The sequence below is a fragment of the Dermacentor andersoni genome, chromosome 5 (assembly GCF_023375885.2).
Source record: "Dermacentor andersoni chromosome 5, qqDerAnde1_hic_scaffold, whole genome shotgun sequence".
NCBI lineage: Eukaryota > Metazoa > Arthropoda > Arachnida > Ixodida > Ixodidae > Dermacentor > Dermacentor andersoni.
Genome location: NC_092818.1, coordinates 168,327,865 through 168,399,953, shown reverse-complemented (window position 1 = coordinate 168,399,953; position 72,089 = coordinate 168,327,865).

Here is a 72,089-nt window from a genome sequence, read left to right as displayed (position 1 = left end):
AGCGTAGTTCTCCGGACGGGACAGTGACTGGCTGTAGCCAGCCTCCGCGCGTCCACGGTCAGCGGCACAAACGCTGACGTGTCCTGGCGGGTAGGTCCGGGCCAGCGGTAATTCCGGGGACGTCGGACATCTGCTCGCCGAGCGTGGTACTCGGGCGGGACGTCGATGTGTCGCCGAGGAACTGGGGCAGGACCCAGAGAGGCGATCTCCGGCCGTCTTCCCCTGGAACGCTGCGCCCGGCCACCACGTCCTTCCCTGCGCGCGCCCCCTTCTCCAAGATGGCGGCTCCACCCGCTCGCTCCACTCCTTCTTCCTCGTCCTCTTTCTTTCTTTATGATTGTCACTCCTGACAATGGCCCCCCTGTTTTCCAAGTTTTCGCTCCGCGAAAACTTCCGTCACTGCTCGTCACCTCTTGGATGTACACGGACACTGCACTTCCACTTCACCACACCACATATAACTTCACTTCGCCACTACTTCGTTCACACGTCACTGCACTTCACTTCACTGCACTACATCACATATAACTTCTCTTCGCCGTTTCTTCCTTCACACCTCACTGCACTCCACCGCACTTCACTGCACACACACGCACATCACGCAAGTTTCTGCTGAGTCTTAACACTACGTCAATGTCAACGACAGCAGCATTCACAAGGCGTTGTATTCCGCGAGTGTTTGAGGAAGACTCATCAGAAGCTCTAAACACTATATGCATGCGCAGCAAACTATTCCCCAGTACACGAACATATTCACAAAGTAAACACGTAAACGAACATATTCCGCAAAGTCAGTGATGTCCTTCGTGGCACGTTCAATCATGTGGTCCGTGAACTCCTGCCTACCGGTTCTTGTCTGACCTCGGTACAGCAAGACATGAAGTTGTGCACTGGCCCTGGCTCTCGACGGCGGCGCCTCATCGAGACATGACCTCGGGGAGGGTGATTTGGATGACACCATGAGTTGGCGCGGAACCCAGACCTGCATGCCTTGGGCTTGTCAAAGTTGTCGGACCCAGCGATGATGCGTCCATTGCTTTTCAGTTCTTGAGCCCGTATTTTCTCACATACGCTCAGTTTAGACATCATGCTTGTCATCTTCGACTTCTGAGGGATCATTTCTGTCGTTGGGATGTCTGCTTGGTATGGACTTTCAGCAGCCGACTCTGTGATGACCATTCCTGTGTCCTTTTGAAACGGTTGCTGAATAATAGGCGTATTCCCTAGAGGTAGCTTTGATATTAACCATTTTGGTGTGGTTCTCTGACATATCTCGCAAGATCGCACAAACCGTTTAATGTCACTTTGCATGCACGGCCAAAAGAATTCTTCTGATACTCGGCTGGTCGTCTTTCTTACTCCTTGATGGCCAGCCATTATAGTGTCGTGCGCCAACTCGAGGACTGCTCTTCGTAAACTCACTGGCACTACTAGCTGTCGTGTTTCTCTTCCATCAGGGGTTCTGGCTATTCGGTACAGTAATTCTCCACCCTTCTCAAACTTATGTACGACCCGGCTCTTCTTATTCTGAATCCATTTCCCTAACATTTCAAAATAATGTCGCAGCGTACTGTCCGCTTCTTGCCTTTTCTTCATTTCTCTCGCGGTAATATCGATGCCGGTGCCTGAAGTATTCTTTATACCGACATCTTTTCTATCCTGGTTCCTTGTGCTTTTCTCTACTGACAATATGCTAGCTTCTCCGGTATACGGATCCGAACTTCTTTCGTTGTCTCTGCCACCGGCTTCGCTGGATTCATGCTCCGTCCTACTTGTAATTTGGATATTGGGACAACTCCAGAGGGGATCTGGATCATCCACTCTTCTGACTCCTGGCACATTCCCAAGAATGACGTCGTAAAGCGGTTCTTTGACGCACCGGGCTTCAATCCAACCGCAATAATAAGGCGTCAAAAGCAACACACGAGCCATAGGCATTCGCCTTACTGTACCATCCACCAATCGAACTGGCGTTTCTGTACCGGTGATATTTCTTTCCGGCACCATGGATTGCCTGACTAGAACAATGTTGGACCCAGTATCTCTTAGTACCGACACTTTTCGTCCCTGCAGCATTCCCACTACTACTGGCATCGAGGTTTCCGGGTCTTCTGACCTCGGAGCCGTCGTGACAGCACTTGCCTTGTCGCTGGCCTCCTCCTGTTCTATTCGCGTACTGTCAACAGCAATGGGATTTTCGCTCGCAACAATGCAGGCAGTCTTATTTTCTGACTTAGCTCGGCAGGTTCGTATTGTATGCCCATGCCGTCCGCACCCCTCGCACTTCAACGTCGAACTGCGAGTACGACCCAAGGGGCAATTCACAGCGCGATGCCCTATCCTGTCACACATAAAACATTTGATTGTGCTTCGAGTCTGTTCTCTCTCATCTGGTGTCTTTTTATCTTCCTTCCCCTTTCCCAAATTCTTTTGGCCTTGGGCTTCTAAATAGCGGTCGGCGTGTTCAGATAGTTCCGCCACCGTCCTCAAGTTGCGCTCTTTCAGGAATATTGCCACGCCCTGATGACATGATGCTAGGAACTGTTCTGCAATCATGTTGTCCCTCAAGTCTTCGAATGTCTTCTCTATGTTAGCCATCTCCAACCAACGATCAAAGTAGTTGGAGATTCGAGCGGCGAATTGCTGGCCTGTCTCGTTATCGTGTGGCTTGGAGCTTCGGAATTTATCCCGGAAACCTTCGGCCGTTAGTCTGAAGCGTTGCAGGAGAGCCTTCTTCACCTTGTCATAATCTAGTGCGTCAGTCGCTGCCATCCGACTGTACACGGCCAATGCTTCCCCCACGAGACACATACTCAATCCCGTCGCCCAGTCACTCTTCTGCCAGCCTTGTCCAGTTGCTATTCGCTCGAAACGCTGTATATAGGCATCTAAGTCATCTCGCCTTTCGTCAAAGGGGGCGATTAGCTTTTGGGGACACACTGTCGCTATTCTCTGAGGTACCACGTCTGAGCTCCTATTTCCTGCCTCTTCTCCACTGTTACTCATGCGCAGCTGTAATTTCTTTTCCGTAAGCTCTTTTTCCAACATCAAGTTCCTATACGCACGCTCGTCCGCATCCTTCGCTCTCTCCTCAGCTTCCTTCGCAGCCTCTCGTGCCTCTGCGCGTTCTTCTCTTAATCGCTTCTGTTCCTCGTGATACAGTGCTATTATGGCCTCAGCCGACATGCCCGCGGCACTCCCTGCCGTCATCAAACGTTCAAGGTCCATTCCGCTGCTCAAGACACCCCGAGGCACGTGACAAAGTTAAAGGGATCCTGGCAGGCTCGCCAATGTTGTCACGCGTACGTTAACGCCTGGTACGCTTGCTTCAGCGGGCGGAAGGAACACACGAACGCAAGATGCAGCACACGTAACATTCATTCAATATGGACTTTTAACTACAGGAACACACCGTAACTTTTGACACTTATTGCACACAGAATGCGTCCTCCCTTCCTAAGCTTTTCGCTCACACTACCGCGTTTACAAACGTCTGTGAGGCGATCGTCCATTCGCTGTAGTAGGGGCGCTTACAGTACCGGTTCTGTTCGACGCGGGTATCGGCGTCCCCCGGTCTGTGGTCCGTCGATGCGATCTGGTCGTCGTCAGTCGTTGTTAGTGTCCGGCGTCACCGATGCCCCGGCCGACGTGACGAAGGCACGGTCGCTGATGGGCTGTCGCGCTCCGGCAGAGCGCGGCTCGTGCCGGCTGGCGCTCCCGGTGCGCGCCGGCCCAGCGTAGTTCTCCGGACGGGACAGTGACTGGCTGTAGCCAGCCTCCGCGCGTCCACGGTCAGCGGCACAAACGCTGACGTGTCCTGGCGGGTAGGTCCGGGCCAGCGGTAATTCCGGGGACGTCGGACATCTGCTCGCCGAGCGTGGTACTCGGGCGGGACGTCGATGTGTCGCCGAGGAACTGGGGCAGGACCCAGAGAGGCGATCTCCGGCCGTCTTCCCCTGGAACGCTGCGCCCGGCCACCACGTCCTTCCCTGCGCGCGCCCCCTTCTCCAAGATGGCGGCTCCACCCGCTCGCTCCACTCCTTCTTCCTCGTCCTCTTTCTTTCTTTATGATTGTCACTCCTGACAGTCTCTCAGACGGGCTCTTATATGGTTGTTTATGGTTGAACAAGTTGAAGAGTTGCCTGAAAAAGTTCAGGTTGAATAATTTAACAAATTAAAATATATTGAACAAGCGGGTAATTAAGCATAGATGTTTAGCTGGAGCAGGTCAACAGTGCAAGATAGGGATAAGTGAACGAAAGGCACACCACTGACTAAAAGAGCCCATTTCATTTGAATACGCGAGTACCAAATGCAGACACAGGTTGCGAAATATGAAAGCAGGAGTAAGGAAAATGATGTTAAACAATGAGACACATTCAAAATAAGAAGAAGGGGGCCTTGAACATAACCATCGTAACAAAAAATAAATATAAATAGCAAAGACCACTCATGTACAAAACGAAATATTTCCTTCAGAGACGCGAACTTCGATCCTTACGCAAGCCTGCCAAATCTATAGTAAAGAGAGTTGCCAATTATACACAACTATTTTCATGTAGCAAAGATTCTTCTCAATGTTTTCATAGGCGGTCTGTCAGTATGGCTTGCTGCGAAAATTGGACCATTATTCAAAATCGCAGGTATATTAAACACTTTATTGTCTCTTGAAACACGTTCTTTAGTGGAACCTGCAAGGTTGAATGGCTTTCAAATAGCAAGTAGCAGTAGCAGCTTAGCCCAACGCTTGCACGGACATGGTTCTTCAAGAGCACTTGATGTCACTGCCGCTTTTTTTGGAGAGATTAACTTTTGAACACGTACTTGTGCCGGTGCAGGACATCCTAAATAAACAACCAGAACTGATTGTTACGAATGAGAACGAGACAATGCAAATATCTGTTGCAGTTCTGAGCTATTCCAGGCAAAGCTTTTCTGTCTTACATAGAACGACTCACTTGGTATAGTATTTCATCCAGAAAAAAGTACAGAGAGCCTAATTAGGTTCATAATGAGAGCCGTTAGTACGGCGCCGAGATCACTGAACAATCAAGGCACCAAGACTTCTGTTTGCGCTAAGCTGGTGTGGCGCCTGATAGGGCAGCGTACGCTTAGACTGCCGCAAACGGTGGGCTTATGGCGAAGATGTCAGCTTCCCGTGAAATAGCAGCAATGCAAAAAATGAGGACACGCACGGCTATCAATTATAACTATCTGATGGCGAGTTTACGAAGCTATAGTTGCTACTAAAATCGCGACTTTCGCATATGTTGAGTTTTGGTAGGCTTGAAACCGTCTTAGCCTTCGGATGCTTCCATAATGCAAGCTGCCTTCTGTTATCTTAGGGATGGTGAAGTCAAATGTTATTTTTAGTTTTGTGCACTGAATAACAGTACGTTCGCAAGCCACTAGAAAGGCCACACTATAAGAAAGCTGCAATTCAAAAACACGCCAACCATAGACTGTAGGTCCCCCTTTTTTGAATGCTTCAATAGCTAAGTTCCAAAGTTGCTGGGTCGTCACCGTAAACATTTTGGGATTGTACATGAAGCGTAGTGATCAGCCCGAGTAGGGTCTAGCACTCTGGCAATAGCGAGAGCAAATGACAATATCAAGAGGCATTGAAGCTGGAGTTGAAAAAGAAAGAAAGAAAAAGATGAGCTGCTTTAATGTTTCTGTGTACTTCCTGTCTTGATATTGAACTTTCGTTTTTGGAAGGATTACAGTTGTTTCTTTCTTACGCAGCTTCATTGTAATAGTTGTGGCCAGTGTTGACCAACAAGCATCTCGGCATGTCATTTTTAAACGTTTTGCGTATATGTGTTTGTATCTACAAGCTAAACAAAAGAAACACGGGCTTCTGGTAGAAGGAATCGGGAGCCGCTAAGTTAGCGCATACATCAAGCCTACTAGGTACTATAGTGATAGTAGAGGTGCGCGTCCTCTGTAGCCAGAATGCTCGCTCTTTAGGCACGATATAAAGTTAGGCTTAGAGTAGAGTATGGATTATGTTAGCGTAGGTCGTATGTAGTTATTCCAGCTTACTTTCTCATCTAACGACACTTCCAATTGTAGACTACCTCTTTAATTGTGATATCCCAAATGGTGCATAGCATACTGTCGGCGCCTGCCGTTTTGACTATTTAGGTAAACTTTTTTCCTGTAAAAAGTGAACTTAATCTGAAAAGTAAGACACAAAATATGTGGTGCCATCGTAGAGCGTTTTGCAATAAGCTGATCCATAAAGCACAGTGAGGTAAACAGGAAAAAATACTTCCAAAGAACGCCATTAATCGAATCTTTCTTTCAACTGTCACTGAATAACAATTGTTGTCTCTACTTATTTTGATGCCTTTGGTCGTGAAAACAACTTTTGATCAATATTCCCAAGGACACAAACGAAATGTTTTGTCCCGATGGATTTCACGCTGCATTAGACTAGCAAACTTTGCAGTGTTCTTTCCAGTGACCATTGTCACGCATACGACAGTCAGTAAAACTCTTGTTCTTATTGTACTTCACAGGACAAATATCTGTTCTTTCTTGCCTTTCACCTGCTCCTTTTTCCTCTGTACGGCAGCGCATATCTTACCTAGCTTATTGTGAGCAGTGAAAGCAACATTAAAATCATATCTACTTGCAACTTTTTAAAGCCTCTGCGACACTGTGTGAATGTACAGAATAGCCACTATTCTTTTTTTTTTTTTTTTGCTGTTACTGCTTTCTGTAACCACGTCCGTCCCCCTCGAAACCTACTTCTTTAGGCGCTCAGCCACAGTGGCCACTGCTACACTAGGATAACTTGCTTTTAATAGGCGCCGGACCTGCGCATTAAAACTAGCGCTCATGTTGTACATGCAGGAGCTGGTGAGAGAAGACTAAAGGCACTGCATGGCAATTCTGTTGTTTACTACTTTGTAATGCTTGGATTTAGTGTGGTTTATAAAATTATCCTTAGCTGTGGCCAGTTCTACATAGTGCAAACGGGGTGGTGTATCAGTCAGAGGCTAATGGAACATAGAAGGTCGTTAACCGGTGGATTGCCTTCTAATCTTTCCCTACATTGCCAAAATTGTAACTGCACGCCAGAGTCAGATGAATGCGCGACATTGTACAGGCATAAGAATGAAGATACGCGTCTTATGGTAGCGGCATGGCATATCTATAATGGTGGAAGTGCGTGCGTGAGTCAGCCATCGATTACTTTATATAAGGAAGAGATTAAGTGGCTTAACAGTTATGTATCACGTAGACCGGCACATGTACCCGACTGACACGGGGTGATACCATTCCTGAGCTTGCGCAGATGAGTTTTGTGTCTTCTTTCTTTTTTCGTCTCAGTGCTCCCTTCAGTTCATAGTCGGTGTTTGTGTTGTCCACTTCTCTACTCTTGTGTCCTGTCGTCACGCCGCACCTCTTTTTTGCATAATGAATCCATACCAACTAGCTCAGCTTTCTGTCGTTCTGAGTTTGTCGTGTGATGACGTCTTCGAAATCAGCTGACGGAACTTGTCCCAATTTGTCACCGCGTAGGTGGCAGTCTGGCGGCTAGGATCGTTTTCTGGAACCAACCAAATTGGTAGGTGATCTGATCCCCGTGGGTGAGCTTCACATGACCAGTGCAGGCACACATCTCTCGTTGATATCGCAAGGTCGATGGTGGATTGTTCCTTTCCTCTGCCGACAAATGTAAGTTAGCCGTCATTGAGGGTTTGTAAATCATGTCTAACATAAGGTCATTGATCTCGATGCCACGACTTTCTTGTGGACAAGAATGCCAGCGAAGACGGTGAGCACTGAAGTCTTCGCACAGCACATATGACAGGCCGCAACGACAGATTAAACATTCCAGTAATGTGGTGTCTCAAGACCGCGTCGGTCGGTAGTATATGCTTGGCACAATCGTCGTCGTATTTGTGAGACTTACAGCAACAGCCGCACATTCGAAATCGGCGTCGAAGATGTCATCAGCGTCAATAACTGCGAAATGTAGGTCAACTCGTACGTATGACGATGCTTTTGAAGCATTTCGTGGATGCGTGACGTCCGTGCATTGGAAATGTACCGCATGCTGTCAATGTGCATCGAGTGTTACTGTGGACGCCTACGAAGCCTCGAAGTCCGAATTCTTCTTTTCTTACATTGGTTTCTTGAAGCGCTATAACATGTGGTTGCGAGGAGCCGAAGGACTAGATCAGCATGCCGCGGTCGTAGGGACCTGACCTTACATTGCAGCACAAATGGACAATGCTTTCGACAAGTGTTCATATTGTTTCTAGTGAAGGCCGTCAAGAACTGGAATGAGAGCCTCGAGAAGCTGCTCTGCGACTAATGGTGCCGGTGCCTGACGACCGGCAATCAGAAACCTAATGATGTTGACAACCATCTTAAGGTTGATAAGCTGGGCATTGTCGTTGACTGAGACCGTTTTGGGTACCATATTTGCAGTGTATTCTGCTGTAGACGGGGCCTTCACGGAAGCTGGTTCGGACGATTTCGGAGGCGTGATCTCGGTAGAGACAGGTTCTGATGCTTTCGATAGAAACGCCGGCCATGATGTCACTAAGAGGCTGAAGTTCTGCCTCCCTCCTTCCCTCCGATGCACGGTGTCTGCGCTCTTCTTCGAACGTGCCGGTACATACCCAGTTGTGGCATTAGCAGACGCTGGACGGGCGCTATGGCTACGTGTCTTCTCTCCAGATGCCTTCTTTATAGCTTTCTTTTCCAGAGGTTTTACTTTTTCCTTCAGTGCTGGACAGTCTTTGTCTGTTGCCAAATGTTCACCTTCGTAATTAGGGCAGCGAGATGTAATTCTGTCGCAAGAGTTTACCGCGTGATTTTTCCCACATTGGCACAGACCACAGCACTTTTGTAGCAATCCTGAAATGGCCAATCTTTAGACATTTGCGCAACTGTAAATACCTCGGTACAAAAGATCGAAGTGGGTATCGCACCAGTTAAGCCTTTATATGGCTAGGTAGCTTTTCAACAGTCAAAGTGTATCTTCACACGCTGTGACGAGCCGAGCCTTCGAGCGCTGATGATTTTGCATGGTGGCGTGCAACCATCAACCATCACCATCAACCATCAAACCATCATGCTTTTCATAACGGCGCGCTTAAGTTCTAGGTCAACATTAGGTAGGGCACTAGCTGTTACATTCCCACCCTGTGGTATGTAAGCCCGCGTGTTGAACCACAGAGTTGAGATAGGACAAGTGAAGTTTGCACCGTGGCCGCATTTCGCCATGGTGGCCGCATTTCGATGGGGGCAAAATGCAAGAACACCACATTACCGTGCATTCAGAGCACATTAATGAGATCCAGGTGGTTAAAATTAACCCGAATATCCCCACTACGGCGTGCCTCATAGGCATATCGTGGTTGTGGTACGTAAAACCTCAGAACTTTTTCGCACGACTATGCAGTACCAAATGGAGTGCTGCGCAGATGACGACAGGCAGTCGTGCTAATAGTAATGATCCTGCGGCAGGATATTTCGAAACTTAAGTTTTGCGCCAATCGGCGTTAACAGCTATGTACTGCTGGGCATATATGTACGTTAGTCATGTCCAAATGAACAAGTCGCAGTTTCGCCCGAAAGGCGAAGCATCGATAGCGATAACAAATTAGTATCGAAGTAAGGATAGTAGTTTTATTGGCCATATAATCTTGGCAACATTCGCTTACTAACTAAATTAACAAGCATTGTGTCGGCGAACACAGGAAAACATGAACACACCCTACTCAATGACTGCGGACATTCGCTGTCAAAATGCTGGCCTGAGGAAGTGCAGCAGCAGCAGCGAGCGCAGTTACCTGTGTGCTGTCTATCGCTTCAACGCAAACTGAGCGGTGAGAACAGATCACGCACAAAGGTATGAGCCATCTGCAAATCGCTTTCAGTATTGGGCCCACGCGAACGCGCGAGGCCGCCCAAAGTACGCCGGAACATATCGGCGCCTCTCCTCTCTCCAGCGCTGCCTCCCCACTTTCCTCCCTTGCGCGCGTGAGATTAAGCAGCGATCGTCGGTTCGCCCTTGCGCGCGGTCGCAAAATACGCGGTTGCTGCTGGAGAGCAATGCCACCCCTCATCCCTCCCTACCAACTCCCCACCAACTTTCGCGCGACGGAAGACGGCGCGTTTCCTCTCGGATTTCCTCTCTTGTGCGCGCCATATTGAACCACGTTCGTCGGCTCCCCTCGCGCGCTTTCACTCGCACATACAGTACACGGCGCACGGCGACGGTGTTATTGCTCTTGGACTTTATTCGGAACATCACTGCAATGGCAAAAAAATGAGCCTGTAATGTACATATAATTGCTATCGCAATAAAAGAAAATATATAGATGCTAAGCTTTACTTTTGTTAAGCTTTTAGACCCTGAGGATATCTCTTAGACAAGCATATCTTTTTTGTTTGCTTTATCTACGTAAGCGCTGTTATGTTCTTAATAAATGCACACACTTCTATTATTTTTAAAAACATGAACTTTGCCTATTTTCATAGTTATTTTGTCATAATATCTTGCTCAAAGTAATGGCGAAAACTTAATTTAATCTCAAAGGTTGTAAAGGAAAGATAATTTTTACATTAAAGGCAAGACTGCATGAGAAAGAAGCAAATGCCGGGATTGGTTATCTGTAGCTTTTATTCGCGTATGGCGTTACGTTTAGCTCGTGGTTGTAGTATACCTACAGCAATATTTGAAGCAATGCTGTCGTTAACGCACTGTATTTACGAGCGACCCTCTTTGAGGCGACAGAGCACCGTACGTCGATAACGTTTCTGTATAATTTCAGGAGCTCTACAATACCTTAAGCTGTCAAAGAACCTAAGAAAGCTTGAAGTTCGAAAACCTTGCGAATAACTTTATCTTTTAAGTTTGACATATTGTTAAGGAATGGTTAGAACTACTGTGATAAGAGTTATGGAAACCAGAATTCGGGCACCTCAGACTTCAAACTCATTCCAGAAACGGTCCAATATTATCTCAGCCGGCGACTTGTAAATGGGCTCGAAAACTCGCGAACGAAATTAAAGCACATTTTGTTTTGTGAGACATGCACTTTTGGTTAAGTCAACAGTTAGCAATGGGCATATTGGTTGTGGTATAGAGCGAGGGAGTCTTAACTTTGATTAAGCGCACGTAAAAAGCAAACAAATTGACTGTATATAATATTCGCACCGAACAGGATCTGGGAATACTCATTATCCTTCTTTATGTGAGGCGGAAAAAACAATATTATTTGTGATGGTTGATCTTTCCTGAAACAGTATTTATCTTTTTATCATAAGGCGCGGAAAAGCACTTCACAAGTTAGAATTGCAATAGAATAACCGAGGTTCCTTGCTCCCTGAGATTGCTCCGTTCCCTTCTTTCACTTAAAGCTGCGCACTGAGAAATGGTACTGAAATTTTGCGCTTGCGTAATGTTTAAAAGACAGGTCGAATTTTGATGTGAACTAATTTTTGCAGGTTGTAGTTATGGCTCAATATTAACGGGATGTCTGGAACTTTAGCAGGATGCCCGAAGAAGAATGGCAGTCCGCGTTTAATGATAATTTCAATGCCATCATGAAAATGGTTTATATTACCGAGAAACCTTGTTAACCAAAATGAGCTAAACTGATGTTAACAAAAAGTCTCGAATAATAGTTTCAGAAAGACTTAAGAGACGGGACCAATTTCCAGAGTAAAACAAAAAGAGCGCGCAAATAATTATTACCAAACTTACGAACGCGCTTGCAGCATATATAATGTAGGGCGGCAATATATCGTCAAAAAATAATTAAAAAACAAACTCGTGCACTTGAACTTTTTGGCTTTCGTATAATTATGTTCAGTGTACATCAAAAAAAAAAAAGAAAGAAAGAAGCAGTTCGTAAAAGCGATCCTGTTTAGGCAAATGGTGAATTCGGCTACTTGGTATTGATTCATAATTACTGCAGCCTATAATCCTGTCGTTTCGTGTCTCCTCTTCATATTCGTTGTATGAGCTGTAGTAATTACGACCATTCTTCCACCCTTCTTGCGTGCCTACAAGTTTGCACGTTCTGTGAAGGAACTTCCTGCGTACTGAAGCAGTGCCACCGTAAGTATTTGTGCCCTTGCGCCGGCAAGCAGCGCAGCACGTCACAATTTATTTTTTGCTTTTCATCCAGATTCACTTGTGCATGACCCATTTTTGAGACCGCCACACTGCAGGCATGTTACGCTTCGTTTTGCTTTGTGGGGCTGCTTTTGTTCATCGCCATGATGCTTGGAATTAAATGCTGTGCTAAGAAGCTCTTGCAACGTTTTAGTCTCACTTTCAGTTTCACTTTATTATTCTTTAGATACAGTAAATGGGTAAAAGACAATATGCAGAAGAGGGTCCCAAAGTCAAAGCCTACAACGGCACCCTCGGTCTCCCTAATTTATTCTCCCTAAGGTCCCCTTAATTTAGAAAAATGTACTAGACTTCTTGCTCACGCATGTAGTCGTGCATAACCAGCTTCGTACGCCCGCTAACCCTTCTGGCTGTATACACGAGCAAGAAGAGTATGCTAGAAAGAGAATGCGCATATGATGGCAGCCGTACCTCGCTGACAGCATCTCATGGCGGGAGCAAGAGGCCAACGTAGTCGGACGAAAGCGCTTTCTCGAGGATAAACGAGCATCGGTTTCCCTGGCTCGTGCTACGAATCTCTCGACGCTAATCTCATTAGGACCTGCCGACTCCTGAGGTTGTGCTATTCGCTGCTAGTTCCCCGGGCCATATCTGTTGCTGTGTATGGCGACCCTAATGGCGACCCCGAGAGAAAGAATGAAACCAAACTGGATGGGGCCGCAACAAGATTATCTCTTTTCGCAATGAAACTCCAGAGAAAGAATGTGTAACTAAAGGAAAAGGTCGTACGTTTGTATTAGTGTAATTAGGGCGCCAACCATAGTAAGCATTGCTTCGACACCTATACTATAGTTCAGTTGTCGAAAGAACACTTGTCCGAATTAACTGGTTGACAAGGAGTATAAAGGCACAAAAAATGGTCAGCGGTAATTCCCCCCCCCCCCATCCCAAATAAAAAAGAACATTCTGTGAACCTGTTATTACAGATGAACATTTCACATTTCTTTTCATTTAGGGCGAGCTTAATTCTTTCTTTTTTGCAGTGAACACTTGGTTAACTATCGCTTTATGCTAACAAGTGTTAAGCTACCATTGTTGTGCCACGCTTCAGTGCTTCACATGGTCTTTTATAAAAGCAACTTAAGGATTTCTACAAAGCTATACGGCACTGTGAGGGCCTAGGAGTGAAGAGTAAATGGGTTCGAGACTAGAACACAAGTAGAATCGGCATTTACTCGTAACGTATTAAGGCACAGAACTGCGACGGATCAATAGACAAAGAAATGTTGAGTTCATAGACGCGGTTATATAGGTCGTAGAAGTGAAATTTGCTTGATGTTATGTCATCCGGGATATTTTGGTGTAACGCACGCATGTGTACTATTCCTAGTTCTTTTCGCCAATGAAAGGCGTCATTTTTTATGTACAGTTCTCAGTTCGGAGAACGCATGCTAAATATTGACACCAAACTGGGACGCCGAAAATGTGAAGATATGCTGAGACGAATGTCGTCCAGGTTGTGAGCCAGAAAAATGAATTGGGAGTAATATTTTTTCAAAGTGGTTTTCCTTTACGCGTCTCATTCGACAAAGAAAGTTTGAAGCCGTTATGTGTCACTAATCTTTAACTCAAGTTCTTGAATTTGCTGGTTCTGAAAGATGCCGTGCGACATCTTATAGTGCACGTTTGAATCGGTATAGGTTTAACTAGCTATTTCGCCCGCTTTTGTGACCATCGGTGGTTGTGCTTTCACCGCCGATACAAAGGTGCCGATTCAAATGCGCGCGTGTGCTCGCGCACTCGAGATGCGGGGCGCGTTTTACCGAACGCGAATTATTTTAGATATTTTGAGGCGCACACGCTCTTGCGCGAGACCTTTGTGGCGTCTTTAGGCTTAGTTGCTGATACAGGAGCCCTGGAGAAGAGCAGCGCTCCTCAATCTGCAGCCACGCTTGTGGCGGCTGTGGGAGAGGGCCAGGTTTGATTCACCATGCGTGTGCTGTCTACAGCGGCGCGAGCACCGACGTGGGACACGTCTGCCTCGCGCGCTACTCAAGAGAAGGCGCTGTCGTCTGCAGCAGATCCGTCGCGCAGAGTTGTACAACTTCCAAAGAGTCGCAAATCCTATATGCTCCATTCGATGGCTCCTCAGTGAGAACACGCGGGCAGTGGACTGCCTGCTCTTGTTCCATGCAGTTCTCCCCCCAATGCCCGCGGCAAAGCTCAGGACATTCTTGTGAACCAGGCCACGGACATGCCTCTCGGCAAGCTGGTATATGCGGTAAGCATGCCGCATCACGAACAATTCAATGCCGGATACCACATCACCTATAGCGTCCTGCGCATACATAAAACGGGCACAAAACACCTTCTACGGGCGCAGCGAGAAATGCTTAAGAGAAACATCGAATTAAGGTGGAGAGACGGGAATGCAGCTGAGTAAGTCCCAGATTGCGAAACCGAGGTGCACTGTTTGAGGTTTGTCCGGGCCGATGTCAAACCTCGAATATCTCAATCTTTCGGTGGCTGCAGATGAGAAGGCAGGGCACGATTCCTCTGATTGAATCGGACATCCTGCTGATGTTCCCCACTCTGTATGGAGATCGACATAGCGCCGTTGGAATGAAATCGATGCGGGACGCATGGCTTTGAACCTGTTTGTGCGGGAAAGGATGAGCGAAGTGAGGGGAAGATGGCACCGCGATTATGGATGACAATGCACAGAGGGTGCGTGCAGAAAATGATGGGGCTGCCGAGAAGTAAATTGAGTGCGCGTCATTTCAGAGAGCTTCTCTATGACACCGCCATACGCAAAAATTACACCCCTATCAATCTCATGGAAAACGCAGCTTAGGTATTAAGATTTGTGAACACAGTGATTGCGTCGATTCGCTGAGGAGAATTCGTGTCGTTTTGTTTAAGCTGTGGTTATCGCGTTCTATTTAAGGTAGCTTACTTTTCGTAATGTTTTTTTTTCCTTTCTGGCATTTTTTTTCTATTTTCTTTGCTGATACCACTCTCCAAAACATAAAAGAGATTCGCATTTCGGTATAGAGGCCGGCGACACTATTACTTTCAGGTCTGATCATGTCCTGTTCAGCCTTCTGCTCTGTTACCCGTCCTTTCTCGCAAAATGGCGGAAGGAGGAGTATCTGCTTGTTGAATAAGAAGATCATGATCTAACATTCCTTTTCTAGTGGATAATGGTATTGTGGCTAAGTTTGTCCCAGTTTTTCACGAATGCCGTGGGGGACTTTCTGGTACAGGTATTCGCTGCATAAAAGTTTCTTCAACGCAGCTCAAAGAAATATGAGCTCAATGCAAAAAAAAAGGGAAAGTATCGAGTATGGTACTGAGATGACACACATAAATGACAAAAAAGAAAACTAGAATTACTAGCGCAAAGCCCAAAGGCTATGATTTCAAATTCTGCGAAAAATGCCACTGGTTTCTTTTTTTTTTTTTGTGCCCCCCTTCCGAAGTGAAAGTACTGTTGAAGTGGCTCAGAAATAAGCATGAATTTCATACTAAACAGTTAAAGAGAACAATTCCCTTACTTACCTGCGCATACGATGTGAAGCAAGCGCTTCTCGATGTCGTCATCAATGAAGGTGATTGTGAGTGCTTCGCATCTGCATGTATTCTTCTACAACACTCGCCAAATCTGCTAATACCGTTTCTCACGATGTAGCTCTGAGAGGGCCTGCGCTGTTTCATACACACAGCACAGCGCTTTAGTAAAGCAAAAATGGATCAGGAAGTAAACAGGTGATGTAGCATACGGCAAGGGAATTTTTTTTCACGCGTTGTCTAAATATTTCTATCAACGTGCGTGCCCAATGAGCAAGCTTTTAGGAAGAAACTTTCTGGACACCACGTTGTCATGCCTCCACGTGATCGTTAGCCAGTAGGTTTCTTAGTCGCGTTGTAGGCCGCGTGATGCGGATCGAAATGCAAGCAGTCGCGGACTTATTCCATAGCAACATGGTCGACTCTATTGCAGGGTTGCATCCCGTCCTGCGAATCAAAGAAGGTACGCGACAGACATCGCAACAGAAACCCTCGGTCAATCGCTCTCTTCGAGGCTCTCAGGTTTCCTCCTGCTGTTGTTCCTGCGTTTACTTAGGATAAAAGAGTTCTGCACGGCCTTATTTCGGGGCGCCTTCCGATACTTGCTTTTGCGCGCCCGGGAAGATAGTGGGGTGGGAGCCACGCTGATGGAGAATACTTAGATGGACTTGGCTGGGCATCCGAGCCTCCTTGCAATGTTCGGGGGAATAGGGAATGCACAGGTTCCTTGCAACAAACTTGATTGGCTTTGCCCATCGCCTTTGTTCCATTATCCCTGGTAAGAGGAGAGTTGGAACGTTCCTATGACGTACTAGTCGCTATCAGAGAGAATTACGACGACGCTGTGGCCGCAGTAATTTACCTTGAGTGTCGTTCTCTTCGCTATGCACTAGAGCAATCAGGAATATAGAAGAAAAAGAAAACGTAATATAGAAGGGGAACATTTTAGGGCCTACAAGATATTTTTGGTTCCACTCCGGAATCCGAATGAGTAAGACTTGTGCTAACTTAACTAAGAAATAACAGTGAGAAAGGTATCGCGCATGTTCCATTTATCCAGATGTGAATTCGTAGATAATGTGCTTTAAACAACCGTCCCCTCGTTTGCTGGAATACTGTTTCAACGTAAACAGAAACTGCCAATGTTACGTTTTTTTTTTCTCAGAGCTCTCGCGAAGTAATTCATCAAGGAATCCGCGCACATTCGTTCAATGATGGCTCCGTCCCATTTTTTGCGTGAGTTCTCTGGCAAGCAATGTTTGCAGAGGTAAATAAGAGGAGAATAAATAGCCCCGTTTACACACTATAAGAATTATAGTACGGGCAAGAAGATAAAACTGAACTCTCCGCTTCAGGTCAGAAAATTAAGACAGATGATACTAGTAAGCTTCGCTTGCCTTGCTCATGATTCTGAATGTGTTTTATTGCAGGGTTAGGGACTATAATTCATAAACACCTTAGAGATGGGAACCATTAAGTACATCAAATGTTGGCATTTGTTGACACTGGCTTCCATACCCGATGGCTATATTTCAATAGCACCCATTTGATTTTTTTTTTTACAAGGTCTCGCAAACTATCGCGATCGCGGGCTGTGCTTGAAGGCATGCATGCATTCGTTTTACAGACTAGCTCAAATTCATTCTGGCCCCAACCGTAGGCGTAACATTGCAGACGTGCTTTTTTTGCTGGAAAGATATAGTTCACATGTACTTATAGAACATCGTCATTGTAAGAGGTTACCATCTTACCTGTAAATATATATTCGAGCACCCAAACTGAAAATTCTTCATTACACTGAGCTACACCAGCTATATTATCAAGAAAGTCATGTCACATAAAAAAAATTGCAACAAAAAATTATACTTCAAGACACGAGATCCACCACGCTTACGGTAAATTTCTTTGGTTGTAGCTGGTTTTGGGATGCAGTGTGTTTCCATCGAGTATTTAAAAGTCAAGGTGTTTTCTGGAAAATTCGAAGACGCCAGCAGCAAAGAAAGTTGTGCAAGAAATTGTGCCCGAAAGTAGGTTCCGCCGTGAGAGCTTTCTAATAAGGCCGGTAATGGCACAGCATAGAGAAATATGAAATGCAAAGCTCTGCGACAAAATTTGAAAGCAACCAACTGAAATAAAGGGAGTGGACCAAGTTAAGTTTAATGTCAATGAGCTTAACTTCCTGAGATCACTTAACTTACTAATTGTTCCGCTAACCTCAACATCAAAGGGAACTGCGCTTTACTGTGTTATTTTGGAGCCCCACTACAGTGAGCAGTGCAGGTCACGAAAGTTCCGGCGATAAACAACTGAACCTTTTTCTTTCATTTTTATTTACGCGTTACCGCCCTACTTAGGGACAAAAGAACCCGATGGCAGCGAGTCATACAACGGAAGACCCACAGGAGCAGCTAACAGAAGATCGGTTTATCGTATAGAAGAAGGAAGAGAGTTTTGGTGAGTATAATTTTGTCCGGCTTCTTGGAAGTTTGAGATTAGGAATAAGAACAAGCGTCTGTCAGCGAACTGCTATCGTTGAGTCTGCGTGGTTAAGTGTAAAAATAATACTAAAACGGAGCAGGCTTGGTTTTTCCCACAGCTTGCTTGTGTGCATTAATTCAACCCTTTAATTGAACACTTCATCCTGAAACGAGACTTCAAAGGCAACATTTGCTCTTTAACTACACCTGCTTCGAAGTTCTTTATTTGCCTTTCGGGTGATGGTGGAGATAGAAAAGGAATCAGCACATTAATGTCGACAACTTAGGCTTTTCTTCACATGTGCAGTCGACCAGAATATTTTACGGACCCCGAGATTTTTGAAAAGCCTTGTATCTCCACAGCCTCACAACCCAGCCTGATATTCACATTTCCAGTCTATACTGGTACTTGCGAACAACATTATGATATTACAGGCTTCTCCGGAATTCAACGCTTTCTGAGATGTCATGATCCGTAAGCTTTTGTTGATGACGGTTCATTTATTCGGTGAATATGACTTTGCAATGTGTAACGAAAGACTTAATTTGCAGACTTGGACGCAATCTTTACTATACTTGTATGCAACACTGCAGAAAATGCGAGACATTGTTTCCTTAGAAAATTATTACTAGGCCTTGGTGCTTTTTGTTGCATCAAAAGACCCTGTACAAACAAAACGGGGATAACGAAAGCTTGCTAACCAATCTCGACAAAAAAGCTAGAACATATGGTTACAATTAAATAATTAGAATGCACACTGAAGAGCGCACTAACAGCCCTCAACTAGTTTCTTTTGGCGCACTTTCGTTACATATGAAAAGTAGCTTAATGTTTTCCGGCTCGCAAAAATAATAAAGGAACAGAGTGAACTGGAAAATTAGTAAAGGGTGATGAACGACGAGAATAAAGATAAAAAAGATTTAAAAAAAGCACGAACACACACATAGAAGACTCATCCTTCAGTTCTAGCCAAGCGGTCACAAAGGCTGGTGCACATAAGAGTCACAATAGCACATTTGAGGCGTCGCACATAACGGACGCATGGGGCAATGGTTCCAGAATTTTTCGCTCCCGTGAAAGATATGCCCTAAAAAGACTGCTTCAGGGAAGTTCTGCTGCGCATAATTTGGCCGAAGTTCAAAACAACTATAGCTTTTCTCTTTCGAGCATATGACACAGTTGTGCTAAATATCTCTATTTCTGCTCCACACATACAAGGATCATAGTGAAAGACTACGCCGTTCATTTGGGGACCTAATCAATTATTGTTCTTTTTTCACTTGCGTTGCTCACGTGTTCACTCGTTCCTTTGCTTTATTACTCTAGAAGAGCAAAGCAACCAGCGCATTCTCCCTTACCACAAGCACGTCTTGCAGTCGCAATGCAGTGATTGTGATTTTCGCACATCCGAAGCAAAGTATCTAGAAATACAGGTCCCGCGTGATGCCTGATGGCACTTCAGTGCTCTGACTTGAAAAGCATTCAGCACTGTTCTTTAATACACGTCACAAAATTTTCATTATAACGCTATCTCTGTACTATGCGCTCAACTGCATTAAATGCTAAAGTGAACACAGTAAACAGATACGCTGATGACCACTAAAGGGATCATATACAGCGTCGAGATACTCTTTAGCGTGTTCTCGAACTCGTGCAAACCGTTAGCCAGCCCCGTATCGCGATTTCATGTTAGTACAGCCTAGGTTTTCTGTCAAAAGCTCCTTCTGAAGATGTTCCAAGATTCCATATGCAATTTCTTTCCGAATCCTGAAGAATGTAAGTGCGCCCTGAGGAATAATAAAGAGAAAGGTGGACTCCTGTTTAATAATCAGCTCACTAGAACACTTATTCTTAGTGAGATATTATTATTTCTTGCTCTTTTCATTATGTTCTTTATAGGTGGTGTCAAAATGCACTCTTAGTGAAGGCTTTTCCTGAGTGTCGCAAGTATATTTCAAAGACTACATTTTCGCTAGCCACATGCACCAGATACAAGTGCACAAGCTAGAAACACGTCACAGACGCCATATTTTGGACATCGCTAATTGGTGATGGTGAGGATGTTGCTATGGGTGGTGTGTGCCTTAGCCGGCATCTCTTTCCGTGTCATCAATATCTGTCTGCAATCGGTCGATCAAATGAGAGAGGGATGACCTTTAATAAATCTTGGAGAGCTTTGCCAGTAGGCATGCATAGAATCATACTTCAGATGGGTATCATGAAAAGTAAAATGATGTACACAGTTTGCAACACAGATACAAGACATACAAAAAACACACCACTCAACACTACACAGCATTCAACACTCGTTCTAAGTGTTTAGGCCGCTCGATTTAGTCTTGTCGCGTTTCCTTCCTTGTTAGAGTTTAGTCAACCAATATTAGCACATCACCCTGGGTTCTTCTTCATACGTGTGCCATTGTTACTCTTGTGTTGAAGTTGCTCTTGTATTAGTTGGGAACGTTGCATGCGACTTGTGTTATGGCAGAAGACACGTGTTGAAGAGGGGGCAAGGAGAGGTAATGTTATAAATATTTGCGTTTGTATGTTTCTGTTGAGATATTATACGATAAGGGCACAAAAAAAGAAACACCATGAAAACGCTATTTTTTGTCTTCTGTAATTCCCTATTACTACTATTAAACTTACCTAGCTACACAATCCTGCAATAAGAGAAACTCTCCCTACGCGGTTTTGTTAAATGTCCTCACATTTGCCTACAAAAATCACATAGAAAACTACAAGTGTAGACATGGCAGGGAGATTATGCAAGAAATTTGTGCTTTCTTCTCTCAGTGAAACAATGACGTGAAGTTAGCTGGACGAGAATTTTAGGGCCGAAATGCAATATATTTCTCAGAACATGAAAAACTGCATTGGAAGAAAACTGGGGACGACTGAAAGTAAAAAAAAAAATGTAAATGAACTTCATATGCTACGTCATTACGCCGTACATTTAAAGAAATATCCGTTCAACTACCAATATGGCAAAACATGTACTGACTTTCAAAGTCACATACCTTTTTTTTTTCTACTAGGCTGCATTATTCTTTAGCATATAGCCGTCTTCTAAGGGTCCCTTTAATGGGAATGATTGCATGCCCTTCGCGCTATTCCTTTGCTTAGTTTTACCACCGTGAATATGCCCCACGGAGATGCTCGGAGGTTCTCGCTGGAAACTGCAGAGAAAGCGGAATGGCCAGCTGCGCGTGTCGTATCCCGTCGCTCAGTCTGAACGGACGCAGCAGCGAGAAGAAGCGGAATGCGCCTGGCGACTCGTTTTCACAGTTGGTTGGCTCTCTTGATTGGACGTCACACGGCACTGCCCAATCCTATTCAGATGGAAAAATGCCCACATCAAAATATTCCCCTTACCATGTTTTTCAAGCGTTTATGCATATATGGGGAAGGCTGAGATGATAGAGGTAAGCACCCATACTAGGGCGTAAGCATGCAGGCCAGGAATGTGAGCGAAAGTTGTTACTCCGCATGTTTAGAATACATATATTATAACGATCACGTCAAGGGCTGCTCTTTATTGAAAATGCAAGGAAAAGGTGTATTCAGCGCGAAAAATGAACGACATTGCCGCTTTAAATGAGCAAGCTACGTCTGTGAACCAACCATATGTATTTATGGCCTTACGTCGAGAACAATGTTTGGCATCGCACTTCTTCGCAAACACCATTGAATTATGTGTCGTCCAACCACAAACTTGTACAACAACCCACTATTTCGAGACTGAAATGATCGATAGTGCGTTAACGGTTTTTTATTGACTGAAATCTTCATATGTGGAAGGTATTTCCGGAAAGTTAGTTCATTGTTTTTCTGCTTGAGCGTCAGAATTGTAGAATTTATGTAAAACAACATTTATCGTGGATTACACTAACTGGCAAATTTCTTAGCACAGTTTGAAATCATTCGTTGACAGTCTAAAACTCGGAGAGCATGCTCACGCTATCTGGGACACGATCAGCTGGCTTCGTAGTGCAAAATATTCCGCCTTTCCTTTGACATCATACATAATTTTGTCAGGTTGAAGTAAGGAAAAAGTTATTAAACTAAAGAAATAATCAAATAGAGCTACAAATTCTCTAATGTTTTGTGGTGATTTCTGCAGGAGCTTTTATGGAACGACAAGAATGCTATGCCCATAGGCTATTCGAAAGTTGTGAAGACTGTAGTGGGGCTCGACGCTAAACTTTACGGAGAAGTGAAAGTAATTTTCGTTTAGTGCAAAGCAAGAGAAGTCATACCCAAACAAAACAAACGCCATCTCTACGTTGGCACCAGTCAGTTTTTCTATCAGTTCCATCAATCTGCTCGGAACAGTCTCGCGCTTTGGCGACCTTAGCGTTACCTTGAACGTGAGGTCGAGAAACCAATTCTAATGAAGTTATTTCAGCTTTTTTCAGTTTTCTTAATGTGCTGGTGCAAATTAGCGCCCTGTCTTGCGTCGCTGTACGCGTCGTCTTGTATACCTTTCGCCCACTTGTCTTCTGAATCGTGATACACTGAGCCCGAATATAAATTTTGTGATTTTTAAAAACTCTTGTGAAAGGCGCCGATCGAATAAAACAGTTGCCAGCAAGTCCCTGTTGGAACCGCTTACTGCCAGCAGGTGGTTCTACCTGCAATCGGTTCTACCTGCAATCGGTTCTGCGTACAGTCGGTTCTATCCAGCAATCGGCACGTCTAGACATTTGTTTTTTGTCTGTAATGTTATATTGTATACTTACCTTAACCCCAAAGAAAATGTGATGTGATGACGAACTATATACTATACCATGGAAAAAAGACTCTCTTCCTTTTACTTCCATTTAAAGAAAAAAGAGTTATCACAACAATAACTAAATCAGTTATGCTTACTGCCAAGTAATCGTGATTCGCCAATATAATAGCTTCCTTTGCTCGTTACTAAGGCACAGGTCCTATAACAGGCGACCTCCACATGTAGTACAAGCGCCCGAAGTGCGTGAAAACAAGGTTCAGATGCATGCTCTCCAAGTGACAATATTGTAGAAAACTTGCTGGAGGCCAGTGTTGAAAGCTTGCACTCAATTTTGGCGGTGTGATGAGCACTGTGCGAATTCTTTTAGGTTGCGCGCTAGAACGCTGGACTCAGCGACTGATGAACGCTCAACATCGGCCTAATATTGGCTATTCCAGTGCAACGGACCACGATATTCACCCCCAAGGGATGAAACCTACTTAAGTGTGACGCAGCGTGCGCTGTCTTAAAACCGGAAATGGAGTCTGGGTGATCCTTAGACCCAAATGTTATAGTGGCATGTTCTCAAAATAACAACACAACATAAAATAATGAACTTGTGCACCTGTAACAAAGGCGTTCACGTCTTCTTCGACTGAGCGCCAGTATTATCCAAGAAGCCAGCCTAATCCTTACAGCACAGCTGCACGCATATTCAGAATAAGAAGTATATATAGTGAGCATTAACTACAACGCTGAATATAGTGACAAGTGCACTTGTTCATCTTTCTCGGATCACCACTCTTCACCGGTACACAAATGTTAAACGTAATCACTCGGCGCAGGACGCGCCTGCCTGTATCGGAAGTTTCTTTAATGGTATCGATGGCTCTATCCGTGGTCATTTTACACAAGGTTCAGATTACACAAGGTTCGGTTGTAACCGAACCTTGTCTAATCTCACTGTATGCGCGACCCGAATTGTGTAGTACTTTCTGGAAGGCACGCGGACACGAGCGCTTACGCTCGACGAGTTCAGATTTTCTACTACCACCGAAGTTTGCTCGCCGCTAATCGTTGTGCTTGAGTGCTACTTGTGTTGTTGGGCACAAGTTCGCCCAATAAGGAGCTAAATTTGAAACCCACAGCTTTGACACTGTGTCGTTCTTAGCCATCACTACAACGAGACAATAGTAAAACAACAAACAAGAGCGATTTGTGAATTTACCCGCAGCGCAGCCCCTGGCACACGCATGTAGTCCGCTGCCTTTGTATCCGTTCTCTCCATCCGTTAGGATAGGAACCCAGATACCTCAATGCTCTTGAATTGAATATTGAATTGAATATACCTTTATTTCCAGCAGTTTGGCGGAGACAGTGAAGAAAAGCTATAATTGCAGCTTGAAAATACACCGGCGTAATGGCCTCCGCTTCAGTGGGGTGCTGCCCTGAGAGGGCCCCGCACGCCTTGTAGCTTGCACGTGTCCCTGGAAGTTAATTGCTTTTGCCGCTATAATCAGTGCAGCACAAGATAACTCGAAAGCGACGATCACGCACGTCAAATTACTGCGTGGTGGTATGCCTTTAAGAACTTGTGCGATAAGTATTATTTTCTTAATTTTTTCTGCACTTCTTACTGCCAATATAGCCACGCATCGGTTCCATGAAAGTCATTTGCGATAAACTTAAAGCCTCTCTGGGGATTTCATTAAACATTTATTCATGTTTTCTTGCCATTTTAGAGTATAAGGGGCCACGCTGGGTTTTGAAAGCTCACACACCCTAAGAGTAGTAAAAGTGAATTCTGGGATATTAGACATGCAGGCTGGACGTAAATGTTATGAGAATGCATAACGTGAAAAGAGCAGAGTCCATCAACCTATTCTTTTAGGAACAAAACGAAAAAAAAAAATACTTTTCCTCCTACTTATATTGCTTCGTTAGCGATGACCCGCGCTGTTTCAGGACAATAGTATTTCGTGAATATCTGCAGCTTCACCGTAAGTCGGAGAGAACGAGTGATGGATCGAGCAAGACCAGAGACTCGAGGCTCTAAATTTCACTGCTTTGCCTACGCTACCCACATCAATTTTAAATATAGGTACCTAATTCTTTAAGAACTTCACTGGCGTTCTGTTTTCTTTTTTTGTTTTTCTTTTTCTTTTTGCCAGGAAAACGTGGGGGTAGGGGCGTTGACTTAGGTGTAGAGAATGGGCTACCCTGGCACTTTTGTGCTGAGACTAAAAGAAAGGTTAGTGGAACTGAGGGGCTGGATTTTTGGTATAAACAATAGAAAGTACACGATGTATTGATCCACTAGAGCCTGGGGCTTCTTTTGGCGACACCGAGGGACATAATAAAATACTGAACTAATGTACAGTAATATTAAAGGAGCGGCAAAAAAGGACACGAACAAGGGTGAATAACCCAAGTGTCCGTGTCCTTTTTTGCGCTATTTAAATTTCGCAAGATACCATGAAACAACAAGCCAAGCAGGAAGCCTTGCTGGTGGCATTATGCTGTGTCATCAGATTATTCAAAGCTACTGCCTAAGCTGATGTCGAACTAATTTGATTCCCAATGTCTGAATTATAGGCTTAGGCTTTCGAAGCCTAAGCCTTCGGAAGAAAACAGCTGGTGAGCACAATTTTACGTATAAGTTATTCAATTCTTTCGAGAACGGGAACGTATTTAACAGGCGTGTGTAAACGGAAGCCTTGCTGATATTTTTCCAAGTAGACGATACGATCAGGAGAATAAGTCCGACAGTCATGAGCACTATGATGCGAATGTATGTGCTCCAGCGCCGTACGCTTCTCAGTGCTAGAGCCTCGTGACCGTCTAGAGCAGAGCCTGTACCGTCCAAGAGCGCGCCATCTAGCTTGTACTCCAGTGGCAGATTTTTTACAAAGCATGATTTGTCCGTCTCCGAGATAAGCTCTTTTGAGCATCCACATTCTTCAGTGAAATATATTGTTGCACACTTACACAAGTTCATTGTAAATTAACTCTTCAAGAAGGCGCGCCAGCGATGCATACATACTATAATAGACCGAAACACAATCGCATCAAAAAAGACGAAAAAGCACCATTGTTTTGTAATATGTGATAAGTTTGCTGGGTGTTGAGCTGTATTAAGCCGAAAGAAGCAACTGTACTTCACAGACGTTTGCTCAAAAAGGGTCGCTCGATATTTCTACGGCGAGAAGGACGAAGATCAGCTTTCGTTCTTTGCGCTGCAGAAATAAACAATGAATACCAACTCGCCCAGTTTACTTTCCTAAAGAGGGTTCCATTAAACTGGCTAGTACGCTATATACTCTTCAAAATGGTCATTGAATAAAAAAAAATAGCTAAACATATTTTGTAAAAAACAATAAAACTACCCAACAAAGAAGATCTTCCCTGAAGGTTATAAGCTACCGATAAAACGTCTGTCGACAGGGAGCAATACACTTTCGGCAGCACTTAAACAGAGGCCAGGAGTTCAACAGATGGGTGACAAGCACTTTGTACACACTCTATTCATACCAGCTAAAGTTATGCAACGCTTCAATGTCTTCATTTCGATCTGCGGGGACTCGTCAGGCCTTCTTAGGAGAACATTTCAGAATAATTGAGCTTTTTTTTTAATGTATTGCGCTTTTGCGCACATATAGCACCGTTGTGCAAGCCTTCACTTTTTGCTATTATTGCAAATTTGGATACTTCTAAAGTGCACCCTGGGTAAGAAAGGCCGTTTCTCAGTTATACGTAGACTAGGCTTAAGTAATTGTGGTCATCTACTGGCTGCGAGAGATGAGAGTTCACTGTAATGTCGCAAGCTTAGTCCAAGCAAAGAAGCCATGCACGTGAGCCGTGCGTGTGGCGAAATAAATTTGGCCACGATTGCTAAAGCATGCACTTTCTCAACGGCAGACTGTCAGTAAGCGGCTAGTCGTCAGCCTCTATGCTTGAAGGCAACGAATATGCTTTTTCCTTCCCGAAACTAAACGCAAGTTCCCCCACGAATTATCTACGTTAAAAGTAAAAACGCCAAATCTCAAGAGTAAAGGTACAAGTATAGCTGCCGTTACTAGAACGACCAAGTGGCTATATTTTATTCATGGGAATTTGAAGTTGAAGGGTCACGTTGCACCAACTGCTTCTAATCACGAAGCAAGGAAAGATGGAAAGCACCAAATGCCTAACAAATGCTAACGAGTTTGAGAGCACAAAGTTACCTGCAAGGTTCAACATGAAAGCGGAGAATATAAAATGGAGAATATTAATTACAGGAGCGAAAGAAATAAGAAAGGCTGGAAGGCTGACCTGAAGGCAAACGTCTGGTTTACTATCCCGTACTGTACAAATGTTAAGAAGAGACAGAGAGAGGGAAAGGAAAACGGAGAAGTGAAGCACACGTTTACATAGGAAGACGGAAAGAAAAGAAAACAAGCGTAACCAAAGGCATGCGGAACAGTAGCAGCTACACGTTATATCCTCAATCGATCTTTTGTGAACGACAGATTGTGTTCCAACGTTAACAATTCTTTAACAAGCCACAAAACAGCTGGCTGACTATACACTTCTAGTTATGACAGCCAAAAATTTTGTTGAAAACTGGCTCTACCATAATAGAGGTTTGACCGAATTATGCAAAATTTCAGCTGGAGAGCATACGAAACTTTTCTGGAACGGGCCGGGAAGCAAACTTATGTCGAGTTTCAAGTTCTAAAAAGTGTAACAAAGAGAAACGTAAAATGCATGGTGCAAAATAGGAAGTATAATTGAATTATACGAACAAGAAAACCACAACCAAGTGGTTAACTTCGTGCGTAATATTCACAGTAACAGACTTGGTGTTGGCACTCTTTCTTTATTTCCTTTTATTTGGACAAAAGAATACAAGGTTTTCTCTCAAGGCAAGGCAAAAGGGAGGCGTAATCTTCCTAAGTCCATTGCCTGGCTTGTCCTGGCCTTACCGACCAAGTGCGAGGGTCGGCATTTAAGTACTTGAAACCGGTGTTGCCTGGTGGACTCCAGGACGACATTTTTCCGGAAAGAACTACATATCTTCGGGCAAGGATTATAAAAGGCTGCAGGCATAAAGTGAACCTTGTGCAACCGTCGCCTTTTTAATACGCTACCGTTCCTCTCATTCTAATAGCCACTCAGGGCTCAGTTGCAAGACAGACAATGAGTATCCACTGTCCTATTCAGACCACTGCCACTGTCACGGGATTCGAACGGAGAGAGTCAATGAGAGGTGTTCTTCCAAAGTAAAAGTGGCTTGCCAATCTCTGTGCAAGAAGACGCAAGTCACTCGATTGGGCGGCTTGGGCTTTTCTTGCTTTAAATGTCTGGCGCTTTCTTCCTGTCTGAATATACTTACTAGCCCGGCTGGGAAGGTAGGCAGTCAGCATGCTTGCTTGCATTTAGTTGCACCAACAAGCGACGTGTACAGACCACAAGCTTGTTCTAACGTGTTCGCAATAATATATCTTTGACCATAATAAGCGCATGAAATAGATAAGAGGTAAAGAACGCATAGTATCGAGAGGGAGACAATCAAGATAAGAGAAGGAAAATAAACCAGCATGCAGAAAAATAAAATACAACGTGACTGACCTAACGAGGCACATTCCACACTGTTGTTACCCCGTGGTACACAACGGGAATGCGCTAGTGTAGTCAATAAAGAAGGACTGAAGCAAAGAGCATCAAGTAAGTGAACAAAGATACACGGAGTAGAATTGTCTATCTGGGGAGAGTAAAAAGCAACAAACGTCGGTAAGAAGCAAAACCCAATAGAAAATACCTTTTGAAAACAAAGATGTAGACGCCGTATAGTGTAGTCGTCACCAAAATCCTTCCTTTGATGGTTCTGAAAGTTTTGTTCTTGGCAGTGCACATTTGCTCCGAGATACGACACTGAAGTTTGCCAGCTCACCCCCTTACGCAAAAGAAATGGGCAGCGCGTTACGGACCCTGCAGCTTGACCTAACGGCAGCGCTGTACTAATGGCGGCCCTAAATCAAGCTGTGCCAACTCTATATGTGGCTGCTGATGGGACAGCACCTACGGCAACGACTACATGCCGCCGTCTGGCGATTGTGCACAGAAGTCATCGAAAGTGAAAGTTTGTTCTGAGCGCGCTAAACCTTTTTCTGGTTTACTAGAGGAGCAGGTTTCAGAGCCCCGTTACGTCGCTCTTTAAATAGGCCCTAATGGCTCTGTTATCCCAGGCACTCTAGAAAGCCGTGCCGCTGTCTCCTTCTTGTTTTTTTTTGTTTTTTTACTGTTCTTTGTCTCTTTTACTTATGCATTTTTCTACGCAGAAAAACTGCACTCTGTAGAGCAGAACAGAGAAAGCTGGAAACAAGAGCGCATCAGCCTCTCCCGCAGCACTTTTGTGATATAACAAATCGATTTGTAATAAAGGCACATGACATAGAAGACGGAAATATGCTTACTGGAGACAGGTCAAAGTAAACGCCAGCGAAAGTAACTTACGACCGTAGCACAGGGGCAAAAAAGACGTACGCGCTGTTCAGTGTCGCCAACAGCTCAAACCCACACTCAATCAAACAGAAAACTTTACCGCATGTGCGATGTTTAGCTTGACTGCACCGCTATAGGTGTTGTCCCCACAATATGAGTGCTTAGAAACAGTGTTATTGTGTTCTGTAAAAAATAGTGTGCTAAAACTCGAAACATAATTTAGGGCGGCTGTAAGTATCACCACGTGGTATCGCCAATGTCGTTCATCTCTTGTGGCTTAGAGCACCATCTGTCGTTGACGCGTTCGCGTCAGAGGCTCTATGCACCAACTGCAAATGCGTTCACTTACACCCTGTGGTTGACGCATGTGAAATTGGGAACTCGACGATAGTGGGCGCTTAACTGGGCGCTCAGAAGTGAGGGGTGGAGTTCACAATGCATGCGTTCAGTGAAAGTTATGAATTCAGGTAATGCAGCAGGCATAGTAATTTTTGTCCCGTACGTTCCCTTTTTCCCTGTAGAGAACATTAATAAAGCAGTACCCTTCTCGGTCGAAAATACGAGCTCAGCTGTCTATTGCTTTACTTTTGATTCCTGGCTCATCGTGCATCTGCCGCAAGACTAAACCTGGCCTCGAATTTCTTCTAATATAACTCCAAAAGATGCCACGCACTTTCAGAATCAGCGCAGTATACGTTCATAGTTATTGCAAGATCACAAAACGGTTCAATGGAAGCATACGCACTGCGGCCGGTAAAAAGCAGCGCGTAATTTTATATTTATTGACGGCTTACACACAGCGCGTGTGTACAGCTCATTATATGCCACGTGCTCAAGAAATAGGCGTTCTCCGAAGACATGCCAGCATTCGATAGCACATCGTTGCTTCAATAGTCGCAAGATATTCTGTACCGCGTATAAAGCTGCCAAGAACCCTTGAGATATATTTACCTACATTTAGTTGTAATGTGCACGGAGTCGTTTAAATATCCGGAAAAATGAGCACATCGACAGAGGCAAGGTAAATTCACGACACAAGGAGGAACACCAAAGTTGGCGCATACATTTTGACAAGAGGTTATTTTGATTCTCGCTGCATTCGTTGCGTCCGAACAAATTTTTTAACGCTCGAAAGCTACAGGGAACGCCGAGCCGAATTCCAAAATGTTGTTTATATCTCACTACTTACCCGTAAATTGGAAAGGGCCTTTCGCGCTGCCTCCAATTTCCGGAGCTTAGATAAAACGGTGCTCGTTGAAAGCAATGCCTGGTACATGAATTACGATGCGCTTCTGTGCTTGCAAGTGGCTCGCGCCTACAAATACCTTATACGCCTCAAAACGTCTTTTTTTTTTTCAATTATACTGGTGTGCATTACGCTGCAACGCACCTTCTGGTTTATGTTCTGTTGAAGAAAAGAAAGAGAGGTAAGAGCATTTATGGTGGGAATCTGAACAGCCTCCCGGGGTGCATTAATGCCCATGGGGGAATGGCATAGCCAGATGGCATATTCTGTACGTCGTTTGTTTGCTGCATAGTGCGCTAAAATACATTTTCTTTTTTTCGGTAAAGTTACCATCACAGGCGGTAAATTTCCATCCTAAGCACATTACTTACTATGGGATGCAGATAGTTTTTAGCACCATACCTTCGGTAATGCGTCCGCAACATATTCAATAATGTAAGTGCGTTACGCGATGGTATATAAATAACCGCAACTATGCGCGAACCACGTTTGAGGCCTTGTGGGCCCGTGCTTAACTTGCAGACCCTGAAGTGCAGGTAAACATCTCTGCTATAGAAGGAAAGCCTCCATGCTTGGCATCGGCAATAGGCTGGTCACTGCCGAACAGATACTCCGCAAAGACACAAATACGCAGATATGCGCTGTGGTGACCGGAAACGCTTAAGAGTATGCACGCTAAAGTAACTTCATTTTTGAATATAAGCTAGCATTCACACATCCTTCCTTGCAAGTAAATGCATTTGTACAATAAACTAGAGAGTTTCCTTACCTCCCATAGGACTTGCACAACCACTTTTCTTAACATAACTTACAACAAAAGATGCCGTGGCGCACATATTGCAACAGAACCCCTTGGAGATTGGATATTTTTATGTCAAATATTAAGGAAGATACCCTGAACACGTGGCAAAAGCTCCACTGCGAAAGTTTCTAGCGCGAAGATGAAAACACGTAAGTACAAAGACGACATTGTTTTTTTTTTACAAGAGCTGTTTGTAGCATTGATATTGAAGAGAAGAGGGAGATGACAAATTGGAAGTAACAAACTTCCGTCTCCTATTACGCGAGAGAGCAACGCCGATGCTTTGGCAAGTCCACGTGATCCGGCGCTGTATCGACCGAATCTCTCTGGCGCCGCTACCTTCGATGATGGGCGCCGCAGCTTGTAGAATGAATCTGGATCGCATTATTTTATGCGTTGCATATTGCAATCACTCAGTTCAGCCCTTGGGCGCGGCCGGGCAGCCACCATTGGGGGTATGAGCCACCATAGTGGCTCATACCTCTACACTAGAGTTTTATGCGTTGCATATTGCAATCACTCAGTTCAGCCCTTGGGCGCGGCCGGGCAGCCACCATTGACCTTTAGCGCAGCCACGTGACGTGACGTCACGACAGCCGGAGGAAAAGCTGTGCCCCAACACAATATGCAACGCATTCTTGGCTTAACCAAGCTAAGCCTGGCCATTTTTTTCCACGTGTCTATTCCAGGCTGCCCTCTTCCCACCCCTTAATGGAGAGCTATCAGGCAGCCGCCACCTTTGTCGGCCACGCCCAGTGTGCGTCAAATTTGTAGCATTCGTGCTCGTACTCTTTCATTAAGCGCGGAATACATTCCATGGCCGTCACTTAATGCAAGAGTGGGTTGTCTATACATTGAGTAGTACAACAGAAGTGGGCACTTGCGGACATCCTTGCACTAAAACGACGACAAGTATTTGCTTTAAAGTTTTTATTCACTTCTGCATTTCTTGACTTGAAGGAGGACAAAGAGATGTTTCTTCTTGCTTGCCATAGAGTCGCGCCGGCCAGAGTATGATGTACAGTTCGATCTTATCTTTGAATAATTTGGTGGATGTTCACTGCGCTTAACTTATTTAGCAGTATAGCAGCGTCTAACCGTAGACTTCGTGATAAACATTGCATAAACCAGGATAACGTGCCTCAGGCAGGCTGGCCGGCGTTTTAGTAGGTGGGCCTATCTTTCTTAATGTCGATGTCGTCATCTTTGGCGTGTTTATTAAGAGGTTTAGTCGAGTGACCTAATGGAGGGTGTATCACGATCGTTGACTATCTGCAATGAAATAAACCAGGGTGGGTACTAATAGGAGGCACACTGGCAGGGCGCCATTTTTGCCCATACATCTGACTCTCTTCCCTTTCCGCTCATCCTTCTCCTTTATTCATTACCCCCCTACAACCACAATGCCTGGAAACGCAATATGACAGCGCTGATAATGATTTCAGATTCTTCGTTTTGAGCTGGCTGCCACCGTCAAGGACCCCCCGCGACGTCACCATACTAACTACTTAAAGCGAACATGCCAAAGTTGACTTGGCTATTTTTGACAAAAATAGGTCCGCCTATCAAAACGACCGCCAGCTTGTTTAATCCAGTTCTCCTTGGTTCGTCCTACCAATATCATTATTTGTGTTCACCATCTGTGAGCCTTCGTCTTAACTTTGAAAACCAATTGCTTCAAGCAGAATGGACAGATATTTCTGCTGTGTAAGCCTCGTCTTTTATAACTTAGGCAGGTGAACCAAAAAGGAATTGTGGTTTCACAGGCACGCCTTCGGTTTTTTCGTTATCATTTAAACTCTGCAGAAAGTCTAATGAGTGGAGCAAAAGCAAGCCTTTTAACCCACTAGGCAGAAAGCCTCTACACGATAACATGGAATGACCCATGAGTTAGCTACTTAAAGGTACTACGCCAATCCTTTTCCTAAAAAAGTTGTGAAGTTACGCACGATGCGATATACTTAACGCTTTTCCTCATACTAAATTCAAAAATGTGCATGAATTACGTTTTTGCAACAGAGGTCCTCATGACAATCGCGAATGATTGCTTAGCAATGCAAATGTACCAACACCGCTAAAATAGACGAAGACCCGGTAATGAAATTTCGAGATTGGTGCAATGGGAAAAGGAAGCGATCTTTTTCTCAGTATATGCGCTTAGTAGAAGGCGTCGGCCCGCCGACAAAGCTGATCACACTGGCGAGATGACGCAGCTTCTTTCGTTCATTCGTAAGAGGTTTGGTAATAATGTCACTAGCACTTATACTTAAAGAAGGAATTTTGACAGTGTTTACGCGGAATTCTGCAGTAGTGCGTGAACCGCACATAACCGAGCTTTTTCTGTCTGTAGCAAAGATATCTTGCACTTCATTCTTCATCGAAAATCTACTTCATACGTGCAAGTTGCGTCGAGTTTGAATTTAGCTTGAAGCGTCCTCTTTTCGCCATTGCGACAGTAAACATTTTTATCGCACTTCTTCAAGCCCACACCTTTCTCCGCCCCAATTTCTGACTTTGGAGTGAACACAAAGGCAAATGTGAGGCAAGACTTAAGTAAGTGATTTTTTTTTCACTGACTAAGCTTCTGAGTCACATATTTGTGGTTATCATATAGTGTTCAAGACAGAATAAGTACGTACTAGGCAAGCTGAAGAGAGAGATAAGGGTGAAAAAGGGCAATGCTGAGAAGGTGAGTTCGCGCCCGCTTGGCTGCACAACACGTAGGGAAAGGGGAAAAAGGAGACAAAAACAATGAAAATGGAGGAAAGGAGAAGAAAGCCCGCAAAGCCAATTATACAATTGTAGTAAAACGCATCTTGAAATAGCTCAAACGGCGCAAGTGCACACTATCATAAAATGCTAAGCCAGAGACACTGGCAGCATATTGACCTTTATTGGGTGAATCAGTGCTCCGAAAGCAAAGCAACTCTGAACGAACGATGTGGTGAGCACGATCAGTGGGCGTTGACCAGAACGCAAATACTAATTTCCGTGCGCTATGCATAGATGCGTAAACGTACTGCTCAGGGAAGCCTACGGTGCTCGTGGTAATTTGTATATGTACTACATTATTCACGTCACGAGTATATTGAGATCAAACAAACCAGTCTCGATGACTAACTGGGGACAACGTTCACAAAGTTTCAGACACAATAAACACATCCTTCTTGCAGTGCGCTAATGTGTTGACAATGACATTTTTATCACCGCAGAATGTAAAGCGACATGTACGTGAAAATATGACCGCCGAACAAAATGCATGCTATTGTCATAACTAAATGGATCTCAAGCCAATTGGCCAAGAAAATATGAGCGACACTCAATCGGCACTCATTCCTCTCTTAGATGCATCATGCTTCTCCAATAGGTTTTGTCTTAACACAGCCATTTAGCCAAGCAATGCGTGCTCATTGGACGATTCATTTGTGTTTTGCTTGTAGAGCCTAAATCGTTAGGGGGAAGTGAAAAAGTCGACAAATCACTGGTTTGCTTCAATCCGCTTTCTTGGTAGACTTCACAGAAAAAGGTCAATCTGTGAAGGTGGATCTGTGGAAAGATCTGTGAAGGTGGATGACAGGCGAAATAGCTTAGCACACGACACAGAGGGGACGCAGAATTTCGAACAAAGGCACGAACACATTTATTTTCTTGATCGGTGGTCATTCTGACAATAGGTACGCTCACACATTCTCCTGTCACCTCAGTTGTTAATATATTAATTCCACCATATTCGAGTATAGTCTGCACACCCGAAGAGCAACTCGCCTACGAAGAGCGACGGCAGGAACATAGGCGAGAACGCAATCGTCGCCGGCGGGCGGCAGACACCACCGATAAAGATCGTGCACAAAGCGCCAAGCGCATGCGGCACGTCGCTCTTCGTAGGCGCGTCCCTCCTCAGAAGTGCGGACTATGCGCAGCCTTCCCGTTACGGCGACAGAAGAGAGCTGAAATTCAAGATAGAGAACGGCTACTTGTCTTTCTGCTTTTTTTTAATATACATTCTCGTGGACGACGCGACCGTCGGCCCGAGGATCCGGAGGAAACAAGACACGCACGACGTTTCGACGGCACCGCCATCGCGGGAGAGCGGAAGGAAACGAAACTAGATACGCAAGCGCTTGGAACGCCGACAGAGAAAGGGCGGCGTGAACCTAGAGGTGGTCGACGCGGGTCGGCCTTTTGGGCTAAGATCCTATGGCAATATCTGTTCTAACCCTTCTGCCTGGGACCTGTTTGAGTTCCAGGGGTGACAAGGGTAGCTCAGGGCGGATTACAGGTCCTGGAGCCCACTACCCGGAATCCAGAGGGGTATGTGCCATTGCGCTTGGACCCTTTCTGTACTATCATCACATCAGGATCGGCCACATTTTTGTAGACGCAGAACAAAAATGCACGGAACACTAGCCATACACAGCTTTGCTGTAGTAATGCTGCGATGTGCTTTTACATTAAGACAAGGCGGAGCTAGGGTAGGTACCGATTTGCTCTACAATTTTCTCATTGACACTTTTCATCTAACTATAATATTTGAGAAGTTGAATAATTAATTAAGGCCAAATATCTAATTAGGCGGAATGAAAAAAAAATAGTTTGAGTATCTCCACGCGACAGTAACCAACATGACCTTTGTTCTGTCCACCTACGTGGCATTTGCGTATTTTTAAACTCTTGATAAAATTAGCTGGGACACCCTGTATAATTCTAATAAAAGCTCAATGGGTGCCTACACGGCCAAAAAATAATTTACCAATTTTTAGCAAGTGTAAAATCGCATTATATTTTATGTACACTGGTAATAGAAAAAGAAATATATTGTCTATGACAAACAAACAGAACATTTTTAAATGAATGCGCAATGAAGAGCTTCAAATAATTGTCGTTTACAGACTTATTTCAATATCAGGAATTTTTCTTTATATACCGTAGCTCACCGTAAAATTCGGGTTTCTTACCACATGTACTTTTTACGCCAGATTGCAACTACGACGGGAAAATAGCACAGCGTCTGCTTTGTCGTTTTGTTTGCGTATACGGGGCCTTAATTTTTAATATTATAGGTTATTGCTGGTAAATATTACAAAAGAACCGGTAAGGCCTAATGAAATCTGCCGTGTTTGCCGTGCAAGACAATGCTCTCGCATTGCTTACGTGAGCAGTTTTTTTTTTCTTTTTAAGTATCTGTTACCTCATTTGAAGTTGTTACTTTGCGGAAGAAGAACAAAATAGGATAGGGAGTGGCAAATGAACCCGCACAACAGCATAAAGAGAATGCTGCGTTTGTTCGTACTCTCGCAAATTTTCAACTTTCTTTTTGCTTTTTGCGATTAAAAAAAACATACAAGATAAGTTCAAGGCCGGCGTATGCGCTCTAGTAATGTTCGTATAAAATATATTGCCTGCAATTAAGATTTTCTTCCGTAACAGCCTCCGAGATCATTTCCCGTTAGGGCATTAGTGTGTGCGGGCAATGGGGAAAAGCATAGATTTATCACGTCCACTTAAGTGAGAATAGTACTGCGTGAAATGTGCGAGCCGGCGTCTATTGGCTACAGATTAATTGTTTGAAGGAAGCGCTATAGAAGGGGAGGCAAGAAGACCTTTTTTATTATTTAATGGAGAACATCTTTGTGCTGCATGGTTTTAAAGATCTTGAGTGGAGCAGTTCGGGAGCGTTTCGGTTTAAATATAAGGCTCCTCAATGATCGCAAATTTTCTCACTGGATGAGAACACAGGAATTGATAGGCAGAGTCCCATCGTTGCTTTTGCGAATTTAGATAGTAAAGCAAACAGAAAGAAAATATATTCCCTAAAGAGGGTTCGGATCCTGTTCTCCCTACAAGCATGTTGTTTGTGTACAGGAGGGATTCCTCTAATTTGAACGGGGACTCACTTACGAAAATAGAATAAATTCCCAAAACTTAAGCGGATAAAAGTGCGAACCCTAACTCAAATTTCCTCTTATCTATGTTCCCTGTTCATTCAGTTTTTGAGCATTTCGCAGCGCAGGTTTTGCCGCACAGTTTATCGACTCGGTTCATTTAGAGATGCGCGTGCTCGGGTATGTAAGACGTCGTTCCTTACTAGCTCGTCAGCTTCGAAAGAGATATAAGATGTGAGCTTTTGACCCGCAGCTTTACCTTAGCCTTAAATTTTCGAAACTCAAACATGAAATAAAACCAAGGGAAGCGTAATAAAATACAGAAATTTGTTTTTAAACTTCAAAATAATGAAGATGCTTAAGTTTGAAATCAATTTGATATTGCCTTTCAATTCCGCAAACTAAATGTGACACGAAAGTAGAGATGAATGAAAAAAGTCGTAGATTCGCCCGAAAGGCGAAGCATCAATTGAGATAGCAAAGTAGTAGACTGCTATACGAAGTAAGGTTAGTAGTTAGAACGGCCGTATAAGCTAGTAAACATTCGCTTACCTAGTAAATTACCAAGCATGGTGTCACGTGCGCACAGGAAAACATGAACACATCTCACTTGATGACCGCGCACACTCGCTGTAAAAACGCTGGGTGAGGAAGCGCGTCAGTAGCAGCGAGCGAATCGACCTTAGTGCAGCATTTCGCTTCAGCGTGAACTAAACGGTGAAAACACAGCACACACGAATCTATCAGCACGAGGCGCGCCCTGTACCCATCGCAGGTCGCTTTCAAGATAGGGCCTGCGCAGCCACGTGGTACACAACTGCCGCCGGAGTAGAACGCCGCCTCCCTCCCCACCCCCCGTGACTTGCGCGTGATGGAAGATGGCACACTGCCCGCTTTCCTCCCTTGCGCGCGCGAAATCGAGCCACCATCGTAGGCTCACCCTTGCACGCTTTCACAGGCACATAGAGCATACGGAGCGCGACGAAGATGTTACGGCACTTTGGCTTTATGCGGAAAATTACGGCGACACCAATGGCGACGACGACGGCGGAATAGCGGCCGGAGGGACCTCATGATTGCTATCGCAATAAAATTGGCCGCTAGTGGCAGTCGAACAAAGTTCGCATGACGTGTTCGAGGCTCTACATACGAGCTAAGGCCACAGTTGCCCCTCTCCGTCCACTTTCTAGATATCTATGTACACACATATATATCCTGGTCATCAAAGTGATAATCAGCACAATCACCGTGGTTTGGTTACGTCATGGCGATGTCAGCCATAAAAATGTGTATGTTTATACGTGATGTTAACCATAAAAGTTGCGATAGTAATATCTACACACCGGCAGCCATATTATGTTCATACGTAGGTCTACGATTCCGTTTGCTGCGATTACGGGGAGATAATTGCAGAAACATCCATTTGCTGTATAAAATTGATTGCTTCATTTGTAGAACTTAAACCTTTATGGTTGGTGTGTGCTAGTTTTGTTTTCGCCGCTGAGCAATGATTCAAAGTAGTGCCTTAACGCTCAGTTTCAAGAGACAGCAGCTTTTGTACAGCCGCAAAAGTAGCGCAGAGTATACGTAAGTATGGGAAGTTTCTCGAGTAAATTTTGTCTGTCTGCCTCCTTCAATTTGCAGCGCAAGAAACGAGCTATAATGACCCATGCCGAATACTACAGCGACTAGCTTGGCATCATTAAAGTGCACTCTTCTTCAGGACAGAGGAAACCCCCGTAATGCGGTCTCTTGTACTCCTATCCTTACATAAATGTAACCGCAGCAGCAGGCACTTCTAGCTGAAGCTAGGCTGAAGTGCAACGCCTTGCGAAACACTCGACAGGCAGAGCCAAGGGCCATTAAGCCTATGAAAAAATAAAAAATAAAAAATAAACGCGTGCAGAATGATTCCCCATTTCCCAGCCAGATCTCTTATTTAAAGGTTGGCATGGAGCCGCACTTGACAGTCTTTAAGCCACGTGGAAGATCATATTCATAGAACATTGAGCACGCGTCATGCGATGCTGTAAGAGCGCTATTAGAGTTTTCCTACGCGCCGTGAAAACCATACCGTACCGGGCGTATGGTAGTTAGAATACTCCTTTTCTTTTTTTCTCTTTTTAGGCATAGTTCGTATGGCCTCCCTTTCGCAGTCGGTTTGAGGTCCGCCGCTAGCGACGTGGCTTCCCGCAGGAATACCAATTTGCGTTAGGAGAAGTTTATTCAAAGTAAGAAAATAAATAAATTAGCATTGCACCACGTAGGTTTGCTCTTCGGTCCTGTAATATTGACGTCAATAGTTTTTACCTCCCAGCCACTCCGCCGATGCTACAGAAATCAGAGAGAGAAAAACATTTCCCGAATTTCGGCCCCCTTTCATGGGCTTTCCTGGGTGTTTGGGTGATGGTGAGAAGTGACGAACAGGCGGAGAGGCTACCCCCTCGGCTCCAACCCATATGAATATGGTTAAGGCACGGCTCTGGAGCATCCCTGGTGGGTGCGGTCGCATCGCTTGCTGCTATGACATATACCAGTCTGCTTAGCTTACGTAAAGGCCAGCGCCGAGGTGTAACAATATAAAAGGAGCCTATGGTAAAATGGGAAAAGTAGGATATCAAAAAGCAAGGTGATGTAGCCATGCTTCTCCACTTCGCTACGAATATTAGTCGCTTCCCTCTTCTGTCTTCAATATTAATTTCCCTGAAATTGGCTCTCCAAATTCTTCAGTAGTGTACCTCTCCTTCATTATTACCTATCTCGTAATTTTGCTCCAACGATTACTCTGACTGCTCGCTCACTTACTATATTTATTTTTCTGGTCTTTCTTTTTGATTTTTTGATTCTCCTCTTAGAGTAAGAATTTCTCTTACGCTACCTCCTGCATCCAGATTCTGGCCCTATCCCCCTTAGTGGGCATTTGCCATAAATACTGATCACCACCATGACTACTTAATTAAAATTATAGAGTTTTTCACTAAACGCCTAGAGGGAAATCTGGTGCCACCGTCTATGGGAGTTTCCTAAGGGACGCTGTGCCGTCATGGGAATGGCGGTATATGTGTCTGCGAGGCTTGTGTTGGCTGGTGTTGTTAGAGGCTCCGTCTAAAGCGTGAATATGGGGCTTTATAACGTAAAGCTGTTCCAAACTTTTCTATTCCAATTCTGCAATCAGCCTTCCGCTATTGGTCACAAGCTTTTTTGAACCACCCCCACTTCGCCTGTCTGTCAAGCGACGTTACGAAAACCGCGATAGCTCCCCATCTGATATGACGCGCACACACTTATTATGCATGATTGGACCGAACAAAAGAAAAATAGTTATTTCTGATTCGACGTCTCTTCGCCATTAGCCCTCGGCTATTGGTCAAAAGTTTTCGGGCTTCACGCACTTCGCCTGCCTGTCACGCGACGTCACAAATCCGCGAAAACTCACCGCGTGAAAGAGACGTGTACGCGTTTAAGATACTATAATATGCCGAACAAGAACAAAACTCAATTTTTTTCGGAATAGCCGCATGTTGCCCCGTTCCAATCGGAATAAAAGATGGCTGCCGCCGATCGCTTGGGCACTGGCAACTCGCGCCTGCCGGAGAGCATGGGCTTATTTGCGTACAATAAAACTTTTTGCTTTGCCGTGTAACGTTATCGAGCACTTTCAGCACGTTTTTCACCTCGCTTTGCCAACTATTCTTTGCTGAGGATACGTTTTAGCGGCATTCTTAACCTTCCGTTGCATGCCGCCTCGATTTCCGACCAGCCACGTCAAGCTAAGTAAGGGAAAGCGGACCAATCGCAGACGCCAGCACCACCCTCTTCATACGTTCAACGATTTTCAGTGCACTAGCTCGGCCCCATAGAATCCCTCTCCACTTGAGCGTGCTCCTCACCTCTTGTCAGCCAATTAGATAAGACAAGCCGCTAAGTGTAGGCAATGTTAGTCGTTTTTAAAGAAAACAAAAGTCACCTCCTATAAAGGTGGAGGGCGTTTGATTGGTCTGTTCAGAAAACCCCGCCCGATGTTGCGTCGGTGTTTACGCAAATTTGACGTCAGTAGAGTGGTAGAAAAACATATTGGAATAGTTCCACGTTATAGGGCCCATGGCTACACAAGTAACGCGTTCTTAAAGTAAGATCTACATAAAAGGTTTTCATTCACGCGTAATACATATTACAGTGACGTTTACTTACCTAAAATGCATAACCAAGCGAAAAAAAGCAAGAACAGGCGACAAACTGTTCCAAAGCGAGCGCAAATCTTGTCATTTTTTCTCCTACTGTAGCGCCCGCTGATACTTTTTACGTTTAATATAACTGTACATGCAATAACAAGCTCTCTAATTAGACAAAGCATGCCTTTGTGTTATAATAAAGCTAAAACAGCTTATTACGTACTGCTTTAGTAGAATATAAATCATTGTGACTAACGGAACGGTGCTTGCCAGGCGCGTCTTCAAGGTGTCCTGGCTCTGCGAGAACAATGCCAATCCGAAGTCACAATATTCCGGCATTCCCATGCGTACCACAGCGCAACAGCGCCATATATCTCTCTAGGTAATATAGCGAGAAACTCTATGATTAGCATAGTGTTGAGCTTAGTTCGCTGCTGGAAAGCATTTTTGCTATGTGCACCATCATCAGCACAGTCATCATCGTCAGCATCGTCATCGTCCTCATCGCATAGCGCCATATTGTAGTGCCATCGCTGGAATGAATACTATTGTCTGCTTGTTCTCGACAGGATTCAACTTTACGTGCATCTGTGAGCGTTTATTCCATTCAGTGCTGCACGAGACAGTCTAGCACTTCTTGTGAATACTATTGCGCCTCTGTGGATGCTACAGCGGGGAAAAAAATAATGCGACTGGAAATCTACTATTGGCTGGCGTGCCATGACTAGTTTACGTCGTGCTCTGGTTTATTATACATCAGAACATATATCAATAAATTTAAGCGGAGCCAGCAGTAAGAAGCGAAAGGCCGGAGAAAAGCAATAAAAAGCCCTGCATTATCACTGTATGTTACCGGGGAGCACCAACTTCCCAAAGGAGGGTGACATACACCACAGAGTTGACACTGAAGAAAGTTTTCTTCTTCTTGATAGAGTATTCTTCGCTTATACCTGTGAATATTTGCTCATACCGATACCACAGGAAACCAAGCAGTAATTGTTGCATATAATATTACGCCGACTCTTGCGTCATTTCTCATTATCGTTCGAAATGGTGACGAAATTGTCTGCCGCTTAAATTCCACGTGTTTCAGAGCATATTGTGTATGCACAAAAGACTTGAGGTTCTTAGGGACCGTCGCGAAAGCATAGCCGTGATATTGTGGATAAGTCTTCAAAGGAGACCCCATTAAGCCGCTCAAAACGAAGGTATACGGAACAAGATCGCGAACAAAAGGTTTAATATTTGCAATAGAAGATTATTCTTGACTAGCTGTCAGCGTGGACAACGGCATTAGTGAAATACAGGCATTGAAATTAGCTACGCGTATACAATGCGCTTACTTGTTTTCTTTTTCAACTCGAAATACCTAAAGGTAAAACAGCTTGAATAATGGTGACTTTATGCCTGCCCACAGAATATCTGAAGCGGAAGCCTCTAATGTATCCTTAAGAGTGAGCTGTATACGTAGTTGCGCGCGCGCACGCGCGCGCAACTACGTATACAGCGTGTGTGTGTGTGTGTGTGTGCGCGCACACACACACACACACACACGGTATTTGTGCTAAGAATCTAGCATAATTATGATGCAGTAATTTGTTTCTAGAACTATGCGCAGCTGAAACCTCAGTCTAGCATGCCAAACAAGCAACTTTTATCTTAGAATCAAGTTCCAACATTTTGAGGCATCATACGCCGCTTATCGGATGCAATACATTGGGCATGGACGGGGTATAAAGCTTTGTCATTTGGCTAAATAGAGTCTAAGACGGAGCTTCAAGCTGCTCGTATACGTGGCAGCCATGGAAGATCAATAATACGAAATATAAGTGAATTCAGCTAATGAACAAGACAGCTATGCAAAATGCTACTCATCTGAGGCTTGAAACGCTTGACTGTAGAAAAATTTAAAGGTTAAATTTAAGAAACGAGCGCCCCGAATCGCCCTGGTGCATGGAGGGCACTCATTGAATCTTTGAACTAACATGCCCGCGCACTTTTTGTTTATCAATTTTGCTTCTCACCACTAGAATTCAACATCGTCGCTTTTACTACCAAACTTCTGTATAACCGAATGAAGAAATACATGATATGTAACCTGATTTCAAAGTAAATGCATTTTTAAAGACCATGTTTTTCAAGCTTGCGCTTATAAAGAAGAGACTGTGGCATTGCTTTCGCAACCATGAAAGTAGGTTGCAGTACTCAAAACCTTGAAGAACACTGCGTCAATCCATCTGCGTCAATTCTCGTCACTGCATGTTTTGCTATGAAACGCTCAATTTATATTTATATTTCCAGCAAACTGGGACGCCTTATAATACATTTCTTTTCAAGAACTAATTCGTAAGAGCAGGCAAATAATGTATGTGTTGTTGTGCATGTTTGCCAGCATCGTCGGGCAGCATTTGTGTAAATATCTAATAAGAGTCTCACGGTGTGCCTTCAGATAACTCAACCGCAGTGTTTTCCAAATGTTCTTTTCTTGTATAGTTAACTTTCTTGAACTGGTAGTTGCGTAAATGCTGCGTATATGGTAAAACATTCAGGAAGCCAAGCTGCCGAGCCATTTCACAAAAGCTGTCGGCCTGAAGGCAGCTCCCGTCGCCTGGAGGAATAGAAATTATTCTAGAGCACTCGTTTTTCCAGGCAACCAACTGTTTACCCGGCACCACCAACAAGTTGTCTCAATTGAGAAACTTCTAGCAGAAAGAACTCCGCTTCTCGAAAACAGGTCCACAGTGTTTGTCAAGCTAGAGGACGGCGTAAGCACAAGAAGGTAATAAACTGATTCTGCATAAATAAATAGTTAGATAACAGCACGTCCGCGATCGGAATTCTAAACGAAGAGCTGAGTGAAGTGAAGAATTTCAAGAAAGAGAAAGACCGGCCCAAAGTGGCTTGGAAGACTAGTTAACTTCGTGAACCGCTTTGCCGATGTCGATAATTGTCACCATTCGCCGTAGTTGCTGGGACGTTGACCTTACAAAGAAATTTATTGCCGCCATTTAGGGGCTCTCTATTGCCGAACTGGTTACAGAAGTTGTCTTCAATTGGGATGCGCATTTTGAACACTATGAAATATATTCGTAGAAATAACTGAAATTTGCGCAGTGGGGGCAGCAATTCACGAAATGATGTTCTATAATTGCTTTCTCTTGTGTTCTCTGTGGTATTTAAAGAAACCATTCAGCACATTAAACACGCATTTAACGTAGCAATACATTTTCTGCCTGAAACATGGAACATTTTAAAGCCACAACCGCTTTAAGGAAAGCATATTTCCGGCACCACTTTTAGAACGGTGAGTGAGCTCTTCAGCTGGTAGCTCTTAGAAGTGAGGCTTTTGTGAGGTTTAACTAACCGAACTAGATCACATTAATAACTTTATGTAGCAAGAGTTATTTACAGGGTCCATTTGATATTCTTGCAAATATTATTTCACGCGGGGATGTACGATTCCTCTTGAATTTTTACGAAAGCCTGTATGGACTGATGAACTTGCCATATAGATAATATAAAATTCCTTTTAGACAGGAGATGTAATTTTTACAGCTTAGCATAAAATACACGTTACAGAAGCTAAGAATACAAAAAATTACGCAGATTTCATGCATGGTGAGACTCCATGTTAACACGATCTATCTGCCGTGCGGCGGCCTTCATTATTGGCCCCTTTTAGAATGTGTACGTCTTGCTGTGAAGAACAAATAAAATGAATTAATGAATGAACCTCTTTTCCGCTTTTGCGGGAGTCGCTAGGAGGTCATCATATGGCGAGTGACACACGCTATCAGCACCCGATAATATACAGCAACGTCGTGTCCTTTACCTCCCCAAAGTAGTGTTTAACACCATGTAAAAAAACGCCGAAAACCCCAGAGAACGTAACGCCATCTTGATTTCAGTGCATTCACATCACAGGCAGTGCAATTAGAACGAGGAAACACCCCTCACATGCGCGCGACACTTAAATAGACTCATCATCTGTGTGATTGGCAGAGAACGAGAGAGAGAGAACACCTGACGGTAGTCTCAAACACATGACTTCCATTGGATGTGCGGGGGCGTTTTCTAGAAGGGGAGTGAGGAGGCTATACAGCTGAATGTACCGCAAGCTGTGTATTGTCATATAACATCTCAAAGCTACCACATGGGAAAGGTGAGGGAAAGTGAAGTGTTCTCACTTCTAAGTAAATTGCGTCTATGTGATGCCGCTAAAGCGTCAAGCATCTCAAAGCACTAACTTGCACGAGGTTTGCATGGATCTTCGGCTTAATAGAGAGGGTACCTGGCTCTTTCGCTCGGGAACCTGAGTTCAAAACACACTATTCTTTGAAGTGAAACTTTCTTCGGCCACTTCGCCGGCGCTTCACGTAGGTGGTAGGTTGAACACCTAACAGTTATGCGAGCGAGGCTCTTGATAACAGTCTTACATAGCATAAAATATTGATAGGTGAAATAGCCCCAATGAGTGCGTTAATGTTCTGTCTACATTAAATCAATAAATCACAACAAAACCCGCACATAAGATATTGGTTCTAAGATACCTTAAAAGAATACATATTTGTTAATAGAATACCGTCTGATATTTAACTACTTCTCTGATATTGAATAATATTTATATTGGCTACTCCATTGTAGGGTCCTAAGGTATGTGTCACCCAGTGTGTGGCAATTCTCGGCGAAACCAGCAGATTGGTTATTCACTTTGAAACGAGGGTTATCTATTCCTAAATGTGCTTACATTTGTGTTGTAGTTTTGTTTGTATGCACCTCACGTGGCCATTTTCCTCTCGTCAAGTGGTATCATACATCGCTTTCGTCCTCGAGACATTGTTACAGCTACACCTTACACTGTGTGTAAGCCTGATTTGGTACTTGGGTTTCGGCTTAGCTTCTGAATGGCGTGCACATAAAAGTCAACGTTTCGTGAGATTACACTTTGGATAGAGTGAAAATAACAGAATTGGAAACATCGATTTCGATTGCGATTTCGATTAAACATATTCACACAAATTGCGTCATTTGAACGGAACATTTATATGTTAGTTTTATGTTTATTTTTCAGGCTGCGATTCGTAACCAAACGGGCGTATGAACAAACCCAGGATCTATACGAATAATTCTTCGCAAATATGACAACAGTGAGCATTAAGTGCGAACGGACATCGCGTTAATGCTTTAAAGGATGCTCTAAGGCATGTGTTGCAACTCGTTGTCTTGACGTTATAAAAAAACGCAATTATCGATAGCATTGACAATAACTCTTATATATTGGCGTTCTGCGAAACGGCATTCTTGCCTATTCAAGAATCGACGGTGTCGGCTGCGCAGCTGCTGTGATAGTGCACCCGCAACAGCAGCTGTGTGACGTTGGTAGAGTTTTATTTCAGGTTCCACTACTACAGAACTGTCGTTAGGCCAATGATAATGGACTGCTTCTCCTTGGGCCTGAAGGGAGATTAGAGAGTGGCTGACGGTTATCCATATAAAAAGTAAATGCGCCCTATGAAGAGCAGGAAGTTGCTCGCTTGCAGCAGAAATTGATTTTGTAGCGAGCGTGCTACGTTCGCCTTTGTTTCAGAGTGATAGTTTTCATGTTGTTCTTTAGTTCTTGCTGTGGAAAAGAATAATAAGTGTGCTCAGGTTAGTACTGCGCGAAAAAAAGGTTAAGAAGGCAAGAGAAAATAGTTCTTCACATGTTACTTTTTATTCACTTCCTGCCAACAGTTTCACCAATTTGTGCATTAACAGCAATTTCTTCATATAATTTGAATTTTGGCCGATCGCCGCAGTGGGTATGCGCCACAACAGAAGACAAACTGACCAACCTACAAACCAAACGGCTCGGTGTCTGACTTCTTGCGTCGGCTCATAGTTTCCTTATGCTAGCAGCCGTGGCAGAAAATTTGGTGAAAGGCGCACTGTGTTCTTTCACAGGAAATATCTTTCATTTCAGTCGGTGTATAGTGTTGCTTGCTAAAATTGCGTGTAATGAAAGCAACGATGTAGCACCGATAACGCTTTGATATTTAGCAGGACGCCAGGGCATCAAATCCTGGCCGTGGCGGCCGCATTTCGATGGGGGCGAAATGCAAAAACGCCTGTGTACCGTGCATTGGGCGCACGTTATTGAACCCCAGGTGTTCGAAATTATTCCCAAGTACCCCGCTACGGCGTGCCCCATAATCCTGTCGTGGTTCTTGCCTACCAAACGCCAGAAATTATTTATTTCTCCGTCCCTACATCCATCTTTAACCATCAGCGTACGTTGGTCGTCCCCTTCCTGAATACACGAAATCATTAATTAATACGCTCAAATATTTCTTAATTCAAACGTGCGTGGCTGCGGTACTGTCTCCAATGCGGTGTTCAGGAGGAGGAAGGGAGGGAAATGGGGGTGTACCAGCGTCTTTATTTATAGCAGAATAAAAAAAAACGTAAAGTACAAATGAGAACTGAGGGAAGGAAAGAATGCAGTTGGACGCGGAGTTTACAGTAGCAGATCACGCTATATTGCATCGCCCTTAGCACGTAGTTGTGTCAGATGTGGGCTTCGAGCCCCGCAATTTAAAAGTAATTCTGAATAGATCATCATCACCTTTTTAAGTACGTCGACCCGCTTTGGGACATCATGTAGTCTAGCGAGGTTGGCGTTGGTGTGAGATGCTTTTGTGCTAGCTGTGCAATAGTTCCATCAAACATCTTTATTTTGAGCAGACTGTCTATGCGGAGCGTGCTAGAGTGGCAGAGACTAAAGGCTGAAAATGCCTGACGAAGGCCACCAACCATTTATGCCGTCCATAGCAGGTGGCGTATATTTGGCTTGTCGTTGGCGAGATCTTGGTTGTGGCTTTAAGATTTTTAGCGAATCTGTAGGTTGGACAAATCTATCGACATTGCAGGCTTTCGTATCCATGGTTACTTTGGCGAGGGCCAATCCAAGCGATGAGTTTGGCTTACGCTGCAGTGACGTCGAAGCAGTCATCTCACACACAGCGGCAGACCAGAAGTGAATCTTCTTCATAAGAGAACCAATTGTATCTCAATGGGCTTGCATTCGATGCAAAATTCAATAATTAACTTCAACTGCAAACTTCTCTATGGTGTTCTGTTACAAACGCGTTCGTCGACCATTACTGCTGTCATATTAGTAAGCTGCAGGAAATGCCGGTCGTAAGACAGCAGGTAGCAGCTCGAAGTTCTTTTTCTCTTTCTTCCTTTCTTCTTTTCAGCCCCCCTCCCCCCTATTCTCCTCCCTCCGAGACATCCTGCCGCTGTTCAGGTAACGAGAACTTCCAGGTGCATTTCCCACGGGCGCACTTGCTGTCGGCCGTTGTTTCTCCGGCTAATTTTCTGTGTCCGGGGGCCCGGACCTGCCTTAGGAGCCGGGCCACTGAACCACGCAAGTTAAGACGGTGTGACGCACTAGTAGCGTCCTCCCCTAAGAGCTAACAAGGTCTACAATGCTCTGCAAGTGTGGTATACGCCTGCTTGTTGACACGATAGCGAACCACCTTTTTCGGAGACGCACCTGTTGTCGACGCTCATTTGGAAGCACCTGTGGTACTTGCAACGGCGGGAACAGAGAAACAGAAAAAGTACTTAGAGCCTGTCTGTTTCGAGCGAGATGCAGAAGGTAAAACTAAAGTAAAGGTGGTTCTTTACAGAGAGCGGATGAACGACAGCGTCCTTCGCTTTCTGGCTTTAATAATGTATTTCGCGCAACTAAGGAGCCCTTGCGGGACGATGTTATCAGATAACTTGAGCTTGTCCGCAATCTTCTCACCATGTGCTGTTTATTCGGTTACCACAGAGGCATACAGCAGCAACAACGCTGGAAGCAGCGTCATGTGATGCTTCGTCTAACTGCAATGCCATACAAACATTTTTTCGTGTTCCATGGGTGTTCGCGTTGAAAACAAAATTTCGAAGGGGCACGCCGCTCCCGGAAGTTTACCCTACCAGCGAAGTAGAATAGACTTGGGGACTCCACCAACCCGGCTACTCAAGTTCACCCCTCTGGTAACTCGGTAACCGGCAAATGGTAAGAGGTTTGGGGACAAATTAAAACTCTCTAATGTTTGCAAAATGGGGCGCAAGGACCTCTTCTTTTCCTTCCTGCATTTTCGGTATATGACTGGCACAAATTGCGACAGAGTGTGCATCAATTGCACAACAAATGCATGAGTCTTAGGAGAGGGGATATCTGGCATTATTTTAATTTTATGGAGGCGAAAGCATGAAACGGCTCACTGAGCGAGAAAGCCGGTGCCTGTAGCAGAGAAACGGTACCTATATGCCCATTGGCTGCGACGCCACGTCACAAGGGCGCCTTGGCGGAGCCAGCAAAACGGAACAGCTGCTGACTCAATAGCCCGCCAGGTGTTGCGTGAAGATATACAAACACAGCTGTTCACTTGCTTTTCTCGTGAAAGGTATAGTTCACGTCGTCCTAAGCACATAGTACTTGTTGATCGAGCTGACACCCTGGCACCGTTGTTTCACCCAAACATCTAAACAAAGAAACTAATCAAAAATTCCCTTTCAGATCCTCAGTTATTCTAGATTCGTTACGAATAGTAGAATTCAATTCTATGTTTTATGTACGCAAATACACAATGAAAAGCACACACAAACATATAAGTGATGTAACATATGTAATATGCGGAGTAAACAATAAATTATAAGTATCAAAACATCAGTTAGTCTAAACTTAGTCAGTGATTGCAGAGATTATATTGATTTTCAGCATTGTTATGATCGACCTCTCGGATGTGAGAGACGTCCAGCGTACATTCCCATAACAAGATTATTTGCCTCGTCCCAGAAAAGATTGGTACGGTAAGCCTAGACCTCGACCTGTCAAGCGTGAGAAGCATTCGAGCGGGTGTCCACATGACAGCATATTTCGCACGTGTAATGTAGACGAGAAATAGTCCTAGAAGTACGGGAACGAGCAGTGAAGAAGAGATCGCTTATAAGCAACCGGAAAGCAAGCGGTACGGGTGTGGAGGAAACACGCATATATGGTACTAGTGGTAGCAATAAGGTGGCATGTAATAATGAAAAACTTTTGTGTACGCATTGATACAAGAGAACGTTCTCTTGACTACACAGGAAAAAAAATCAAAGCGATGCATTTGCACGTTACTTATAAGTGAAACCGAAGGAGATACAAAAAAATGATGTATCGAGCAGTAAAAGTATAGTTCGCCGAGATGACGAAAACATGATAAGATGAAAAGGCGGGCGAGTAGGCGGCGCGAACAAGGATGGCAATGACACGCCCGAGAGAAAGTGAAATGTTTCTAGTGCGGCTCCAAACGCAAAATAAAAAGAAACAAAAAGAAGAAGAAGAACGGAGGGTGGGGTCGGAAAGGCTGAGTTGGTGTGTTTATTTTGCGATCGATTTTGCGAAGAAAGCTGAAAAGAACTGGTAAAATAGAGAAGGGGATGTAGCAGGTCATCAGTGGTATACCGTGTGAAATGTGGCGCAAATAGTTGGTGCTGTTTCACTCGTTAATGAGATTCAAGCTTAAATGGAGCGTCTGCCGAAAGTATTCAACGAAGTAAAGGAAAAAAAGGTGAACATGTCTGGTTGTTGGTATCGTGCGCGGATACAACTAAATGAAAACTTTTACGATACACATACTTAAGTGTTTTTATCTTTCCCCGCTATCTTTATCTCCAAATGCTGCGTTGTAATACAACAGCATCTATTTTTTCGTCTTTTTTTGTTATGTTTTGTTCTTGATTCCTTTGTGAGCAATCTAAATATAGACATGCGCCAGTAATCACCCTTCGCATGAAGGCCATGTGGTTAAAATTTCTTTACCAGCGAAACTTGTTGCAGTTATGGATAATTCGAGAGCAGTCCATGAACATGCAGAATAGGACGGCATTGAACCGCAAACCTTACTTCACGCATTGCATTCCACGGCACCATCCAGGGAACCCGTCTGCAACGAGGCGAGTGCATCCACTTCATATCGCCGCCACATCGCGACTTTTCTCGCACGTGTCAGAGCATCGATACCCTTATCAAGTCTGAACCTACGCTGGAGGCTGCAGACAACGCCCCCGGACGGAACCGTGACATCGGTGACATCTCAGCTCTTGGTGCCGACTGCGACAGAGGGGGAAAGAAAGTTGGGCGGCACGTGCTCAGTGCGGAAGCATGGCACGCGCAGTTCGGTTCCAGAAGCCTGCTACGCTGGTCCTGTTGTTCTGGCATTCCACCTGCGGCAGGTTTTACGCACCATTCTCATTCTACTATTCATCGTCAATATAATGGACCGATGTAGCAAAAGAGCTTAATCACAAAGTTCCTGTCGACCCATAATGTAATGTGCCCTTCATGGCACATGTGAGTTGCTAGGAGTAAATTTTGTTCTCTATGCGTCCATTATGGACTGTTTGTATGTCCAAATCACTTCCACAATCTCTTTTTTTCTCTATCGTAGCTATTGTAGCACACTCTTCCCCTTTCCTACTGACGATTCATTTCGGATTCTCGGTGTCTATTTTCTTCTCAATTTCTTCAAATTACTCAATTTGTCGCATTCGCTCGTAACTGCTGTTTCCCATTAGCCGGGCGCCTTCATTATTATTATGATGATTCATGAAGTCTATCAGTGCCTTCGCTCCTGTGCGTTCCAACTTACGAATAGCTTCCGGGGTGATTTCCCAGGGCCCATTTCATGAAACTTCTCTTGCCTAAGAGCGAAATGTGACTCACTGGGGCTTTGGCTCGCGCCTCTTTGTCGCCCCGAACGCTATAGCGCTATAATTTGCGCAACGCATTTGCGTAAGACAACATTTCTAATTGTTTTTCCTATTTTAGTCGAGTTCCGTCCAGTTTATAGCTTCATTTTAAGTGGTACACGTATATTGTGGTGCTATTTATACAAGCTCTCAGTGTCTAAGCTGCAGCGGGACATCTCTTAAAGTTATAACCATAAAGAGAACGAACCAAGAAATATACTAAAGAAGCTGTGAAACAATATGACTCTTACTTTTGTGCATTTGTGTAATAAGCGGCAATGTCTCACTTAAGCTGTTCGAAACACCAACGAAAGAATTGATAATGCTGACATGCATCGAAATAAGTTAGCAGGTTTTTTGGACTAGTGATATTCAAAAGCGTTCATAATTTTTCGTATCTCTATGTCTTGTATTTGAAGGGCCTTGTGGTACCCATGGCACGCGGACAGACTTCACAATTCACTAGCTTTCAGCAGCTGCATTCTTCCAGGTCACTATTGTTCATTTTGTTGTTGTAACACGCAGACGTACGTTCATGTTCCTGTTACACGACTTTCTTTTGACTATAAGTACCACGTTAGACGCATTTTGAAATGATCACTATAACTATGCTAACCTTCAGCAGGAGCGCACCCAGGACTTTCGATAATTTAGTGTTTCCGTGGTAATTAATTTCCATATCAGCTTTACCACAAATAAGTTTTCCCGTCGAGTAATGTATTCAAAGGGAGACCTTACAGTCTAAAATCACTTTCCTTCTTTTTTTCATTCCCTTGGTCCCTATATTGTTGCAGTCGCTGAAGCCGTAAGCCTCTATTCGTGCAAACATTAGGATTGTATTTTTCGCTGAAATAAAGCCAAGGAAAAAGAAGAAACATGAAACTTGCAAGACTACAAATCCGAAGACAAACGTGAAAAAGATATCCATGCAAAATAAGCGTTACGAAAGTGTTTGTATGGCCATAAAGACCTTGTTTGCAGCATCGCGTATATTGTTACGACACTACCTTGAAGGTTTCGGGCACGACGCCATCTAGCCCAACAAAGCAATATCGACCAAAACTCGGATATCGATCAAAATAATGATGTCGAAGCATGTGTCACATTTACTACAATGTGATGCCTCCCCTGACTTCTCGTCACTGCAAGCGTGCTTGTGCTCCAGGTATCAGCTCAGAGCTTTGCAGAAAGAGCTCACGTTTCTCAGCAAGCGCTATTTTTCTTTCTTTCCTATAACCGCAACAAAACAATAGCAGCACACGTATTAATAAATACCTTGGTTTTCCATTGGCGATAGTGCTCCGAAGTTTATCGAAAATTTTAGGGACACAGGCGAAAAAAAAGAAAAGAAAAGAAAGGAAACGCATGCTATCCGCTTGTACGTTTTCCGACGGACAACGCGACATCGTGCTGAAGTGCACCATTGTGGGTAGTAAGTGTAACGAGGATGGCCAAGACATAGCGCTACAGACAAGAGCTGCTGAACAAATGCACATATAATGGTGTTGACACACGCGTCTCTTGGCTGCGCATAGAGACAAACCGCCCTTATCTCTCCCTGCGTACGGAAGAAAAGGGCTGCGAGAAAGGACCGGCGTCGCCATACCGGTTACTTTGCCTCGCCTCAGTGGACAGCGGGAAGCTATCGACCGGCTCGGGTCCTGATGCATCGTCCATTGACGAGCAGCGCAGCCCGAAGGAATGAAGAGCAGTATCGCATAAGATGCCGGCAGGAGCCCACTGCGAGACGCTGCCCGCACGCCTCACCGCTGCCGCACAGATGGCGCTGTCGTCTGTGCTGCCTCTAACTTTATTAGTGCTCGCCCATCTAGGTCGCAGTTTGCGAGCTCCAACCAGCTATTGCACACTACAGAATAAGTGAGGCTGCCACAACATGGGTTTTGGCATTGGCTAATGTCCTGGCGGGCTTGTAGAACTAGTCGCCTGTTGTGTATGCTGCGGCATGCTATAAGGCGTCGAAACAAGCTGCGGCGATTGACACAGAGCCAGGTGTTAGTGACACTCGTCGTACTGAGTCCCAATTACAAGCGCATCGTGTGCGGCCGTTGTCGCGAGACACAGGCTGAGATGAGTTTTCTATTAATGGCGATCGTGGTCAAAGCTACGAGGATGGGCGTATGAGAGTGAAGCAAAAAAATAGAAGTCAATATGAGCTAAACAAATAGAAGATGTGACCTGGAGAATAGAATGATAATATAAAAAAAATATGTGCCTTTATATTATAAAGTCAAAACTGTTTCATTAGGCAGTACACGTGGCTGTGGTGGCTAGACGTAGCAATGCCATCAAATCGTATGGCAATAGCGAACGTGGCTCGAACGCCGATGATTTAAAAGATATGCACCCCGGGCTACCTCACCGCGTATTATGTATTTGGCATTGCCAATTTCCTGATCCCGTGCCGGTGATAAGTTTAATGAGTCCTTAACTGTTTCCTGTATTGAAGCGAGAATTCCCTTTGGAATCTTTCTGAAATTACTTAAAAGATATGTCAGTGCTTTTCTTGTTTTCTTCCTCACAGTGCATCTTTCTTTCCGGGATCACCTAGTGCTGTGTCTGGCAACTTAATTAGTTTTATTTTATTTCAGGCTTCCCGCGTGTTTAACGCAGATACGTTTTCCAGGATATCACACAACGAACCTGTGCAGAGAAAGAGAAAATTTATTTGAATGAAGGCACTGAAGCAGTCCTGAGCTAGTGCGCCTTAGCCTGCTACTCAGCACAGGGCGAGGGGGAACCGGGACGTAAGCGTATAGAAAGAGTGGTAATAATGACATAAAAGAGGGGGGGGGTGGATACACAGCAGCGCAGTTTGCAGAATATCATGGCTGTGAATATCATGGCTGTGAATATCATGGCATGACTAGTTCTAATGTATTTCCACAGAAAAGGCGCAAAAAGGCTAATGGTCGGACTTTTCCCCCGTAAGCAATACAGCTGCGAAGAAAATACTTTACAGTATGTAAAGAGCTACAATAAGAGGCCCTACTGCGGCAGGCATCTGCACGGTGCTTTTAGACCGCAGAGGAAAGGGCATCAGTCGCTTCAGCATTTTCTCGACGCTTTCGTTTTCATTTAAATCGCCTTGCTCGCCTATAGTGTTGTCAGTTTTACTGGCCCTATCAATCGCTTCTTGACGTAGAGGATCATTACGGCAGGGTGTCATTCCTATGGGCCCACAGAGCAGCAAAGGCCATTCCGTGTCTGTATCAGCCGGGGCCGACCAATGTCCGCTCTGTGCTCTCAGCGACTTTGGATTTGGGGTAGGTGTGGTTGCTGTCCTCAATGCAGGCACAGTCAGACGTAGTCGTGTCGCCCGCGCCCCTCTATGCAGTTACGAAGAGGCTGGCTTTGCGCTACTTTCACGAGCGTTGTTTACTTCGGCAAACAGGTTGAGCAGTCCCTCTATTCTCTCATCTCTTGCCATTTTTTTTTCGAAGAATACGAATTTCCTGCATATATTCGGGCAATCCTTCGATGTCGCTTCGTGAGAGCCGGGATAATTGGGACATTTGAAAGAACATGCATCAGAGTTGGCAGCGTCATGCTTTCCATCGCAACACTGGGAGGTCACTTCATTCACACAGTGCTTACGTGACCTCTCTTGTAAGTGTGTAAGCAAACATCCGTCGTCGCTGGCTTAAACATTATTCGTAATAATGTTTGCGCTCTAGGCACGCTTACTTGAGTACTCTCTTCTCTACACATTACAAATGCCATGGCACGTCCTGAATATGCTCAACAAAAGTACTGCTTCTCTGTTCGAGTTCATTCGTTACAGTCAAACATCGGTGTGATCTTTTTCTTTAATTTAATAGCAGGTTTCTTAGCCCCAAAGGTAGTTAATGAAAAGCTAATGTTATTTGCTGTTCTCGCTTCTGTATACTTTGATGATATTGCAATAACACAGTTAAACTGGTGCGTTTAGTCACGCAAATGTTTCCTGCGGGTCTTCAAAGAAATTCACTCTTATTTATAGTAATGCAACTGATATATACTTGTCGCTACTGGTCAAACTAAATAAAAACGTGCGCAAGGTCAGGGTAAATAAGACCGCTAAGCCGAAATAGACAGCATCATGTCATTAAAAGAGAACTTGCGCACGCCACCTTCACTATGGAGCAAAAAATTTTGCAAGGAAATAAGGAGATATGTCATGAATATATATATATATATATATATATATATATATATATATATATGCACAGGCACCGACAAAAGTGCTATACTCCACGCAGATTGCTACTGCAGCGGCGTCGCACGGCATTTTGGCGAGCTGAAGCACGAAACATTGACACGAGTCAAGCGACATGCCTGCAGATAATAAATGGCACCCATTGGCTGTCTCGATCCCAGATGCTGCCTGTAGATGGCGTTGCGATGCAGTTTGCCGTTGCTCCGGCTCCCGTTGCGTGGAGTATACGACTTTCGTCGGCGCCTGTATATATATATATAATTTATCGTTTCTTTGCTTCAGTTATTAAACCACAAGTAATTTCCCCTATGTTGTCCTTGGTGTCAGTGTTTGTTGGCTTCTTCTGATATGACTACACACACACACACACACACATATATATATATATTTATATATATATATATATATATATATATATACAATTTCACATATATGTTCTGTATCGCTTCTCTTTCGATGCGCGTACCTGCTTTGTCCTGCACCAGCTTAACCAGCGGATAGTATTCACATCGAACTTTCGAAATTTTGAGGAACAGCTCAATACGAAGCGAAGTCTGCCAAAACATCTAGCCAGGAGAGACTAGGAGTGAGCGCTTGCTTGCTTGCAAGCGTGCGTGTGGCCTGATCTTAAGTATTATGTGGTTCGGGGCTAGCTGAGTGTTCAAAACTGATTGAAAATAGCGAGACCCGACGGCTACGACCCTGAAAAGCAGTGTGGCCAGAGTTTCATTCCTACGCAGGCGGGCGGCGCCGAGTGTTAGCAAATTATAGTCATCGATAGTATGGTAGTCGTACTTCCGGAAGTACGTAATTCTTATCCAAATTTTCGCTTACTACCGCCGGTTTATTAAACAGTGTCAATAAAATTAATACACAGTAATAGTAGGAAAAAGCGCGCTGAACCAAACACCCTCCTTCATTGATGGCAGCTACTGGCCAATAGCATCCGCGTATGCTCTCCGTGGACACTATATATATATATATATATATATATATATATGTATAGCATATGCAATACGAGGAACCTTATCAACGAATCCCAACGACGGAATACGATGATGGCAGGCAAAAATGCGTCGTGAGATTATAACGTATATGCAGCGCATTAGCTTTACGCTGATTCGAAAATCAGATCCAAATGGGCTGCCCAACAGCAGAGGCGTATTACAAAAATTTCTATAAACTCCTTAGGATGTTTCACACATATAAAAGAAAGGAAAAAAAATGAAAAGAAAGGAAAATACGTTGCGGCATGGCAGCCAGAACTATTTAACGGGACACACGTTATTTTTATTCGACACACTTTTCCTTAATATTTAATATGGCACATAAAAGTTTTTGGGGGCTTCAGAAGTCGTGTAATATCGGCGTATAACAAGCAGATATCAAGTGTCAATGCATGGCACAAACGTTTCTGTTTTATCCAGGCACGTACAACATGGCGATTCAGATGCTGCGTGGATTTGGATGCGTTGTTTTCAGCTTTTCCAAACACGCCCACGAAAGTTTTACGCGCCACTCCGGTTCTTTTGTTCCCGCTTATGGTATACCTGTAAGTACCACTCGAAATGCTTGAGGCCTTTAAACGGTAAAAGTGCTACAACCACTTTCAACTCCCGCACTTTGTCGAAAGCTCTTCGCGATCAGGAGACCACCGGCACTTCTATTTCTGATAGAAATTTTAACCTTTCCCGCACACGCTTATGTGCTTTTTTTGTCGGCGCCGTCTGCGAATCTCTTCTTCATTGGACGCTGTATTGTCGTTGTGTATTCTCGTCATGCCCGGGGACCAGTGAGCGGAAGCCATTCACTGCTGAGACCTTTCTTGTTGTCTTCTGAATTTCGAGATAAACATTTTCATTTACATTTAATTCTGGGATCTTATGTGCCGAAAACACCAAAGGAAAATGAACCACGCCGTAGTGGCGGACTTCGAATTAGTTTTGACCTTTTTAGGGGTTTCTTAACGTGCACCTAAATCTAAGTAGAAGAACGTTTCTTCATTTTTTTCTCTTCTTTTCCTTTTCATTTCGCCCCACTGAAATGCAGTCGCTGCAGCAGTGAAATGAGTCCGCGACCTCGTGCTTAGCAACTCAACACCATATAGTCACTAAGCCCGTGCAGCAGGTGTAAAGGTTAATTTCATTAGGTTTTGTTGCTGCTGGCCAAAGGGAGGCATTGCTTGACAACTTGCCAACAACTGGTTTTCCACAAGCCTGTGCGCAAGCAAAACCAGTCACCGATGGAGCGACGCTCATCTGAGGTGGTAACACCTTTCTGAATAGCCGAAAGAAAACCCAGGTGGAGAAATTGCCGCGCAAGGCTGCCAGGCGTAATGTCACCTTTACCAATGCTCTTTAACCAACCGTAACCTTGACCTTAATTGTGCTGGACGTCTTAATATTTTGGGCTAAAGTCTCCAAGCATATAGGCACTATATTTATCGTTTGTGTAGTTTGAAGGATGTAAGCCTTCGTTGTCAGCTTTTTCACACAGCGAGAAGTTGTCATTTATAAGAAAAACAATATGAAAGAGTTGCATAGAATCGTTGTTCCCAGGATGCACTCAAAGGCAAATTCAGCCATGAAGGACCTTCACACTGGCGGACCTTCGAGTATCACCTCGTTGCGAAGAGTCAACATGTTTAATCGCGAACATCGCGTTGCTTGCAGCAACGAAACAATTTGGAATTGAACAGGTTGTTATCACGAAGTTCCAGGAGTTGCTGGCGCCAAGTGAGGAAGAACGGAGCAAGTAAGAAAAAGTGTGTGTGGGATTGTGAAGAGAAAGCTGTGCTATTTTCTGCAGCAAGAGAAAATCTATTAGCAATAAACATGTCCTCGCTTTGTCGATTTCTTCTTGCGTTCCTTGCTTTCCAACCGCATTTTATGCATACGGTTAATTAATATATCGGATTTTATTCGTTGAAGATGAGCCCTTACCCTTATCCCATTAACGCAAAGAGAAAAGCAACGGCGTCGAAGATAAACGTCCTTGTTAAAGAAAAAGAGGAGCGTGAATGCCGTTTGCAGAATTAGGTAAGATGTGTCGGACCACACACCATCGACCACAAACCAAATGTGGCTGTCATGGCTTTTTCTTATCGTTAGATACCTGATAAGAATTTTGATAAGAATTTTTCCGTACCGCGAATCACTGCAGCCGCAGAACCACAATATTAAGCACAAATAAAAAAAAAATGTTCTGTACATTGTAAACTGGTTTGAACTCTTGAAAGGGCTTCCTGTCTATAACTAAAACGCTTACACCCGTAAGGGTGTAAGGGTGAGGGTTATAGATTTATTTGCGCGCTTAAGGGCTCTTGGCGGTGTAAATGGTTTACAGTATATAGTTTGCTAATATTGCCTCTATGCTGTGACGATGCGATTACTGTTGGCTCTCAATACCGCTCCCAACACGAGGTGAATTTAACGATAAGGATCGGCGACGAGAGAAAACTTTCGAAGCATTTTAGATAGCCACCGTTGTGATCGTATACATCATCATCATCAGCAGCAGCCTATTTTATGTCCACTGCAGACCTTCGTCCTGCATTGGACAAAAAACAGGCTAAAATACGTGTTAAGAGTCAAATGAAAGACTGGTCTACGGCGAAAACAGGGCTAGGCTGTAGCCTTAGAATTGGCGCGATGTCTATGAATAGTCTTCCATGCAAAGAAACGCCCAAAGCTAGTACTACATGCTCACGAGGAGGGCTCTTGGGTGAAGTCGTTGTGCAACCAAATCTCCGGAAGAAGAAATGAAGAAAAAAGCAGCTCCATCTTGCGATCCATCAAACTTGAAGAAAGCTCCGCCCACTTGAAATCCATCCCTCTCGAAGCTCGCATAGAACTTAGTCAAGAAAGTTGGGTGGTTGAAAAGTACTGAATGACGGAGGATAAGTGCGAAGGGTGCAATCATCGAGAGAGTGCCAGTGTTCTTCGCGCCGCACCACAATTCGTCGCTCAGTTCTGTGAGCGTGCAGGCATGCAGCGGTCGTAATAAATGGCTCCGTCGTAGAGAGCTTGACAGTATACAGCGAGGTGCATTTCTGGTTGTTGTGACTGATGGAATGCAAAATAGGGGTGACACACGGCCGCTAGAGATTTTAATTTGTTTGCAGTAAGCTGTCGTGAATTGCTCTTCGGTATACGTCTGATTACAGTCCTACCCTGGGAGCAATCTTTCGTGGTGACTGCGTAGAGCTTTAGTGGTAATAGTGGGATGGTTGTTGTTCACCTATACGGTTGCAATGTGTTATCTTTTGTCATTGATAAATTTATCTTTTCCTGGTATTTCCTCGTACCTGATTTTTTTTCGTTTTTTATACTTTTGAGCAAGTTTTTATCACCGCTTAACACATCTCTTTTGTTGTAGCCTATTTCCTGCCACAGTATGGTAAGTCCGGCTACGAAAGCACACAAATTGTCAGTCACATTCGAAAAACATCTTTACACTATATTGCGATTAGAATTACGTCACACAAGTATTCACAAAGAACTGATGTGACTGTTCAAAAAAAAAAATAGGAAATATCTCGCGCGGGGCTTTCAGAGCTTCTTTTTGTTTATTAAGACAACAGGACCCCAAGCAATTTCTTTGCCGATAAAGGGACGCCTATTTCCCTGGTGCAATAACACGAATGCTCGTTCACCTACACTCCAAAGATAAAATGGGAAATGCCTTTTTTTCAATCGTGAAAGCTTTGGTTTCGTGTTTCTACTTCCCCTGTTCCACTTTTATTTTGTTTTCGATAACTTCATGCTTCATAAGCACTATCACAGGTTGCTTGACGCAGAGACATTTCTGTCTTCTACATAGCCGAGTTTGTACCCCCCTTGCTCGCACTTTGTTAATTATTCATATTTAAATAGGTGAAATACAAATAAAAGTTGGTGCTACTTACACAGATCCACTATTACACGTACTCTTCCTAATGTAGACTTAACTTATGCCAGCTAATTTTACAACCTCCTCACCACAACGAATGTTATGCCAGCCTCATGTGTGTCTAGCTTTCCTTAGCATATATTCGCTTACTTTAATGGGCCACTGGTTACCTGTCTTGCGTATTACATGAGCAGCCCAATTAAAATATTTTGTTGTTATTCTGATTATGCATGTTACATCTGTGCGTTTTGTATCTAACCCATATTGGTATCCTGATAATGCTTGACATCCCGCGTTTAATTTCAATTTAAGAAACTCATTTTGTCGTCATTGCCTTTTTTTTAAAGTTTAATGCTTTCTATGATCGCATTGTATGTTTACAGCATATAGTCGTAAATAAAAAAAATCAAGGCTCGCAGTCCCCGTCACCCTTCTCTCTCATTGCAGAGCGAAGGCCCGGACTTTACCAGCCTTGTTGCCATGATGACTTATTTACTAGTGGCCCTGCTCCTCAGTTCACGTACGACGGGAAGGCTTTGGTCTGACTGATGTTGCACGTCCACCATCGTGAGCACAGGTGACCCATGCTAACACTCCCAGAACTAACCTAGTGCACATACATGAATGTTCAGAAAAGAAGACGATGACGGTCCTTGAGGCAGCCTAATGGCAAAGCATCACCCGTACAATGCCCACGATGTGGGTTCGGCTCCCGCTTGCAGCAGGTTGTCTTATCGTCCACTTTCATTTCCAGTTTCCTTGTTGTTTCTGCATTTCATGTTATTATTTTGATCCTTCATGTGCTTCTAAAGAAATAGTTTTGAGTTCTGCGCTGTGGTTCGTGTTCCTTCTCTTCTGTGCTGCGTTTGTGGTTCGAGCTACTGTTTAAACGTGCATTTCAACGAACTGGCCTGAAATATCAGCATTACTACAGTTAATTTCCCCTATAGTTCCTTTGCCTTCATTGTCTGTTTGGTTCACACGTTTTTCAAGTAAGCCTCACAAGAAATTGGAAAACTGTATCTAAAGGCGCCGTGGATCACTATGCTAAGCCGCTAAGAATCAATGTCGATCATTGCGCAGTACACATAGCTAGGTTTTCCCATGGTATGTCCAAAGTTCCTTACTACTTTATGACGATCTGTTGCTCAAAGAAATAGCCAGCAGTTTCATTGTTCTGTGGGCAGTTTTTCTAGAAGATAGACATAAGGCTGCTCAAGGTGCCGTCTGTCTTTAAAGAAACAGCCGGCAATTTTATTGTTGTGTAGGGACTTTTTCTAACAGATAGAATCGTATTTGCCTCTATTTTTTTGTAGCCAAATTGCGGCTGTAAATGCGAAGTCAACATATCCGTTCCCAGCGGTGAACCTTTCTTGGACCGACCCAGCCTTAGCTGCCGATAGCTCCGCGGCACGGCGTTGCTTTCGGTTGTTGAAGATGGCGGTTGTGCTTCACATGACCGCGGCGTGCAAGTAACGAAGTATAATTCGTTTTCTACAGAGCACGGGACGAACGCCCATCGAAATACTTAGGGAAATGCAGCCCTCGTTTAGGGAAAGGGCTTTCGCTTTGAGAAGTGTGAGGTTGTGGTGTTGTGAGTTCGCAAAAGGCCGTCAATACTAGCACGACAATGAGCGTTCGGGCAGGCCGAATGCGTCGCTGACTGACGACAGGGGCATCTCACATTTAGTGCTGCGATGGGACAAATGTCTGAACCGACTATGTGGAAAAATAGTGTAAGCTATAGGTAGAATTGTACGTGTATTTGTAATTACCCGTATGTGTTTCATTCTGGCTAATGAAAAATAAGGGCAAAGACTTTCCGACTCGCCCTCGTACATTACGTGTCTCATTGTACCTTTTCATTCTGGTGATTACAGTTAGCCGAACGAAGGAATAGCGGTACTATGAGACAAAGACAATATAAAAGAATCAAAGAACATAGCCTCCCCGTAGCAACATACGCCCACACACGCAAAAGAAAGAAAGGAAAAGCTAGTGCAATGCTCGTGATATAAAACTATATGAACCCGCCGTGGTTGCTCAGTGGCTATGGTGTTAGGCTGCTGAGCACGAGGTCGCGGAATCGAATCCCGGCCACGGCGGCCGCATTTCGATGGGGGCGAAAACACCCGCGTACTTAGATTTAGGTGCATGTTAAAGAACCCCAGGTGGTCGAAATTTCCGGAGTCCCCCACTACGGCGTGCCTCATAATCAGAAAGTTGTTTTGGCACGTAAAACCCCATAATTTTTTTTAAAACTATATGAAAAGTGAGTTTTGTAGGTTTGCCTACTAAAACGATCACATCCGACGGATCATCCCGTTGTCATGTGTAGCGAAAGTGCTATAACGAACGAGAATGCTCATTGAAATCATACAGTCCGTTGAACACCACATGCGGTGTACACTCCTTTAGCTTGGGCGCCAGAAGAAAGCGAACTATGAGAATAATAAGACAAAGAAGATGTTCTTTTGAACGTTGGCGCGCAATTGAAAACATACCGCACGCCAAACGCGTAGTGGAAAAAAAATAGTAAAGTGAAATTCGTCGGCTGCAGGAAACCGCCGTCACGCTATGAGTGCAGCGCAGTCTGAAAGATATTCGAGCAACGGCTGTGGAGGCCCTACTGACCCCACAAGGAGAGCGAAAGCTACGATGCTAAGCCAGAGAGAACAGAACGGAACGGGTAGGAGTGTGTCTCGGCACAACTAAAATCTTGGTTAGCTGCAATGTTATTGTGTTGACTCCTGGTATCGTTACCGGACAAGTTGGTTGACAGGCATGCCAGTCAAGACGCCGGGCAACCGTATGTCCATGAGACTCCTAGCTGGTCTGCCTACCTAGTAAGAGACAAGTATTATTTCAGATGCAGACGATGCTCTCCTCAAAAAAAGAATTATGGGGTTTTACGTGCCAAAACCACTTTCTGATTATGAGGCATGCCGTAGTGGAAGACTCCGGAAATTTCGACCACCTGGGGTTCTTTAACGTGCACCTAAATCTAAGTACACGGGTGTTTTTCGCATTTCGCCCCCATCGAAATGTGGCCGCCGTGGCCGGGATTCGATCCCGCGACCTCGCGCTCAGCAGCCCAACACCATAGCCACTGAGCAACCACGGCGGGTGATGCTCTCTTCAGTAGTTCACTCGCACGTAATATCCTGATAAGTATGCGGAACACCCACGAATGATTTTTGCCATTTTAATGCGTAGGCATTCTTTAGTGAGTACTCCAATAAAATCTGTCCTTCCTGTGACGCCTTATATCTGCATAATTGCATAATTGGTCAAGTTAACACACGTAATCCTCATAATAATCTAATAGAAAGTTATAGCTAGCATTAGAAGAAAAATGTTGCTTACGTCGCCATCGCCGCGTCAAGTTCGTAACAAAAGTGGAAAATAAAGAAGTTAACGCATGTAATCTTTATAATAGTGCAATGGATGATTGGTAGAATTAGAAAAAAACAAAAAAAGAAAGACTAGTGACGTCGCCGTCGCCACGTCAAGGTTGTAACAAAAAAAGAAAATAAAGGAAAGCTTTGGTGCGACAAAAAAAATGAAGAAACTGGTTGTGAGGGCGTTCCAGTTCAATTGGTAAATACATCTGCAAATAAACGCATACCTGTTTAAGTTAACGCATGTAATCGTTATAATAATGCAATTATATATGACTGGTAGCGATGCGTAGACATGGATAAGCTAGCCAAATAAGTAAGCAAATGCGAACCAGCAGCCGAGGCAAAGAGTGCTTACGCACTAGTAGAGAATTCTCAGAATTTCTGTGGCATGTTTTTTTGTATAGCACCAGAAATAGATTCCTTAATATAGCTTGCATTGGTTAGCTGTGCGTGGTGGCCGTCCTGAAAAATATTACGAGAATGATGACGCGATCAGTATGCCCCAACTTGTCGTCTCGCTGACCCAACTTGTCGTAAAACACGCATCATATGATTTGACCCTAGCGTGTCAGTGGGATGCGCTGTTGCCAGGTACAATACGGAGACTTTCCTTGATCAATCGTTCAGTATCCGTCGTTTGGAGCAAATCAAACGTTGCAGTTTCACACATATTGAAAAACAGTAACACGATAGCTGTCTCTCTATTATGCGTAGTAAAGCGTGCACTGTTTCTTGTACTATCTGCTGGAGTGAACATTCGCAAGCATGTGGAAGCGATCTCATTTCTCAGAAAAAAAATTGTGCATATCTCACGCACTCTGAGAATCAATCTTAGACAAGCATTTAGCGGGTAGTTGGCTATCCAAAATCGTTCGGAGTTCCGTATACCCGTACAGGTAGACAAACATATTTGTGTAAGACGAACAGCTGTGTGTCTGACACCATTGTGCGTGTGACGGCAGTAATAAGACGACGACGTTTTCACGTCGTAGCGATTGCTGCATTCTTCATAGGTTCTGGAGGGTCGTAAGCGACTGAAAGAGCAATCGTGATGAAATCTATGACTACAGTATAGTAATCACACAACAGTACGAACTTATGTCTATGTCGCGTGGTCTATGGTAAAACGACAATGGTGTCTGTACTGCAGCAACAAAACACAAGAAACGTGCTCGGCCTGGGCCGGTCATGAAGGCTGTGGCATTAGCTGATATGTGAGTAGTGGACAGGGGTCCGGTCCCGAAGACGGGTGCTGTCTAAAACATGGTCTCAAAGCGCTAGCTTTCACGGCTAGAAAAATGGGACGTGACGTTCACCCCACACGTCTGGAAAAGCTAGTCGGCTTTGACGTAAGAGAAGTATGCATACGATCATGGCCTATAGGTTGGAGCATCGGGCTGCTGTTCTCAATGACAGACGTTCGGTTACGTGTTTCTTTTGCTAATAAGGACCGAAACAAGGCAATAGAGGAACCCAGGTGCATATTGCAGCATGCATGGAATGAGGCAAAGAATGAATCGCATTAGGAAAAAAACGAAAAGGGAAAAGAAACTTTTGTCAATAATGCTACCAGCCCGAGTCCCCTTCGCATGGGTAGGTGGTGCTTCCCCCAGTGGTGGAGAAGCGTAGAGAAACGAATCTCTCGTCTTCCTCTTTCGTGTGCTAATTTTCGCTTTTTACCACTGGTTTCGTTTACGTTCTTTGACCGCGGCACTGGTATGTAGATATGCTGCAGAGTGGGGCGTCACCCAGTCACTGCAATGAGCGCAGTCACCGTCCAAGCGCAGTATTCTTTTCTGGAGCAGCAGCGCAGTGTTTGAGAGTGCAATTTGTCGAAAACACAGCTGACCCATGTGTAGCCCGCATACAGGCTGTTTAACGTAACTTGAGCCAATCATTAAATATGCTAATGCCACTTAGCTAGACCGAACCAAAGTAATGTTGTTTTCCATCGCTTGGAGATACTGAGATATTTTTTTTCCATTCCGCCTAATTACATAATTAGTTTTAATATTAGATGAAAATCGTCAATGTGAAAATTGTAGAGCAATATGACAAACTGGCGATACAGCTTTCTATTGCTGAATATGTGCTACATGAAAGCGTTTTTCCCAGTGTCAAAGAAGCCCACGAATACACGCAAAATTGCCACTCGAGTGACCGCTCGAGGCACTTTGCGTGTATTCTTGGTATATGTGAAACAGACTATATATATGGGCACTCAATTCAAGTGACTTTATAGCGAATGCAAGAGAAGTGTTCGGCTCACTTTTTCAATTGCCAGAGTGTATCAGTGTTCTTAATGATTTCGGTCTCCTGTAAAAATATCTTTAGTTCTTTAGCACAAGTCTATAAAGGTCTAAATGTTTGTATTTGTATACCATACCTTGTGTTGTTGCGAAGGGCAAGGAGGCAATAAAAATTAAGCGGAGTGGCTGAGAGGCAGCAATTTCAAGCGGCGATCTGAGGGGGTTGGAGTTCGAAGCCTCATAGAGCACTGCGAATCTTTATTCTTTATAATGTTGTCATAAAACACTGCCGGAGTACAGTGACAGACATTGCTGGAGGACACCAGCGAATATCAAAGCTATTTGGGGAGAAAACCCTATTTATTTGCTCATTTTTTAAATGAGAAAATTGAGCGCACGGACGAGATCAGCCCAATCGTCGCCTCCATGCCTGCAGGGCAGGCACTGAGCCAGCCTGATCGCAAGTGCTAAGCGTGAGTATGAGCCGCTCGGGCTTCCAGCTCTTCCTGGTACTTAAATAATTGCCTTGAATGCCTTAGGCAATTTTAGGCAATAATTAAACTGTACTTAATGTGCAGTAATCTCATAGAACATACACCCGAAGTGCCAAGATTTTGCCTCCAGGCCTGCCTCCAGGCCTCCAGGCAACTTACTGGTTTTTGAGGCTTTCTTTGCCAATTTATGGAGTTATAATTCCTACTTAAGCCGTGAACGGCATGCAGAATTCTATCATTATAAATCAAGGTTATTTCATGTCCATCAATGTCTCGCAACACATTGGGGCCAGTTGTCAGTCGCTTTAAAGTTAAGCGCGCCGGCAGAAACTGCCGAACGAATCGTAACGACCGTAGCCGACAGATAAAAGCCAGGAGCCCTTATGCCACCTCGACGTGCGGCGGCCGCTGGTCATAAAGCAACACCTTTATCTTGGAATGGTCACCCGGATGATGACACTAAAACCCTAACAGCGAAACTAAGGGATCATTCATTGTGCCTGGGCCAAAGGCAATGAGTGGCGCTGCCATATAGCATTCACAGAAGGGTTCATTATTCAGGTGTTATAGATAATAGTTAATGAAAAATATTTACAATACAATGGTGTGGAAGCTAACACTGGTATCTAATGATCTGGGAAGCTTGCCGTGTTACTGATAAAAAAGCTAATATTATTGAACTAAGTGAAACAGCTGAGGCTGTTTTATTCAGTCGAACAATGTTACGCACTTGTCAGGAGAGAGTGGTTGGCATGGACCTTTGGTACGATATCATTAAATATGGCGTTAGACGGATTAGAATTAAGCTCAAGGATAGCAATGCCGCATCTTCTGTGAGACCAAGCGCGAGTCATTCAAAATCTTTCTTTGATGCCTGAGCTCTAGGGGCATTTAGTAAAGCTCACTTGCTCACAAAGTTGTACAATGTTCCAAATTGTACAAAATTCCAAATTTTCACAATATCAAGAGATGTTGGCACCTGTAAATAATGGGACAGGTACTTCTTTTTCATGCAATACGAATAAAGTAACTAAGATGCGAGTTACTGTTGCTCTGCTATGTTTCAGCGATCGAATTTCATAGCTTTATTGGAAGTATATTAAAAGCTGAGAAGGGCGATAGCATTTACTGCCGCTCTGACTTCGTTATTCCTTAAATTGCAGTATGTAGCCAGGGAATGAGTTGGGTGAACAACATGTCAGTTGCGGTTTATACACGCATACACGCATATATCTATCTATCTATCTATCTATCTATATATATATATATATATATATATATATATATATATATATATATATATATACGCACAAACACACACACACACATACACATACACACACACGCACGCACACATGCACACACGCACACATACACACACATACACACACACACACACACACATGCACACACGCAAAAACACATACACACACACGCGCGCGCACGAAGGCACTCATGCACACACGCACGCACAAACACATGCACACACACGCACACATGCACACACGCACGCACGCACAAACACATACACACACACATACACACATATATATACCAACGGCCTGCGTAACGCTTATTACATTTGAGAGTAACGAAATTAAAGCAGCATGAGCCTTTTTTAGGATGAGAAATTACAGCGCTCGCTAGCCATACCCTTGTTTAAAACGATTCTGCAGTGTTGTCTCTTGCCTGTAAGAATAAACCTCTTTTCTGAGCACTTCAGCAACCACTGAGATTCAAATACGCGAGCGAATACCCAGATATTACGGTAAAAAATACTGCCGAACTTATGTCGAAATGGGAAACCAAATTTGCCAATTAATCTTGAAACAACATAGCTGTACAATTAATCCAGTTCTGACAAAGGTTTAATCATTTGTAACGTGGCAATACGCATAGTACCATGCTAATAAACTATATTTCTTCTTAAATGTGCGTCAATTATTTCACCATGAACCGATGCTATTTATCATTTGCCCTTTTGAGATTATCAAAATTTCGTCATGCAAATATCACTCAGCATTAAAAAAAATTTGCGAACCAGCCATAAAATGGCACTTCTGTGCTCCATTTGTACTTTTGATATTACGTGCTGATTTAGCCCTTGGTTTTTTTTGTGTGTGTGTGCAGAGAGATAAAAAATAACACTCTCCCCTTTGAAACCGTCACGCTGTCGTTATTAATTACGCTCTGGCCGCACTACATTAATAAGGAATATGCTGTGGCGAGCACATTATTTTTCCTAGGGTCCACACAGCAGTGCCCAGAAAGCTATTGTGGAAAAGTCCGCTTCTCGAGAACAAAGAGTGTAACATAGTGCAGCGGTTCCAACACTTCACAGAGGTGCTTTCAAAGAATACTGTTGCGTCGAAAGTTTCAGCCTAAGGCGCTTGGAGAACTCAAACGCGGCCACACTGCAGGCACGGGTGAACTCCATCATGAACGTAGCGTTATCAAACCCAAAAAAAGTTATATTTCTTTTCGATCCTCTGCCTTGAGAAGGGACTTATAAGGGCTCAAATTTTGTGGAAGTCGTAAATGCTTAGTCCCAAGTTAGCTTTTCATTTTGTTGGTCACTACTTCATGTATGCTCAAAGTATGTTGCTCTCATTTATGACTTTCGGTTTTCGCCTATTGTGAATAATCATGGAGGTTGTGCTTGGGTAAGTACAGAATGCGTGGCCTATCCATCCCAATTCACTTTTGCGCACGTCCATACCTCTTTTTATTAATACTATGCTCCCTTGTGAAATAAGCACAATTAAACTCTACTGTGGCAGTCCAAATTTTTGGAACTGCTTTGAGCCTTTTCAGCCTCATCACGCGCGTGAGTCTGGCTTTCTGTTCTGCGTAGTTTATTGCCGTAAAAGCAGTTAGGCTCCCTTTGGCGTGGTGTGAGGCTTGCAAAGCCCAGACCCGGCCTCACCGACACGTCGCATCAAGTCAGGCCCTGTTCGCTGAGCGGACATAATGACGGAGGGTTGCAGGCATGGAATGGAATATGTGCAAGCAGGCTGAAGCTTACGACCTTTGGTAGAAATATTACTTCCGTGCATAATATAGTATACAATTCATCCAGTTTGACGGAAATGGTGCTCTCTGGTGAAAAAGAATAGTGTCAAGCAACAAGAAAGAAAGTCACTTTATGCTCTAGTTTGATTACGTCGGCGTACAAGAGGTGAAACTACGCAGGATGTGCGACATAGGCCCACCTGTCGCTTAATAATTCCAGGCCTGCATCATGTGCGGAGATTGTGTCCTCAGCACAGAGATAAAGTTTTTTTTTTTTTAGGTTTAGCGTAGTTTTTCGTTTTTCTAGCCAAATGATCCATTTACCTTACTAGATTCGCATATTTTGCACAACAAAGTCCCGAAACTGTTACGAGCCAAGTATTTCCTTTCAGTGAGAACAAACGGTATTTTAGATAAATTCAAAACAGCCTAAAACACTAGTTTTCGTGAATGAGCAAAACGAGAACAAGGTACAAGCGGCAGCCAACGTTTCGACGAGTGGGCTTGTCTTTTTCAAGGCGACATATGTCGCCTTGAAAAACACAAGTCCACTTGTTTCGCCACGACACACGTACCTCCTCGGAAGTAAAACCAAAAATAGTTCTTATAAAAGCTGGTTTACTCAATTGCTTAGGACGATCTGAGGCCTGTCAGAATTTTAATATACATTTGAGGACCAGTACTTTCATATAACGCAAATAAAGGAGACAAAGGTTGAAAACCCGCCGTCGTTGCTCAGTAGCTATGGTGTTGGGCTGCTGAGCACGAGGTCGCGGGATCGAATCCCGGCCACGGCGGCCACATTTGGATGGGGGCGAATTGCGGAAACACTTTTGGGTACTTAGATTTAGGCGCACGTTAAAGAACCCCCAGATGGTCAAAATTTCCGGAGTCTTCCACTACGGCATGCCTCATAATCAGAAAGTGGTTTTGGCACGTAAAACCTCATATTTATTAAAGATTGAAATTTTATTTCAATGCTTTTTATAATGCGGGAAGTTCAAATAAACTTTTTGAACGCTTTCCCTAGATGTATGGTGCGCATGTGCATTAACTTAGCAACAAGGCACGCATCTGGGATAACAGAGCCACTAAATAGCAAGCTTCGATCAATCAATCAATCAATCAATCAATCAATCAATCAATCAATCAATCAATCAATCAATCAATCAATCAATCAATCAATCAATCAATCAATCAATCAATCAATCAATCAATCAATCAAATGTTTTATTTCGAACAAAACTTGTCTTACAACGGCACCTCCAAGAATTCTTTCTTTTTTTTAGGTGACGTAAGCATGAAACAAGCTTGGCAGACAGAAGTTTCAGTTTATTTGATTAGTGTCACCATACGAACGCCTGAAATAGGCTCTTATTTTCGTGCTACTTTCGAAGTAAATTTTCACTAAAAATCGCGGAACGCGTCGTTTTAAAGAATGTTTGATTATTGTTACAGCTAGTATGCTACACATCAGAACTTCGAGGTGGCAGATTCTACACGAAACATGCATCAACGAAGCTAGCGCGTGCGGCTTCTTGGCTTCGTTTCCTTAGCAAATGTTGAAGCAGTTGCCTGAAGGTCTTGATCCCATT